We start from the raw sequence: 65512 nt of genomic DNA on the forward strand, positions 1-65512 counted from the left end.
TCTCTCCACCTGTCCATTGCAATCTTACCACCCTGGCGGGGCAGAACCTGCCTGCATTTTCCAACTACGGAGAGCGCCTTCCTGGGTATAAGTTTCTCTTCACTTCTGGGCTGGAAAGTCCCGAAACACGCGCTCTCTTGCCTTCCACATTTTAGCTGACAAGGATGTGTTGCAAGACGGCCGTGGGAAATGTGATTTAAGAGGCAGAATCCTGCAAGGGAGACAAAAGGCCCGCGGGGGTGGTGCACTGCAGGAGCGTGGTTGCCTGGCTGGGGCTGGAGGGGCGGGGCGAGTTCGCTTTCCTTTTCCCGGCCTGCGGTGCGTGCAGCCAATGGGCTCGCCTCGTCAGAACCAACCCTAGGGTGGCTCCTCTGGGACCTGGCAGCCACACCCGAGCCTGGGGGCTGACGTTTGGAAACTCCTGAAGAGGAGAATCGAAACAGAAACCGAACTGCCTGGCCAAAAGCTGGACTCAAAAGCTCCCATCCGAGAGCGCAGCCACGGCTGCCAGGCTTCCACTCGGAGAGCACTGCAGAGGCAGTGAGTCCGCGCTGTCCGACTGCTGCTGCGTCCCCCGGGCACTCCCCGCGCACCTGCTCGCCTGCCCACCTGCAGGGTTCCACCGCACCGCCGCGCGGGTCTGGGGGTCTCTGTGGCCAAACCGTTTGCTGTCAGGCACGTTGCTGCAGACCCTGCTACTCCAAGGCAACGAACGGTCAGTGGTACTCACATAGCACCTGTTGAGCAGAGAACAGCAACCTGTCCGTCTACTTGGGAGAACCTCTCCTTTTCTGAGAAGGAAAGATGTCGAACGGGTATTCTGCAGATGAGAGTTTCCAGTATCTCATCTCGTGCTTCCGGGCCAGAGTGAAAACGTACATCCAGGTGGAGCCCGTGCTGGACTACCTGACCTTTCTGCCTGCAGAGGTGAAAGAGCAGATTCAGAGGACTGCCGTCACTGAGGGGGACATTTGCGCAGCTGAACTGCTCCTGAGAACCTTGGAGAAGGGAGGCTGGCCCCTGGGCTGGACGAGGGTATTTGTGGAGGCCCTCCGGAGAGCAGGCAACCCTTTAGCTGCCCGCTACATGAACCCTGAGCTCACAGACTTGCCCTCACCATCGTTTGAGAACGATCATGATGAGTGTCTCCAACTGCTGAACCTCCTTCAGCCCACTCTGGTGGACAAACTTCTGGTTAGAGATGTCTTGGATAAGTGTGTGGAGGTGGAACTGTTGACAGTCGAAGACAGAAACCGGGTAGGTGTCGGTACCCGATTGTCAGTACCAGATGGAGTCGAGCTTTTAGGCAAAATTTGAAACTCAGGGCTGGTCATTTTTTTGGCCCAATTCCAGATGTTCTTTGACATCTTCGGGTAAATCTTGCTCCCCCTTTCTTGAGAAAAGAATATCTAGGTACTTAAAACATAACTTTGAACATTTAAATACAAAAGGGCTAATTGTTCTAATTCTTTCACTGAAATTAGCAAGAGTTAATTCTAGAATAATAATGTGTGCTAATAGATAACATTGAGCACTTACTGTGTGCAATTAGTATATATTTTGCAAAATGTATTATCAGTGTTCATGCTCAGAATAATCCATGGGGGTGTGTAACATTATTGACTCTGTTTTACAAATGAGAAAACTGAGGCAGGTTAAAAACTTGCCTAAGGTTTCCTGGGAAGACAGTGGCAGAGCTAGTGATTTAGGGCCTGATGGTGTGAAATGTTATGTCTTTTTAAATTTTTATTTATTTATCTTTAGAGGGTAAGGGAAGGAGAGAGGGAGAGAAATATCAATGTATGGTTGCCTCTCCTGCGTCCCCTGCTGGGAACTGGCCTGCAACCCAGGCATGTGCCCTGACTGGGAATCGAACCGTGATCGTGTGGTTCGCAGGCCCATGCTCAGTCCACTGAACTACACCAGCCAGGGCTGTTTTGTCTTTTTCAATATACCACCACAGAACAGAGATCAGCAAAACATGAGACATGGGCTGAATCCACGCTGCTACTGGTTTTGCCAGGCCCAAAAGTGACGACTGGCTTTTGGAGTTTTAAAGTTTTGGTGTTTATAAAGAAAGTTTTATTAGAACACAGCCATGCTCATTCATTAGAGATTATGACTGCTTCTGCACCTCAGGGTAATCCACAAGGCCTAAATATTTATTATCCGGACTTCAGAGAAAATTTTCTCAATCTCTTGCCTATATTGTGCATTATGCCATTTAGTCTTGGCCTAAATGGGAAAACCATATATATTATACACACTTTTTTTCCTCTGGAGGTTCAACATTCTCTGAGAATCAAAGTTTGAAGATTCATTGAGAAAATATGTCTCTAGTTGCAGTTTTTCATATTAGTGGAGCAGTGGATATTTTAAGTAGTATTTCGACATGGTGAATTTTGCAAGTGACTTTACACTTAATGTAATGTTTTATTGTTCATTGTTTTTCAATGAGTAAGTATAGACATTAGTGACCTATTTGAATCTGACTTACCAGGGTGGTAGGTCAAAGTCTTACATTGAAAGACAAATTGGGAAATAAACCTGTGACTAAAAGTCAAAGGCCTTGTCTAAATGCCTTTCATTTAGATGCCTTGTCTAAATGCCTAATCTAAATTTTCTTTCATTCATTTTTTCTTTTTTTTTGGACTTATTAATTGTTGGTATCTTCATACAAGGTTTTGGGCCTTGGACTCATATCAGCTTATCATGTGACTTAGTCTTTAGTGACTAAATTTCATGTTCCCTTGTAGATTTGACAGCTATGGGGCCTGTCCAAAAACCTAAACATGCATCTAATTCTGATGGCTGGTTTTCCCAACAAGTAAATTACTTTACACTGTTGTCTGTAACGTTTATGTAGTTTTGTGTATTGAGAACCAGCTAGAACGCATTATAGTAGTCCAGCTGGATATGACAAATGTGTACATCACTGTGGCAGAATCTTAATTTGGAAGACAGTATGCAGCCTTCAAGCCAGCTGGAGATAGAAGATGGCATTTTCCGCCACAGTAGCTGTTAGGAAGTCCAGAAGCAACAGAGTCCAGTAACACCACAAAGCTGTTTATGTTTGGTGGGTATGATGTCCCGATTGCCAGCGAAACAGCACTTTTCCTTATTTACTCTAAATACTTCTGCCTATCAGCATCACTTTTGTCTTGCCTGGATTGAATTTCCTCCAGCTAGATTTTATCCAAGTTCTTGATTCTGGCAAGCTAGGAGGCAGCTAGCAGTAATGCAAGGGAGTTGACACAAGGAAGATACAGAGTAAAGGGACATTTGTGCACTGGTAGCAGGTAAGGCCAATACTTTTCTTCAGATTCTTATCTCAAAGGAGGCGCTGAAAGACAAAGGGGCTAGGTATTTGGAGCTCTTTAAAGAACAATAGTGTCTCTGTGAGATTCTGGAATGATTTTTGTACACATCATTTTACATGTGTCATCAGTATAAGAAATACACCATTGTGAACAATGGGAAGGATGTTCTAGGTTTAGAGGAATCTATTCACACAGAGGCCACTGATGAATGTTTATCTTAAATGGGAAAAGTACAGTAGAAAAAGCATAAGGATTTAGAATGGAAAGATCTGGACTTAACATCTTTGTTTCTCATCATATATGTTACTTTGGGCCAAGTTTTTTAAGTTCTCTGATTTAAGTTTACCCATGAGAATTAATATAATAATAATTTCTTCTCCCTTAGAATTTTAGTGAGCACAAAATCATGTTTATGAAAAGTCTATATAAGTAGTAAAGAGCTATTTTGCCATGATGATGATAACTTTTATTATCATTTCATTTGGTTACATTTCCTTGTGAATTTACAGTGTCAGGGATTTAGGTTAATTGAGATCTGATTTTTAACGTCCCTGGTTATAAACTGTGAGTTGAGGAATAAACTCTAGCTTTCCACCTTTAAGATCCCAGAACCTAACCAAGACTAGGTATAGGGTTGGTACTTAATAAATATTAATACTTATGTGGTTAGTTAAATTTATTTCCAAAGAGTTGTCTAGAGTAAGAGATGAAAGCACGTGATATAATGAATCATGGCAGACATTGGGGAATGGATGGATAATAAACATTAAGAGTTCATAATTTTGCCCTGGCTTGGATTGAGCGCGGGCCTGCGGCTCAGACGATCGCGGTTCGATTCCCAGTCAGGGCTCTTGTCTGGGTTGCAGGCCAGTTCCCTGCAGGCCAACTCCCAGCAGGGGATGCGTGAAAGGCAACCATACATTGATGTTTCTCTCCCTCTCTCCTTCCCTTCCCCTCTAAAGATAAATAAATAAAATCTTTTTAAAAAGTCACTTAAAAAAAGAGTTCATACTTTGTTTTTGGACAGCTTAAAGTAGCATTTAACTAAGTAGTCAGAACTTCTAAAAAATCCTATTTTAATTCTTTTCTTGTTTTCCAGTAGACATTGTTTACTTGTTCTGTTAGCTTAGTATTCTAATCCTCACATGTCAGCTCTCTCCCCACATAGCACAACTTCTGAAAATGATCCTGGATTCAATTTTGTGTCCAGTGACTACCCAAAGAAACTTATGTAATTGTTTTATCTATTCATTTATGAATCTGTAGAATGGCATGAAGGTGCCATGATAATGAAAAGATTGGAGAATAACACAGATATTGTCTGTACTTTTATGGAGCTTATGTTATAGTGTTGATCAGTGTTCCTTCTTCTAACAAATAGTTAAAGAACATCTAGCTTCTGCTAGACATTATTGTGAATACTGGTGACTCAGAAATTAAGTACAAGAGTCACTTTATGGATCGTTACAATAGAACGATCACTAACTGTAAGGAGTGCCCATGGATCGACCTGCTTCCCCAATGGGATGCTTATCAGATATCTCAGCCCATTCATTGACTTAGCCATGAATTCTGGAAGAGAAATGGTCACATAAACATTTTCATAATGTCTTAATATCATTTGGAGGGGGTGAAGAGAGGTGCATGTTTCAGCCCTGGGCAGCGCAAAGCATAAGCATTTATAGTCCTGGAAAACCCCATACAACTCTTCTTGGCATAGGAGAACCCGAGATGCTAGGACCAATCCAACTAGAAACCTAGTCCACTAGTCCAGTTCTCCCTACATGAAATTTAGTAGCTTGGTCATTCCCCACTAGTTCATTATATTACTAAGTAAAGATAGATAAGAATTTTATTAGCAGGAAAAAAGTATTAATAAGACGCTAGTTATGTTAATTTGATAATAGACAATCATTTGGTAAGGTGCTAACTTTTGGGGGAACTAATTCTTTAAAATTCTTTGCTTTTAATGTGAGTTTTACTTCCTTATTTACTGGTGCCTCAAGAGTTGAGCTCTGCTGTATTTAAAAAATCGCCATTATATTTAAATAGCTATCTATTTAAATATTAAATAGATAACTATTTAATGAGGGATAGATAGCTAATAATGAAGTTATTATGAGGGATAGAAAACATTTTTATCAAGCTGTACAATTGTGTTGGTAAAACAGTGCTTATTGGAAATACCATTGGTTTCTCTCCTCATTTCTGTTGGAAGGAAAAAACATAAATCAAAGAATCTAGAATATGAAAGCATTAAGCTGTATTATCCATAAATTCATATTTACCTTATATTCTTTAAATTAGATAACAACATATTCATAGACATTTCAAATTATGTGTAATTTGATATTCAGAGAAAAAGTTCAGTGTGGGAGGAACTTGAGTGGGAATCATTATATGTTCTGTTGCAGCCTCAAGTCGAAATACTTACCTTGAAAGAATTTCAACAATCAAGTGTATATATTGAAATCTAATACCTTTATTGTGTTTTAGGAGAGCAGATTAAGTAAAAGAAATATATATTTATGTATGTAGATAGTTGCTTCAAAGTGTATTGATGTATTTTCTAACACCCAATCAGGGAAGATTCCCTAAAAATTCAGAATCTTGATGAAGTTGACAAAATTGCACAGGTATTATATGTAGTTCCACATTCAAATAATAAAAATACTTACAGGAAATAATGGCATAAAGAACCTTAAATGCTTGAACTCAGTACGGGCAAAGCAAGTTTGATAAATGTAATATTATAGTAAAAATTAACTGATTAATAGTTAAAGAAAATTTAATGGATATAATACACTTAGGTTTTTAATAAAAGTATTTGTCACAGTGCTTCACTTGTTCTTTTTAGAGAAATTCTTTCTGATTAAGTTAGCAGATAATAATAAGGTCATTACAAACACCATTGAAGACAAATAATTTTTATTAGGTTAATGAAACGAAAGAAAAAGGTAAGAAATGAGCAAGAATCTGCTTATAAAATACCATGGGGGGAGATGAACTAAAATCACCTAAAATTTATGAAATTCAAGTAGTTACTTTAACCCTCTTGCCAGAAAACGAACTCAAAATTAGGGACAATATTGGCACAGGAAGGCAGCCCTGAAGCCGGTTGCCTGCAGTCAGCTTCTCCCTCTGCGGTGCGCTCGTGGAGTGTCCTCAGGGAAGCAACTGGACTTTCCGCGCACCTTGGAGCTTTGATCTGTATAATGGGTCAATATTGTTACTTTTTTTTAGAGTTGCAGGGTTAATATATCCAAGGCCTTTATAATAGCATTATTAACTATTAGCTAATAAGACTACAGTATCCTCTGGGTAGAAACCATGCTATATGCGTACATACTAAGCAGTGTTCACTGGTAGAATATTTGTAAAGGTAGATGTTTTTCCTAGTCATCCATAAAAATAACTAAGATGAAACTAAATTCACAGACGAATCTGTGCCAGACATTGTCCCCCAAAATGCAAATTCCTCACTTTAAAAGCTTATGACATATATTTATAGGGATTAGGAAACACATTTTGTAGGAAAAACTACTCTAGCTGCGCAGCATGTCCCAGACTTCAGTATTCGTTAAAGCTGAGTCCCGTGTGCAGCAAGGATGCAGGATGCCTGAAGTCTTACTCAGTTGCTGCATTTTACGAATGTAGCATCTGAGGCTTGATCAGAGAGATAAGTAGCTCCCCTGATGGTACAGCAGGCTGGCGGTGTCCTGTCTGTTTTCTGCTCTAACTGTGGCTTGTGTTCGTCCACGTTTAGCAGGGTTTGCTTCGACTATTTATTAATCTGAGAGGGAAATTAAGTAAAGCCTAAGGGATGTAATGAAAAAATGGAGAAATAATTCTGCTCCCTACTTTAGAAAGGAATAGAGAGTTAAATCTATCTCATAATTTTAAATAAATGCCAACTTAAGAAAAATATTATAGTAATAATAAATATTGCTAATATTAAATAGGAAGAATATAAATCTGTGATAGTAGTGACTTCATCATGTTAACAGTGAAGAAATAGGAGTTCAATAAGAAATGTTTGACTCACTATTTTCAGACTCCACGAGTTAAAAGTAAAAATCAGGTCCTAAATACACAAAAATGAATTGATGCAAATAAACATAAAATGGCTAGAGAGTAAAGGCCCTTTCTTTTGCATCCCTTCCTCAGAACGGCTGAGGTAAAACATTTATTCCTACAAGTGGCCCTGCTCCTTTCTCTAGTGTTTGAAATGTCTTTTATTTACACTTAGGCTCAATGCTCATTTTTTCTGAGGGCTAGTTCTTTTTTAAATTAATTCTGAAGATGTTTGACCTTCTTGAATTCTGCTTTTCTCTTAAAAAAAAAAACAGGTGTCTGCTGCAGAACGTGATGGAAATGAAGCGGGCGTGAGAGAACTGCTGAGGAGGATTGTGCGGAAAGAAAACTGGTTTTCCACGTTCGTTTTTGTTCTGCGGCAGACGGAGAACGCAGCCCTTGCCCAGGAGCTGACGGGCTCCAGCGCCTCCGAACCCGGTGCAGGTATTTCCGGTTCCAGCGAGGAAGAGTTTGCACGTTTGATAGGTGATTGAGAGCTTAGTGAAGCTTGCAGACACAAGGCCACGCGCTAAGATATTTAGAATCAAAACTTCAAAACTGAAAGGGCTTTGAGAGATCATCTCTTTTTCTCCTCTTTACAAGTGAGGAAACTGCTGCCTAGGAAAACGTTAATTAACAGGAACCACAAAACTTAGCAAAATACACAAGAATATTGGCATAATTGACAGCTAACTCCAACACTTTTTCCATTTCCCATCTTATTTTAAAAACAAGGTGATTGAAATTTTTATGAAGACATTTTTAACATTGAACAAATTGGAAGAAAATGTTTTATTGGTTATTATGACTCTGCTGCATAGTCTTCTTGGTATTTGTATATGTTTTAAAGGAATGTATTAAATATTTGATTAAATGTCTGTAATAGCCAACGTATTTCAATATTACTTCATGTGAGTTTTTGAAATTATTAAATTATAATAACATAAGTAACATTTTATAGCCATATATTTGTAAAGCTGGTTTAAACTTCCATCTTATCCCTGGCTGGGCTGCTTAGTTGGAGACTGTTGCCCCTATACACCAAGATCGCAGGTCCGACTTCAGGTAAGGGCACATACAAGAAACCACCAAGGAATGCATAAATAAGTGGAACAATAAATTGATCTTTCTCTTTCTCTCCCCTCCCGCCACCCCCTTCCTCTCTCTCTCTAAACTCAATTAATAAACTGCCATCTTATTTTTCTTTTCAGAGCATGTATGTTATGTTTTCAAAAATATCATATGTAAAACAAATTGAAAGTTAATTGGTAATAATTGATTTAAATGAATTAGAATTATTTTAAGTTCATGTCTACCCATTTGGTGATTCATCCACTCAACTAACATTTCATGAGTACCAAAGCGGTGCCGGACACTATTGTAGGGGCTGAGGATGTGGACTTAAAGGAGACACACAATCCCTCTCCCCCCATTTACCACACTTTCTAATAAGATATGGAGTAAACAATTTCCTAAGTTACCTATGCAGAATAAAAAGATAATTGCTATTTATTAAGTTTATTAGGTTTTTATATTAATTAGATAGCTTAATTTTGCCCAGTAGTTTGAAGTACATACAGAGATATACATATATATAGATAGATAGATAGATAGATATATGTATATATATCTATAGAGAGAGAGAGAGAGAAAGAAAGAAATATTTTTACTGTGCTGTATTAAAATGCTCTAAAATATTTGGACAAGGTCTTTTATCTTCACCCTAAAACACTGCTTGGCAGGGTCATATGTCCGTGCCCTCCCCAAAGAGAAAATCTCAGGAGGCCTTGCAGCTATCCATCCTCTCCCTTGAATTCCTCAGGATTAAGGTAGCTGGGAGGTGTTTGCTCAGTCAAACTCGGTCGATCTCGAATCCAGATAGTCACTGCGGAATCTGTCTACAAGCAGGTTCCAGGTTTCTCCTGTCGCTGCTCTGTTCCACAGGAAAGCCGAACTGTACAGAAAGTCCTCTCAGTTGGAAGCTTTACTTTGCATCTGCTTTCTGCAAGGGCCTCAGTTGCAACATCAAGGCTATGATTTTTTACNTTCCTCAGGATTAAGGTAGCTGGGAGGTGTTTGCTCAGTCAAACTCGGTCGATCTCGAATCCAGATAGTCACTGCGGAATCTGTCTACAAGCAGGTTCCAGGTTTCTCCTGTCGCTGCTCTGTTCCACAGGAAAGCCGAACTGTACAGAAAGTCCTCTCAGTTGGAAGCTTTACTTTGCATCTGCTTTCTGCAAGGGCCTCAGGTGCAACATCAAGGCTATCATTTTTTACACTTACACATTACCGCCCAGCCATTGTTCCCACAGCAGGTCTCTGAGACCAGTTTGCTAAGTCTGAAGGTACTTCCAGGTAAAGCTGCATACAGTGATGGGGCCGCCTCTCTCCGACATGCCCCAGTCCAGACCATCCCTTTCATGATGAATCCCTTTCAAGATGCCATGGGAACACTTCCATTTGTGACAAGCATTCTAGAACCTGAACTTCAAAAGGGAATGACTGCTGGGTTTTTTTTTTTATTCCCCCCTTGGACATTTTAGCCTTTATATCAAAGGATATTAGAAAGGTCAGCCTTTCAGAGCACATAAGGCCTTCTTATATCCATCCCCCAAACTAGAGCGTACCTATCCATTCTACACTTGTGTGCAGTGGCATAATTGTTCGAAAAAGGGTCTAGAAGATCTGCTCTAAAGTGTCTTCTAGATTCTCCTGACATAGACAATGTGTCTGGCAGTATTTGTTGCGAACATATTTTTAAGTTCTTCTTTACAAGTTACCTTGCTAGAAGTTTAATGTAATTTTTCAAGTTGTAGTTCTTTGAACAGTAACAGTCTATAAAGAGTATGCATAGCAAATCTCATATTATACCTCTTATTACTTGCTTTATTCTATGCTATAAATTTGTACTTAAGCCTCTTTCACATTCTCTCAGCCCACTCACATATCACAGCTGGCCAGGGCCAAGCATTTCATAGAAGCGGAAAGTCCTTATGAAAAGAAACATAGTGGCACCAGTTCCCCATCAGCCTGCCATCCACCCCTGAGCCTGCAGCAGGGTCCTCTCATGGCTGGGCCCCTCCCTCTTTGGACCAAAGTGATGGATGTTGACGCAGATATGTGGGCTATTGCCAGGGCAGGGAGCAGAAGAGAAAGGATCTCTGAGCTTCCTTTGAAGGTCAGGTGGCAGATGCCAACCTGTGTCTGGGGCTCAGTGTTCTTCTGCTCCCACACCAACTTGTTCCAAACAAGTGGGACTTACTTTTTCTTTTCTCAGGAAACCAAATTGGCAAAGTCAGGGATTTAGATATTTTTCACTGAACAACACATCTGATCATGAGAATCTAAGCATTTTTCTAGCAGGTCTTGATGACCAGAAAGTTAGCTGTGATTATTCTCGTGGCTAGGAGCTGCTATGGACTAAATTATGTTACCCCAGATCCACACACTGAAGCTGTAACTCCCAGGGAGACTGTATCTGGATATAGGGTCTTTTGGAATTAATGTTAAATGAAGTCGGAAGGGTGGGCCATAATTTAGTAGGACTGTGGCCTTGTAGGAAGAGATAGACTCTCTGCCCTGCATGTAAGGACAGTCAGACAGTGACCTTTGTAACCTTCTTTGAAAACTAAAGAAAGAGCTCTCACCAGACACCAACCCTACATTGATCTTGGACTTCAATCTCCAGAAATATGAGCAAATAAAATCCTGTTGTTCAAGCTACTCAATCCATGGTATTTTGTTATGATGGCTCGAGCTGACAGCTATGCGGGCCTGGGCTCTGAATCCTTATGCTTATTGAATCTGCTCCTTCAGTTCCCTGGATGTGTGATTTTTGCCAGGTCTTGTCCTCTCTGTGCTTAATTTACTTCTCTGTGAAATGGGGATAATAATATCACTCACTTATTAAGGTTATTTGGAACACTGAATAAGTTAACATGGAAATTGCTTATATAGTACGTTCAAAACAAGTTGGCTATTATGATTATAAACTCCAAACAGACTTAATATGTAGCTGCAAACACAATCAAGTTGTCTGGTCAGAGACAAAGCCCAAAGTAATAACATTTTTTTCCAGGAAACTATTTATGCACAAGACTGACTCTCCCTTATTTTGTGAGATAGCCTAGTCCAAAATGATACTTTGGATTTTTTTTCTTTATGGCATCAGTCTTTTCTGACAGATTGCAACTTCTGAAGGACAGAAACTCTTGTTTTTCTTTGTGACCACATAGTCCTTTAAGAAAGTAGTCAACATATGTTGGTTGAAGGAAGAAAGACCGGATGGAAGAGAGAGAGGGAAGAAGAAAGGAAGGATATGGAATATTTCACTGAATTTTTAAAAAATCTCCAGAAATTAAGAATCCATGCATTTAGGCTGACATTAAAGCATATGTACATCTCATGGAAAACATACAGCAGGGGAACAAAATGGCAAGAGCACAAGCTAAAGAGAAACTACCACCAAATTTGCATTTTCATTAGCTCAGCCTTCGGTGTGACTTGTGCCACTGAGTGAGTGGCTTACTTCTGAAAGGTGATGATGGTCAGATAGGGGGTCACCTCATTGTAGTGTCCACAAAACCAGGTTCCAAACCTTTCACAGGGTCCAGGTGTCCAAGTGCATTTGGACAAATCTCTGAGGGACCTGCCCACTTGGTAGTCAGAAAAACAATAACTGGTATTTATAGTGTGTAAAAGCTTATATTACAATATAATGTACAGTCTGTTTAGGATTCAAGGCATAGAAATATATTCAGGTAAATCTCTATTTAGAACCCCCAATTTCAGCTTCAAAATGAGAATAATGGTTTTATGTAAACTGTACAAAACTGTACATTGTGCTATTTTTAACATTCTAATACTTCTCTTTATAGAAAATGAGAATTTATCACAAGAAGATGGTCCTGAAGTTTTAGCCTCAGATCCACCAAGTCCAGAGACACAGGGCTGGGACGTGGAGACTAACTCTGTGGAATCATCTCTTGCGGATTCTTCTGCCATTTCAGGTACTTGCGACACTTCCACACTTTGCAGACACCAGTAACTACTTCCCAAAAAAGCAGTTCATGCGTTGGTGACATTGGGATCTGTTAAGCAGAGGAAGAAAATTTGGGCTCTGGGGTTTTGTGAGCATTTTTATTAAAATGATATTTTTAGAAGAGATTAAAATAATTCCTCTTGGGCTAAAAATGTTTTCAAAACTAATGCAGTATTAATATGTTATGAATACGAACACATTTGGTTCTAATTTTACTTTGGAAGACATCTGTGGTCCTTGCAATGTGGTAAATATCATACACATGCCCTATATTTTACGGTTTTCAATGTACTTTCAAATATGTTATAGACATGTGCCTCATAAGGATGCTTGCATCCGTATATAATATCACAGATCACATATGAGAGTGGTCCAACAATATTGTAATGAAGCAGAGACATCCCTATTGCCTAGTGACACCATAACCATTGTGAGGGGGCAGCGCAATGCATCGCTGACATCGCTGACATGTCTGTGATGATGCTCTTGTAAACACACAACCACCAGTCGTCTCAAAGTATAGCACATACGGTTGCATAGAGCACATGGTGCTTGTTGATAAACGACTATGTTAGTGGTTTATGTATTTACTGTACTGTACTTTTTATTATTATTTTAGAGTGTACTCTAGAAGTTTGCTGTAAAGCAGTATGCCGTGTTGCCCTGGCCCCAGCCTCATGCATCTCGTGTTTACTGAATCTCTCGATCGCCTCATTTTCTCTTGTGCTTCGTTTAATGTCATGATGTTTTGTACACTACCATGCTATAAAGGCTAGTGGCCTGGAAGCAATAGGCTACGCTGCACAGCCTCGGTGTATGGTGGGCTGTACCATCTGGGTTTGCATATGTGCGCTCGGCAACGTTCGCACAACAACAAAATCGTCGAATGATGTTTCTCAGAACATATCCCAGTTCTTAAGCAGCTTGCTTCATCCAAGGGTTTGATAATGAAGTAAGGCCATTACCTTGCCCCCTACTTTACAGACTAGGGTATGTCAGGGAGCTTCAGCTGGATAGCAGAGACTAAAACCAAGGCTGTTGATAGGAAGACAAGCGGGTGCTTAACTGGCGTTGGCTTGAATTGCAGTAACTAATCAGTGTGAGAATGAGATACCGTGTTCAGCTTTTTGATGTGAAACAGCTCTGGAAGGATCAAACTAATTTAATTATGTTCCTCTCCCTAATTCGTTCGTGACAGAATCTTTCTCTCTTCTTCTGTCTCCCGAACAGGGCCACATTCTGGTTTCTCAAGACATACTTAAAGTCTGCCATGTGCCGATACGTGTCTAACAAGTAGCTCTCTGGGGAAAAGAAAAAAGCTCTGATGGGCAGTGTATACCAATCTCCATGGTGTAAATTCTCCCACTAAGGCTGGTCTCAAACGTCCAACCGCTGTGTAGCATTTTCATCGTAGAGGCACCAATAGCCTCAACATCATAGACGATATAGTAAAACGATCAGGAAATGATGGGCTTTAAGCATTCATTACCTTTGTTTTAATATAATTTATTTTATTGTATCAATATCTTTATGTAGCTTAATTTTTTTAATGACTGTCCTCAATGATTGGCTCCCAAAATTTCTGAAAATTTAACAGTTGGCCCTTGTGAGCCGGTAGAAGCTGACTCCAGCAACCACTGTAAAGCACACCATTTGTGATTCAGAAAAGTAACGTGGCTGCCTTACAGCAAATTTGAGACAGAAACGTGCAAAGTCAGCCATGCCCCCACAGCGTAGATACATGATTCTTAGCAATCCAGTGTGTATCCTTCCCATCTGTTTACACACCTGGATGTTTATCTACAATGACACTTTTCCTGTGTTCTCAAGGTGTTCTACAGAATAGCTTATAAACATTGAAAGACAGTTTTATGTGCTGGATGCATTATAATTGATTATCTGATTATTGAACATTTATGATGCTTCCACATTTCTAAATTGTGAATAATGCCACAATAACTCTTGTATTCATGTCTCAGTGTAACTCATTAATGTATTATGTAATTGGAATTTCTGGATCAAGTGATTTCTGCAATGTGAAGACACTTGATAATTAATGTCAAATTTCACTCCAGGACCTGGTATCAGTTCACAGGCCCTCCAGCTGCACAGAGAGCACCTACTGCCCTGAAGCCTCTTCTGTGGACGCAGGCATGGGTGATGTTTTAACACTTTCCCAACTGGGCATTTTATTGTTTCAACTTGACTCTTTTGATTCCTAGTGAAAAACATTTACAAGTGTATTCATTTTTGTTGCTGTTTTTGTCAATTACCTATCTGTTTTTCTATTAGGTCCTTTATCACCTTCTTGCTGGTTTACATGAACTGTCTATAGCAATCCTTTGTCATGGATAGTACCAGTATTTTTTAGATTTTGCTCCATACTTTGGCTTGTTTGTGGTGTCTGTTTCTTCGCACGGTGCTCCTGAGGTCAGCCGGAGGAGGGTCTTGTTGCAGTGCAGATGCTGGTTCCATGGGTCCTGCGTGGGGCCTGAGGCTCTTTCTGCCTCTCTGTGGTGCTCCCAAGCACTGCGGTTCCCGCCAGTCCTGGACTGCACCTTCCACAGCGAGGGTTAATGTCTAGGAAAGCAAAGCTTTTAAACGTGACTTCTGGAAGATTTTTCTTGTTTCATTTGAGCAACGGTGCTTTTCTTCAAAAATTATATCGGTAGGAATGCCAAAATCCACTATGTAACTTTGGGGCTTGTACCTTTCAATACATTTCTTTGGTAGGCTGCCTGACATCTCTGTGGGTGCCTGGCTGTTTTCTAAATCCACACTGGACAGAACCAAAGACAGAGTAAAGGCTGGGAAATGATCCTGCATCTCAAATAAGGTTTTCCTCAAAGGGTGCCTAATGCATCCCATTGGATTGCACTTTATGTGTGGAGGATTCTGAGTCTCAAAGTGGACAAAGTTAAAAGCAAATCTTTTTTAAAATTTCTGTTTTCTTACTGTTTAATATAAAACTTAAAGCTTCATCTTGTGAATAAAAAATCTGGATCGTAGTAACTACCATAGAGAACAGAACGGGATTTCCCCTCCCGAGGTTCCTCCCTTCCTCTCTTCCCTTCACTTCTTTCACTTAACAAATAGTTGTGGTGTCCCTGGAGTGTAAATCCAGGGGACTAGGGGGCAGAAATGGCTTCTCCCCCCACAGTGATTTCACCTGATGGCTGTGTCAGGCAAACAGTAGTCACTGTATTAGCTGCATAGTGCGTGCCATGCAACAGTGCCATAGCAAGTGCTATGAAAGAAAAGAACAGACTATTAAAATATATAATAGTCTGAAGATATGCGCGTGTTCAGGAAGATGTACAGGAACCTGAGGACTCCATCCCACACACAGACTTGAACTCTCTTCTCATCTGGAACGTCTTTGTGATGCAGATTTCAAAGCAGACTGGGACCATTCTGGCCCTTTCCAGAGCAGTGCCAAAGACTAACCTATTTATGGAAATGCAGTGTCTTTGCGTTAGGGAATAGACGCTGCTGCTGTGGATTGTTCCAAGTGTCTGTTTATTTTCCTGTTGCTCTTCAGAACTTAAAGTACTGATACAAATAAGTTGTAAAATACTATGAACCCAAAGAAGTTACAGAGTTATTTTGATTAATTATTTCTTTTTGCAAAATTTACTCTGGAAGAATTTTGCCTACATTGACTTCTTTAACAATTAACAATCAAAATAAATGTGAAAGTGCCCCTTAATCTCTAATATGCATTTGCATAATTTTATTTTGATATAAATAATTTATCATCTTTATTTTGAATTCTAATATATTGTGTTAAGATTTCAAAAACAGTTACCAAAATGGCATTGAAAGAAACTTTTACTTAAAGTGCACATAATCTGCACATATGAATTTTCATATGCAGAAAGAAAAAAAAACTTGAATTATTTCCAATTTCAAATGAAGATTTCTGTAATTTTTATTTCTGAACCAGTTTCTAAGTTTTTTATTCAGTGCATACAAGTGTTAATTACTTATAATTTAATGCAAAGATTCCTCATATATTGTTTCTAGCTCCTTTTACTCATTAATACACCTAATGGGGGAGGACAGACCACCGTTAGTAACAGTACTAAATCCGAAATCCGTTGTAGTCGTGCCCCTCCTTCGTGCGGACAGTGACCTATCAGCGTTCGGTAGTGGGCGGATCTGGAGAGTGACTGCATCCCGTCTCCTCACCTGGGGCCGGCATTTCTTCTCTTTTTCTCCTTCCAGCTGCTTCCCATAAAACAGAAGTGGTTGATTAAGGAATACCAAAAGTTGGTGGTTGTTTTGTTGTTCTGCCTTTTTTCCAAGTTAACACAATAATTTCTAAAGGATACTTGAATAGTCCTCAGACTATCAGTAGGATTGTAACACTGGGTTTATAGTTCTGCTTTCTTAAGTCACTGATCATCATATCACAAGAAAATATTGGAAAACCTTCGTGTCTCTGTCTGTAGCCCACACATTCCCAGAAAACAACGGAGGGCACAAAGCCTACATTCACTTTATGCCATTAAAAACATTTTACTTACAGCAAGTACATAATTATACGGATTTAAGAGTTCTGTAAGTGGATAATAAAAGAGTTCTGTGAGTACAATCAGTTTTAGTTGTCTGTTGCTTTGTCACAAGGGAATAGTTATTTTACATCAACATTTTTATTATACTGTTTCAGGAAATAATACTCTATAATAAAATGAAAGTAAATTAAATGAGATTCTCAACTAAATAAAATTTTTGTACTTGGTATAGACTTACTTTGATGCAGAGCTCCGAAGAATATCCCCCAAACTTCTTTTATCATTCTCTGTTGGATCTTGCTGTTGTCAAACTAGAAAATGCAAATACTCAGATTGGCCAGCAGAGGGCGCTTTTACATTTCTAAAGAAAATGTAATTTCACTGTTCAGTCTAATGTAAGGGAGTAGAACGTGCTGTGTGTGAATATACAGTGCGCATGCCTATGGATGCATGTGTATATTTTGATTTATATATTCGTTCACGTGAAGATTTTAAAATTCCACCCCAGCTAATGAGCTTACCAACCTGCTTGTTTTCAGACTTTAATACCTTCTTTTTCATATTCCCCCATATGTTCCACTCCTTAGGTTTATCCGGTGACATTATGCTTTGGAATACATTGTGGATATATTTTGCATAGATCATCTTCTGCAGGAGGGGTTTAAAAATTGACCTTTACGAAACAGCCTCCTTCTCCCTGGCCCAATCTGTTGTAGCACTTTTGTTGTTGTTGTTTTGTTTTGCCTTTTTATAGACCGAAGCCCAATCTTAGATTTGCTCTATACTATTTTCTTTTAAAATGCCACAAAATTTATCCTTGCACTTGAGGACCAGAATAATGTTCTATAGCACTAATCTCTAGAAATTTGGAAATTTTTAGAATCTCTAGAAATAGATACCACGTAGTGGTTGAGACCTTAGTGGGAAAGGTAATCCACAGAGCGGGTGGGTACCCTTGGGTCAGGGCACCTAGGCTGTTGCAGGAGTGGCTTGAATTAAGATAGTTCTCCTTTGCTTCTATATTTTTCTAATTTTAGTGACATTAATTATTGTACTGTTGAGGCAATCCAAAAGGCAGGTAGGAATTTGAGCTGAGGGGGAGAGAGAGATGCCGCTGCTGCGGACTGACTGACTGATATTGGTGTTTTTAAAAAATAATATAGGTTTGTACTGCATCCAAAACCTACCAAGAGCCGTCTGGGTCTGTTATGTGACTTACAATTGCATAATAGCCCTAGGAGGGTTACCATTCATATTTCAGGAATGAGGACATTTCCTCAAGTCAGATCTCCTTCCATGAACATATATTCCCCTGTTCTCTCTTCTACCCCCCGCCCCCTTTCCCTCTGGTAATCACCGTACAGTTATCTGTGTCTGTGAGGTTTTTTCTTTGCTTAATCCCTTCACCTATTCCATCCAGCCTCCCAGGCCCCCTCCGCTCTGACAGCCGTCAGTCTGTTCTCTGTATCTATGACTCTGTTTCTATTTTGTTTGTTGGTTTATTTTGCTCATTAGATTCACATAGGAGTGAAATCACATGGTACTTGTCTTTCTCTGACTGGTTTATTTCACTTGGTGTAATGCTCTCCAGGCCTGTCCATGCTATTACAGAGGGTAAGATTTCCTTCTTTCTTACTGCCGAGTAGTATTCCACTGTGCAGAGGTACCTCAGCTTTAAAAGAATACTCCTAAAAGTTTACCGTTCATCCTTTGAACAACTATAAAATATGGGCACAATGCATGTGTGATCATCTCAGATGATGTTCGTCGGAAAGTCCTTAACTAGGGGAATGTATTCTTTGTGGTGCTGCAATGGGCTGATACCGGCTTGCAAAGGAGCCAAAGGTGGACAGGACTTCCTGACTCCACCCAGTGATAGCGTGCTGGTAGCTTCAACTCAGCCATGGTGATAACTTTTACACTGTGGAAATTGGTACTTTTTAATGCTGACCTTTCCCCACAAGAGCCTGACTTCTGAACATTAACCAGGACACCCTTAAATGTGTCTCTTCACATATTTTCCTCGTGCCCGCTTCTGTCTGCTTAACTTGTACACCTCCTCCCGAAGGGTGCCTGTCAGCTGAAGACATTTCCAATCTATCTTCTTCTGTCTTGTCGCCCTAAACTTTGTTATTGCCAAGACTTTCCGTGTGGTCATCTGACACATCACTCATAAGCGACTCTGCTCTAGGACTTTTTGCCTCTGGCACTGACTGGCAGTGAGCCAATGGGTTGTCCTAGTGGGTCCAGTTATCCCCAGAACTCTGTACTTTAATCACTGTCTTTCTCTTTGAGACCCAATTCTAAAGGCCAAAGGGCATAGAGATACAATTTAAGCCAGCATACTTAGACACAATTCAAATTTCATTCTGACAAAAACATTTCAGCAGTATAAATGCTCTGAACAAGGAGCTTCATGGATAGCCATGTGGGCCTTTGGCTCTGGGAGAGCTTCCCTCTCCCCCCGCCCCTGAAACTCATTTCCTAGAAGCTTGGATCCAGGAGAGAATATGCAAGGTGGGTGGAGGTGGCTTCTCTCCATTCTGTGGGAACACATGTTCCCTGGCATGGAGAGCAAAATCTGACAGACCAAAATGTGAGCGTGTGTGTGTGCGTGCGCACGCACAGATCCATATACATGGAGCTGAAAATAAAAGTCATCTATTTCCTCTCAAAAAAGATTTAAGTTATTTCCAAAGAAAAGGAAGTATGTATTATTAGTAGTAAGAAAGTGAAGTACACGAGAAGTCCATGCCGTCTTTGTGCGTGCCCACACGTGCACGGTGCTGGGAGTGGCAGGGGCAGCCTTCGCCAGCCTGGGCTGCAGGGGATGGTGCAACTGGAGGGGAGGTGGGGATGGCTGAAGAGGTGAAGCTAAAGTGCGCGAGGTCAGAACTACTAGAGTAAATATAAAGTTACTGTGGCAAGTGGAATTAGAGTATTCACCGACCCCATCAGCACGGCCTCCTGGGAGGACCGGACCTCTCGGCGCCCTTCTTTCTCGGTAGGCACAGGGCCCCTTGCACGGCTTCCTACCGTGAGGTAAAACCACGTTCCAGCAAACGAACTGCTCCACAGCCCAAGACCAGAGGTAAGAAAGGAGGAATGTTCTCTGAGCTAAGAAATACATCAAGGCTGAAAAGAGGAGGGACATGACCTAGGAGGAATAGAAGTAAGAACTAATTTGTATCTTAAGGAATGAAATTTAGGCTTTACTTTGAAAAAAGGCAATGTAACTTATCGACTAATTGTTATAATAGCATTTTCCAGCAGAGGGCAGACTTTACATTGAAATAGATCTAAAAAGGCCTTCAACCAGGAGGTTTTCATTTGAATTTTTTAAAACTTCAATATTTTTGGTTCCTAAATAGTTTAAAAATATTTTAAAGTATTTAAGGTCCAGAGGATGTTAAATATGAAATTTCTCAGGTTCCAGTTAATATTTGTCTTAAAATATTGAAGTTGTAGTAGCAAAATGAGACTCCCCCTCTTCCCTACCCAAGGCTTATGGACTGGTTCTGTCCTCGTAAGCAAAGCTGTTCTTTTTTGTGTGTTGTTTACAAAATTATTAGAGAAAATCCTTTCTCTTAACTACATGAGCATCATTTTTCTTCATTTCAGTAGAGTTTGATATGAATGACTTATTTTCTTTAACAGAAATAACCAGCATTTTCTGATCTGTTTCATAACTAGCTTTGATATTTTCCATAGAGGAAATAGCACCTATATAAAAGTTAGCTAAAAGTATTATGTAATAAAATGCCAATATTCAAAGCCTCTTTAAGCTGCAACTTCATGAGAAGTGAAGATTTGTTTTTCTTCATGATTCATTTCCTTGATCTAACAGAATCATTCTCACAACAAACGAAAAAGTAGAAAATACTGTGTATATTAAAGATTTTTTTAAAAACATTACATCACTTGTGAGCATGGATCCGGAGATGGGTCGGGCTGACTTCACAGCACGTGTTGCCTTCAGGGTGATGCCCAGTCTCCCATGGACGCTATTTTATCTGGTCTCTTTTTCAATCACAGACAGACACACGACTTTTTTATTTGGTTGTAACTTCAGATTGACCTACTGTAAAAAGTATAGAGTGAAGGAAGATATTTCTATACAGTCAGTTGCAGTAGTTTTTGGCTTATAAGCTCAATAGGTTGGTTTAATTTGGGCATCACATAAACACTTTCTAAGTCTGGCTTTTTGTGGGTGGGGGGTGTGTGTGTCTAACATGATTTTTGAAAATGAATGCAGGAAGAAAAGCTCTGAGAAAAACATTCTCAATGTTATGGGAAATACCTTATAATATATTTTCTTTTGTTATTAAAATTACTATCTATAGTACTTACATTTCTGTGAAATAAAAGATATATCAAATGCATAAGAAATTGCTGTCTAGGAAACAAAATTATCTCCATGTTGAGAAACTGGAAATTTATATATCCTTAAAATGACAAATATATTCACTTTCATAATGATCTCTAGCAGAAATTATTAAAATTAATTTTGTCAACAGGATAGAAATATTCTTTTATTTGTGTGCAGAAAAATGTTTCATAACATTAAATGGGACGTTTCAATTAAAGTTAACCAAAGTCTATGGATGAGATGAGAAATATTAGCAACAAAAACCAATCTAACTTTTTTTCTTGCAAAGACAAGCTGTGTGTGGTGATCACTTTGTAAGGCATATAAATGTGAAATCTCACTGGGTTCTACACCTGTACCTAATATAATGTTGGGTGTCAACTGTACTTAAATTCAAAAGAGCTTTACATTTCAGAGTAAAAACTAGACATGAAATTTAAAAAAGACAAGCTGTTTCAAATTGATAGAAAATCTGACATTACAATGAAAATGTCTAGATACTTTAAAAATCTTTATTTTTCTCAGAAGTGTGCATACAGGCTTGTTTGCTGGTTCACAGAGCCACACACAGACCACCAGCCAGGCACAGCACAGGGCGAGAGGCTCTGGAACAGGACCGAGACTCAGAAACTGCGGACTTCCAGCTCTCTGGCTGTGTGATCTGGATAAACGATTTCACCTCTCTGACCTGTGGTTTCTCACTCGTAAAGCGGAGGCGATAATGGGTATCTACCACACAGGATGCTGAAGGTTTACAATGTAATTTACATTGTGTCGGTGAGAGCACAGTGCTCAGTGACACATTGCAGATTTATTTTTTAGATGAAAATAACCCAAATAATGAACTTAATTAATAATACCCTATTTTTGGCAGCAGCTTTCGTTAATAGTCACTAATGATTTGTGTACATTGCATTAAATAGGTTCTCCAAATTGTATGTATGTTAGAACAAAGCTTGGGGAAAGTCTTGACTTTACACTTACACGGAGCAGATTTAAGATGATGGTTTAACCACTAGTGATTACAAAATGAAGTGGAAATCAAACATAATTTCCATTTAGATTACACTTAGTTGGAAAGTTAAAGACACAGCATTTGATTTTAGCTAATATTGGTAAGTATTTTTCTGTATTTGTGGTATTGTTTTCACTTCTCAGTACCACATTCAATACAGCAAATTAAAACCATGTTAAAATTTAATTTTTTGCCTCAAAAACCTGGGTCTCTACTTCTAAGATCGAGAGTTATCCTTACACTGACATTTTCCCCATTTCATTTTTCACCTTGCTTTTTCTTACAAGTCGTATTCTCTTTTCATCAGTACATCTGCCCAAAACACTCTTCTGCTTGACAGTTCTACCCCACACTCTCCTCGGAGCTTCTAACAAGGCGTACCTCTGGGAATTGCAAAGTGCCATATTTAAACTCTCTCAGTGAGATGTACAGGTTTTCCCGTGTGATCAAAAGGGACTCCTCAAATCTGAGTTTTAGAGCTAATCTACGACAACTGATAAGCACAGTATTTTCACATTAGTGTATTTATGTTGTGCTAATGTATTTAAACAGTATGTCTGTCTATTGAGAATTTTTCTACAAATTTCTTATTAGCTTGCTTTTACCTATCAGGAATGACATTTCACATTTTAATTGGCCTTGGTTTTACTTTCTATATTTTCTAAGCTAAATAGGCTTATTCAGGTTTTCCAGGAGAGGTTGCAGATGTCACAGGTGCTCAGCGGAATACTAGTCGGCGGTAAAAAGGGACAAATTACTGACATAAACAGCAACGTGGGTGCATCTCAAACTGCCTCTGCTACGTTAAAGAAGCTAAACACAAAGGCTATTTGTTGCAGAAATCTATTTATCTGACGTTATGGAAGAGACGGAAGGATAGGGACAAACCAAGTCTGTGACTGCCAGTGGGCAGCAAGAGGCAATTGAGTATGAAGCGGGGTGAGGGGACTTTACAGTGAAGGAAAAATCAAACTGTATACGTTTATCGAACTCATCAAACTATACACCTGCAAAGAGTCATTTACAATGTGTAAATTATACCTCAGTGCACCTGACTTTGAAATGTAACTGGCTAAACAAAGAGAAGAGACCTGTAGTTTTAGGGAGTTTTATGTTAACTCTTTCCAGAGGAGTTTTATTGATAACATACTATGTGCCTGTTTTTCACCCATTTCTATTTCCAGCCTGAATGTGTGAAACCCAGACTAGTTTTCAAGGGCTAAAGGCTACTTCGGTATAATTTATTTAGTGTGTCCAGCAGCTTTAGCATGAAGTAATAGTCATCTAACAAATATAAGTATTATAAAATGTTCTTATAAATGGTAAAAAGAATATTATAAAATAAACTCTTACTCTGGAAATACACCAAATACTTGGATTTTATTTCGTTTTCCAGCCACCAGTAATTAAGCCAAAGTGCTAAGAGCTGATCTTACCTAATGTTATTCAACAGTTACCCGCTATGAGGAGGAAGACTGTACCGGCCTCATTTTAAATGAGAGGAAGTTAGACACAGCAACTGCCACAGCAGTTTTCACAGATCCTTCCTATTCCAACGGCAGCGTTTGTAGCCATCTTCCCTTTATTGGTACCAGTTTGGCGATAGTTATGATCCTTGAGGACTGGATTGAAAAAATCCTTGGAAATAAACTGTGAGGAGGGATGTCTTCCCTTGAGGGAAAGATTTTCAAAAGGAATTGATAATGAGTACTAAAAACAGAAAATTGGGATCGACAAGGGAAGGGTATGTCCTTGCCACTCACATTAACTGTAACCATTTGGTAGAAGCTCAGTTTCATTACAGTAAAGAAAAAAATGTATTTACAACCTCACATAAGCTCCAGCACAATTGCAGTGCCAGATTTTAGTGATATTCTTCCTGAGCAAATTTTTAATATTTTGAAGTTCTTTTTGCTACTGAACTGCTGTTTTAATAACTAACCAGTGAATCAACATATTTTATTAATTTTTTACTTTATTCATTAACTACCATTTTGTGTGAAAATAACTCAATAGTTTCTTTGTAATATATTTCTAAGTGGCATTTTCAAGCCTAGGTCTTTTTCAGAACAAAATTTACACGAAGGGGGGGATGACAAAAGTCATAAGTCCTTACAAATTTGCATGAGCTCTCGTAGTGGATGTATGGTACTGTGAGTAGGGTTGTGTATTTGATTCGCTACCTGGCAACTTCTCATTCAAAGTGAAATTGGTAAATGTAGCTTGCCAGAAACTCTTACCTTTTATTCATAATTATGTGGGTGTGCCTTCCTAACTTGTATCGAACTGTACGTACTGGGTGCTGTAGAGGTGTGCAGTTAAAATATGTTTATCCTCGGAAATATTTTTAAAATATTTTAAAATGTTTTCCTTTGCAGAATCAGACACAAGTTTGGCAGAAGGAAGTGTCAACTGCTTAGATGAAAGTCTTGGACATAACAGCAACATGGGCAGTGATTCAGGCACCATGGGAAGTGATTCAGGTACTGCCTCACTGTTGTGTAAACCTTAAAAAGTGTGAAATGAGACGCCATGTAGTGGAAAGCATGGGGGCTGTTCCTACCCTCCCAAATGTATTTATGCAATCAAAGCAATTCTTCTCTACAGTTGAAACAGTTTTGGAACTTCGCCATGCACTTCCTTTAAAAGTACAACTTACAGAAGTCTTAGAATCAAGCTCTCTAAATTTGATCCAGTGGGTATCTTTTTGGTCTGGCAGGGGCCACCTTCCATGGAACCGTGTTATCTACTTTATTTGTGGAATCTGTTTCGTTTGATTTGACTGTTTTAAATTCTGTATGTATTTTAGTACATTTTTCCAAACCCGAATTTTTCTATTAAAATATATTTTGAATAAAAAATATGAGTCCCTCTTTAAATGAAGAACTAGAGGGTACATGTACACCTAAAGAGTTCCAATTTCTCTTGCATAGGAATAGAGTTTACAAAAGTGTTTTTGTCACTAGATGAGAACTTCAGTAGGTGTTTTCCAAATTGCTCTCCACATTAGGTACACAGCCCACCGGGAATAAATGAGAGTGTGCCTCAGCACACTTGAGCAACGTGTCTTGTTATCAGATTTCCCAACTTTTGTCGGTCCGATCCGTTTCAAAGAGCTTCTTTTTGTTCTTTGAATGCACATTTCCATTATTATCACTGAGCTAAAATGTTACCGTCTTTTAAGAATGGGGGATGAGTTACTTCTTGGATGTCTGTTACACACCTTTCTGTATTTGTCTACATTTGAAATATATCATAATTAAAATTAATAATTTACAAACAAAAAGTGCTTTACAATGTGGGCCACTAAGAAGCGATAGGAAACTTACAAATTAAGAAACAAATTACTTTAGTCTTTGTTTGTTTTGTAGTTGAGTTGTAGTAAACCCTTAGAAAATGTCGTGTACTGCAGGTCATCCTGCATTCTCAGAGAATGATAGAAATTTAGATTTCCAATAGTCTTTAAGGGTCAAAATAATTTACATAAGGATGTTTACCTGCCCTAAAAGCTTTCAAATTGGAGCGTATCATCTCGTTTATTTAAATGTCTTTTCTGCCAATAATACTCCTGAATCCCTTGTAACGAGTTGGTTTGAGGAAACCCAGTTCACCAAATGTCAGCCATAACGTTAACTTTAACTGAGTGGTTCGTTCATTTTCTGTTCAATGCAGTCAGTGTTTGTTAAGTTCTTGCCATGTGTCTATTTCTGTGGATTATATATATTTTTTCTATGCTTGTTATACAGTTGTTTAGTTATAAATGTTTAGTTAAATGCTGTTGATTGTAGAATTCAAATATACTCTCGCTAATATGCAGCATTTTATGGGTAGTTTTAAGCTTCTGGGCTTCATCCTAATTTTTATTTGTGCATGTAAGGGCTTTTCAACAGTATGCACTTATTCCATAGATATTCAGTGGCTCTCCTCTCTGTGCAGGGTGTTTTATCTGGTTGAGATGCTGGCAAATGTAACTGTTTACTAATTTTCAGTCCTCAGTGTGGCATGAAAGACGTGATAAATCTAAATGCAACCTACTTTTAAAAAGCAAATACATTTTCAAAGGCAAATACATGTGAAGACAAACACATTTTCACAGGCTATGCATTGACGTTTTAGATGGGTCAGTGCTTAGGAAAAAGAATTGCTTTGCATAGTGCGTAGTAGAATTCTGAAATTACAAAATTATGGAATTCCTTTCCACTCTAGGTACATGATATAGGATGAAATAGAAATCAATTTTTTAAAGGTTTAGATGAATCACTAATTGGTCAACGCATACTGAATCACTGAAAAGCATTACAGCATTTGAGACCATGTTTTAACCTTCGAGGATGGTGTCGCAGGGATGTGACAGGCCATCCTCCATATGGCCTTTGTCTGCCTTCAGAGGTTACGTAGTAGGCCATCAGGATCATGGACGTGACCAGCACCAGGACCTCTATGATCCTCTGTGAAATGTGATGCCATAGTAAAAGATAATTAATGATGCTTTCAAAGTTTAAATATTCTAATTATACCATGGAAGGCACTTTGTTTTTCTGCTTCTCATTTTTAGAGAGATATACTGCTTAACACAAAGTAGCATGTTTTTTTTGGAATACAAATTGGCTTGGTATGTAGAAAGTGTTTCCTTACTATTTCTAGGTAATAGCCATTACAACTTGTCCAGCTGGAATGGTGCATTTTTTGTGGTTACATACTATAGGTAAAAGAGTACTTTTTCAATTCCAAACACATGCGGTGACAGACCTTTTCTCTCCAAGAATAACTCAGCTGTCAAAATCAATGTGAGAATGAAATTTGCCACATGGTGCAGTTCCAATAGAATGTTATTATTTAAGCCCTATTTGATTTCATTTTTCTGACCGCTTATATGGCATAGCATAATTTTAAGATCTTTTGTCAATATTTGTTGGAGAGGAAGGGCACAAAGTCTTTCAAAACCCACACATATTTAAAACGCCATTTTCATTATTGCATTTAATTGATTTTGCTTTTCAAAGAGAGCCAACAAGAAACAAACAATAAACAAACACAACCCAAACATTTTTTTTTATAAAGGAAATTGGCTGCTGGCTCATTGACACCAGTCCAGTTCTCTCCTTCTGGTAACAGAAAAGAGAAAATTCTCTTTTCATTGCTTATGGGGATAAATTCTTCCAGTCCTATGTCAGAGGATGTGATAAGGCAAGAATCAGGCTGAATATTTAACACTCACCCAGCTCTTTTTCTTTGGATGCTATTCTCACAGTAAATCCAACTCTAATTTTTTCCATATTCACTCTGTGCTTCTCTTTTAAACTTGGGGACACCCATCGAGTTTCTTAGATTTGACTCAACAATGTGGAAGATTATTGAACTTTCACTCTAATGGCCAGATGTTGTTAGTGCAGTGCCCTGAACTCTGTCTGAGGTCCTTGAGGAGAAGGACTGTATTCCCGAGAACACGTGGATGGAACAGGCACCCAGTGAAGTTACTGCAGAGTGACTTGGTAGTACGTGACTAGTTAAGTGGCAGTGAAATGTCGTGACTTTGATTCCAGACTTAAATTTGTACATGGCGGCTCTTACAACAGTCTAAGTTGACTTTAATTTATTAGTACATTGTACATGTGTGTGAGTGATATTGATGTTCTACTCATTTGACTTACTTTTAGATTCCTGAGAAAGACACTTTGGAAATTGATCTAAGTTTCTCTTGAAAAACATGAAAACAAAAGGGGAAAATGATGGGTTTTTAAAGTACATGCATCTATTGTGAGGAAAGCAGAATTTTATTACTATTTTTGTAAATCTATGCAAAAAGGTACCTAGAGTTAAATTAAATAAAGAGAATTCACTAATATCTTTTAACAGACTTGCTCTATCACAGAGTAATTTATCAAAGGAAATTTCTGGATGTTGTTAAACACAATTTAAAATACATCTTCCTTTACAAATATTGTGGCCTTTTTAGAAAAGTCATGTAACAAATACTCATAATATAGATGGAATACTAAGATTTTGATCATATATAACAGCCACTTAAGAGAAGTAATGATATTCTTAAATATATTTGAACCTCCATAAATATAATAGAAGGTGAATTGCTATAATGGATGCAGACTCAAAATAAGCATGGAAAAAACTTGTATATTTTTAAATGTTGGTGATTTTGAATGAGTTTTTACTGAAAATCATATTTAATGAATCAGCAGCTGATCCAGTGGTAACTTAAATGTATTGCATCTGTGTTTACTCATTCGCAGAGAAAGCAAATTTCCTGCTAGGTTACTAGATGACTCTTCCTAAGTAGTATTTGGTGTGAATTTTCCTACCTATTCAGGTGGTACTATCACAAGTTAAAACGCAGTTAAATAGAATCATCCCTTTGCTGAAATGGAACCATCAGCAACTTTTCTCAACTTAATGGGATTATGTTAGCTTAGTTTTATTGAGGTCTTTGATAAGGGAACGGACACTTATTTCATGTGTAATGAAATACTGATAAGTGCTGTCATTTCATTTTTTCCTATGACTACAGAAAGCATGAGTTAGGCTTTTTAACTGATATAATATTTATTTTACTGCATTCCACATGATAAGTTATACATTTTTATATCTTTTTCCCCTGGCTAGTATAGATAAATATGGTCACTTCTAAACAAAAGATATTCAAACCAAGATGTACAATAATGATTTTATCCAAATGTTTATGAAATTAGTGTATGTTAGTACTCACTTTATCGGTATGTTAAATTTAGAAATCTATGTAATCGGAAATATTTTAAATTGTGCTTTGAGTTTCAAGAAAATGTAAGTGCAGACATACATACAAGGAAGTGATACAGATCACAATTTAAAACTAAATGGCAAAATTAGTCACAATCCAGTTGAAATGAACATTTTTTTTCTTTTTTAGTTGTATGAAAACCTACAAATTAAAGGCTTGTATGGGAAGATTTTTTTCCCTTTGTCTATAATATTGCTTCTGTTTAATCTGGTTGGTTCAAATTCCAAAAATGGTTTATTTTTCTTTTCTTTTTTTCCAAAGAGAGGGAGACAAACATCAGTATGTGATTGCCCCTCATGGGGCCTCCACTGGGGACCTGGCCTGGAACCCAGGCATGCGCCATGATTGGGAATCAAACTGGTGACCCTTTGGTTCACAGCCCACACTCAATCCACTGAGCTACACCGGTCTGGCAATTTTTTTTTCTTTGCCATTTTTAAAAATTATTTTTATTTATTAAAAGATTTTATTTTTTAATTTATATTTAGAGAGAGAGGAAGGGAAGGAGAGAAACATCAATGTGTGGTTGCCTCTCATGTGCCCCCAAGTGGGGACTTGGCCTGCAACCCAGGCATGTGCCCTGACTGGGAATCGAACCAGAGACACTTTGGTTCACAGCCCACGCTCAATCCACTGACCACTGAGCTATGCCAGCCAGGACTGCTTTTTTTTTTTGCCATTTTTAGATATTTGAGATGATAGATAAATGGATGGATGGATCAGTGTACAGGTTTTTGGTGTTTTGTTGTTAGACAAAGTGTTTCAAAAGGAGAGTAGTATCAGCTATAAAATCTTTTTTACAATAAAAAGTAGGGGGAAATCCAGAACAAGGAAGACTGATGGTTCCTGCTTACCCAGTTCCTCTTGATTTGTGGGTGAAAGGGCTAAAAGAAACACTTGGAAATGGTCCAGCAAAGAAATGGAAAGTCTGTTGCATTAAGAACTACAACTGCCAATCTTGTACCTTTCTGTACTTTCCCCTTGGCTTCACCCATTCTGTGAAAAGACTCCCACATGTTGTCCACCCTCCAGGCTTCTTCCATGATGGAGTTCCTGGGTTTTATCCTGCAAATACAAAGTGGGCTGACACCTATTTGGTGCAGAAAATAGGAAATGAATTGGTTTGGAACGTACGTGAGAAGCACTTTAAACACAGAGACCTATGTTCCCGATAAAGGTTTCTTCTTAGCCTTGGTCATTTTATCGCTCATTCCCTTAATTATTTTTTCCCTTATTTTTCTTCCTTTTATCTTCCTGCAGATGAAGAGGAAAAGGCAGCAAGAGCATCCCCTGAGCCAGAATTGCATCTTAGGCCTTACCAAATGGAAGTTGCCCAACCAGCCTTGGAGGGAAAGAATGTCATAATATGCCTCCCTACAGGGAGTGGGAAAACCCGAGTGGCCATTTACATTGCCAAGGATCACCTGGACAAGAAGAGAAAAGCATCTGAACCAGGAAAAGTTATAGTCCTTGTCAATAAGGTATTCGAACAGCATGTAGTTGTCTATTTTCATTTTATTATTTTGAAGCATTTCCATAGTGACATTTGTAACAATACATCACACAAATTTCATTATAAAAATTATCAATTTGTTTCATCTTAAATATTTGCTTTTCAAGCTATATGTAATATCTTAGTTATTAGCCTTTAAAATGGATTTCTTTCTATGAAACCAAATTAAATGAAATTATCTTATTTATAAAGAGTATATTTACCCACATATTCTTTCAGGTTGCCTGGTACTGATTTAAGCTCTCACTGCATGTGAACATAAATGACCTTGAAATATCACTAGAGTCTAGGATCAAATATCGTCTTCTAGATTCTCTTTGACCATTGGCTCCTAGTCAAGGGTAACAAGTACTCCTTATCCAGAATGTATATAATTTGTTTTAAGAGAAAGAGAAAATTAAATTAATTTTGGCTGATTTGTGTTAGATTAAATAGATAGTTTTCAAAGACTTTGTATATATAAGATATATGTATCATTAAATGCAACTGAGGTGTTCTTTTGTAATTCATATCTTGGGGCATTTGAAAGCCGTCTTCATAAACAGGTATAAATCTCCTTCATTTTAAACAAAATCTAGTTATTTGAGCTTTATTCAAGTAAGTGAGAGTTTATTGATTTATACATTTATAAACTCTGAATATATTAATCTTTAACATTTTAGGAAGTAAAATTGAGTATACTTTTCCATGAGCAGAAAGTCTTTTTTCCCCGTTACTTATGGTAACTAGATTTTCAGTTATTCCTTTACAGAAAATGTAGCAATATACTATGCGACTTTTCTGTGTCTTTTATATTTCTATTCTGATAAAAGTTCTTCAGTGCAACCTGCTTTTCTTTTAATCTTCATCCGAGGGCATCTTTATGGATTTTTTAAAGAGAGAGGAAGGGAGAAGGAGAGTGAGGGAGAGAAACATCGATGTGAGAGGGAAACATCAGTCAGTGGCCTCTTGCACACGCCCCAACCAGGGATCAACCCCGCAACCCAGGGATGTGCCCTGATGACAGGGCGAACCTGCAACTTTTGGGTTATGAGATGATGCTTGAACCAATGGAGCCACCCAGCTAGGGCACAACCTGGTTTTCAGGACTAAAGAAACATATTCAGAAGTCATGATCTGAATGATTTCCATCATGAAATTACAAATGTATTATGTATATATGTATATGTGCTAAGCCTAAAGACCTCTCCTTTAGACTTGTATGCACATTATTTAATGGCTTTATTTCTTTTGTGGTAATGGTGATACTTTAAAATATTCATGTAGCTTTTAATGTATTCTTTTTATTAAGGATATCTTTTGGACTACAATAAATTTAGGTGTTTGACAATGGACAAATTATTAACTTTTCTCACTTTAGTTTTCTCACTTGTAAAAGGAATAAAATAATACCACCATGTATAGTTGTTCAGAAATTTAAATGAGATAATCTAGCTATAGCCTAGGAATAACTCAGTGAGTATTAGTTCTTTCTTTCACTCCTCCTCCTCACCTTCCTAATTAATGGAATGAAATTTTGTACTCTTTAACCAATGAGGAGGGTAATAAGTGTCAGGTCCAGAAAACAAAAGTTAACTGGATTCAGAGCCACTTAAACAGATGTGCTGAATGCCATTTGAACTCCAACCATTCGCTTAACAGAAGTCTCATCTACGCTCTCAAACAGCTCTTCTGCTCGTCTGTCTCTCTGTTGTACCACTTCCTCCAAAGTTTGGGGCCTCAAAACTTAGGAGTTATTTTTGATTCATCTGCTTCCTTCACTTCCTTTATGAGGCCACAGTGTCATAGACTACTAGACTTGAGGGACACCTTCAAGATCCAGCTCTTTTCCACTGCCAAGTGGTTCTCTCACATCTGCTGAGTAACTTCTTATATCGAGGATGTCTCCCTTCTAACAAGACAGTGCAATCTATTCTTTGAATAGCTGACACTGTTTGAAAACTTTCCATGTATTCATCAAAATCTGTCTCTCTGGAAGCCACTGTCATTGGTTAGAGTTCTTTTCCCTGTGATGATAAAGAGTAAGTCAAGTTGTAAATCTCTTGTCTCATTACAGCCCTCCACATGGAGAAGACAGCAAGCAGTATGCAACGTCTAAGTTGTTTTTCTTTTTGGTCCCTGGGATACATAGTCCCCCAGTTCCTTTCACTGTTCTTCATATCATGTGGTTTCCAGACTGTCCATCACCCTGAGTGCTCATACTTTTCCAGACATTTATCTCAGACCCTCTTAAAACACAGTATTGAACAAAATACTATAGAGTCCTACAGTACAGAGTTGAGGAGAGATTAGATGTGACACTCGGCCCGTGGCTGGGTTTGCCTTGTCACCCACAAACTCATCTGCCGCTTGCTGTAACCTAAAAAGCCTAAGTTCATTTGAGAGCCTGTTAAAATAGACCTCTTCAGTTCTGTTTTTGCAGTTAATTTTTGAGCCTAAATATAATTACTTAAGTTTATTTCTTCACATCACTATGTAGGTTGGTGATTTCAGGTCTTGTGTTTTTTGTATTCATCTAATACACCTTTGTTTTTGTAATAATGACTTGTTCTCTCAGGGCTAAGTTCTTGTCGGAAATCTCCTACCCCAATGGGTCTGGGTGATTCTTATGAATTCAGATTTGCAGCCATGTTTACATGTTAAATTATCCTCATAGTTATTCATATCAGTTGCATTGTTGTATAGATATTTAAGGATATGAATTCAATGCTTGATCTGCTTCCCTACTATTTTTCTCTAAGGATTAATAGAAATTCCTCCATGGGTTCTTTCATGTATGTCATAGATTTTTAATTTATTATCCCGTTTCTTTGCATTTAAAAGTCATTTTAGCTTTAATTATTTTTGATTGAGTCAGAAATCTATGGCCCAGTAAATAACCTAACCTGCATTGTGTGTTTGGCCCAAGAATGCATGATTATAACCCTTGAGCTAGAAAGGAAAAATCCCGTTCCCTAATACCATTTACTTTCATCTCCCTTTCTCCATACTCTCCAAAGTCATTGCCTTCAAATGCAGGGAGAGATGAAAACACCACCTGTGTTTCCAGACTTTCTGTTTCCTATCTAGGGCTTCAACATCATGAGCTATAAATCCCAGGTTCCTTCGGATGCTATGATGCAGCCCCATATGATTCAGCAGAAGTGAGTAGCAGTTGGGTTTGATGAGTCTTGGCAGGCACTCTGTCACATCTCAGGAAAAGGCTCCAAAGGACCACGCACCTCCCAATTAGCCATGTCAGACTTGCATCTGGCTTGCTCCGTGTCCTTCAATAGGATGTCAGTGCCACCCAGTGTGAATATCAGCATTTTCAACACCTGCTACCTCCTGCGCCAGCTTCTTTTTGTTCTGGAGATGAGAAGATGCTGCTTCTTTGACTCGCCCTTTATGGACAGAACCTCAGGTCCCGATGTCACTTCATGGTATAAAGATTCTTAAAGCACTCCATGGCATTCGTGTATTTAAAGACAAATGAAGTGCATGTCCTGTCCCTGAGAAATCTATAGTGTAACAAATAAAAAAAAGTTTGTAAAAAAGAAAAAAGAAAATATAAAGTACAGTACAGTATTGTTGTACTTTATATTTTCTCTTTAAAACCACACAACCATTGTTTGGAGTAACCATAGTTACCCCTTTTACCCATCAGAACACGGAGGCTCTGAGGCTTTAATTAGCCTGTCAGGGATCATCCAGCCAATAATCAGCAGAACTGGGACTTGAACCCTTTTCTTCTGAAGTCAAGTGGTCTCTTTCCACCACACTGCTGAAATAAAAGGATGGGTAAAATATCAGGGAAGCTTTCTGGGTGCCAGCAATATATCAGCCTCCATTTTATTTAATTTTTCACAACGACCTCACCACAGGTTAACATTAATCTCACTTTATTAATGTGGAAATTGAGATGAGTAAGTAACTTGTCCAAGGTCACACAATACACAAGTAGCTGCAGTAGTTGTTTTCAGAGCTTTCTTTCCTCTGGCTCACATTCTCTTTCTGCTAAATTTAATTCCCATTCTCTTCCTCGGAATACTTCCTTCTTTGATTATCGCCTCTGCCTTGTATAAGTGGAATGAAAAAAGTACAGTTGACCCTTGAACAACGTGAGGTTGAAGTGCCTGGGTCCACTTATACACAGATTTTCTTTTCAATGAATACAGTAAATGAGTTCTCTTTCTTATGATTTTCTTAGTAACACTTTCTTATCTTACTTTATTGTACAAATACAGCCACTTCTCCGACAAAGGACCAGGTGTGGGGTTAATCTGGAGATTATAGCCTTAAAGAGTGAGACCATCTTTTATCTGCTTGCTTGCAAAGATGACCCCTGCTGGCCAGGCTCGGGATGCCTTCTTTATCCTGGCCCTGGCCCTCCCACTTTCCATGGGTCACTGGGTTTCACCTCCACTTTCATAGTTTTGCAGGACAGAGTCCTCAGAAGATTTATATCTTGACCTATTAGTGAATGAGAAGACACTGGAAATCACACATTGAGCCAAGTCACCTCAGGGCCAATACACTCTCATTAGACAATGCCAGTTGTCTCTGAAAGCTTTTCATCTTTTTTGCTAAATTTATTTGTTTCATTTTTTTCAGCCACCACAGCCATTCCAGTAGTCCTTTCCTCACTCCGCATCCACTCTCCCAGTCAATGCTTTGCTGACTCCTTCTTTGCTCCCTGCTCCCTCCCTCCAATATTTCAGGCCTGTTGCCTCTGGCCTGATCCCAAAACAAACAACAGTAATAAATCAGCCCTAAATGTAACAGAACTCACAAGGGCCTGTGAACTGTTGCACTAAGTTTAAAATACTCTGCTTGGTGCTCACAGCCCTTTGAGCCTGGCCCTTTTCTACCAATTCAAAATTTATTTTTTAATTTCAATTTATTTCTTCACTGACCCATAGTTCGCAAGATTAAAATTGCTTCTAAAGCCTTCTTTTGATCAGTCAGTTGCCTCTTCCTCTTTGCTGTCACTTGAATGTGTTTCCATGGGAGAATCATTACATGGTATTATATTAATTTGTTTCATTTTTAGTCTTGGTCTGTGTGCTCCGCTAGAGACTTGTCAACTGTATCTTAAACATCACTGTGTCCCAGACACAATGTCCATAGCTCGTGGGCATTCAGTAAGTGCGCACTGACAGATGAATGGATGGGATGATGAACAGGTTGTGATGCCTACTTAACTGATGGTGTAAAACCTTCGTTAATGCTTGACACATGGTAGGCCTTTGATCAATACTTTTGCTTTGACATGCTCTCTTTCTTTTCTCTATTTTTTTACTTTTGGCATTTTTAAAGGTACCATTAGTTGAGCAGCTATTCTGCACAGAGTTCCAGCCATTTTTGAAGAAATGGTATTCTGTTACGGGATTAAGTGGTGATACCCAGTTGAAAATATCATTTCCAGAAGTTGTCAAAACCCATGATGTTATTATCAGTACAGCTCAAATCCTAGAAAACTCCCTTTTAAACTCACAAGAAGGAGAAGATGATGGCGTCCAGTTGTCAGGTTGGTGGAAATGTATATTTTGACAACAGAAGAATTCATGTTAATATTAATACTAATAGAAGCCATATTAGTTAAATGATTTTAAACATGCTGATTTAAAAAATTAACTTAGGTTTGTATTATCTTTCATTGTTTAAGTTTTCATTAAAACCCCTTTACTTCCTTGGGGAAACAAATAAAAAATTCAAAAAGTTTTTAATCAGATCACTGTTCTGCATATAAATATTATTGTTACATCAAACAATCACTGGGCTTTCCATTTACTTCTTAATTCTCAGTACTGACAAGTTCCTTTTATATGCTATGTATCCTACTAGGTCTGTCTTCTTTTCCATAGAACAAATATACAATCTTTTCTGTTTTGTAAGAAACTGGAAGAGAAGATAAGAGAGAGGAATGGAAATAAGTACAAATAATTATAATAATTAAATGTAATGCTCAAACATGCCAAAATTTTTCTCTTTGAATAGTGCAGTTTTTATTTGATACAATAAATGTAAAAGTCACCCACTTAACATTAAACATTATATCAAGGAAAAAAGTGTAATCCTGAGAATTTTGGATAATAATCTTAAGTTTGAGTTCTATCCCATAATACTCTTTAGCTCTATAAGCTTTCTAGAACTCATCTAACAAAATAGGCATCGTATCTAACAGGGAGAGTTTCATGATTAATACACATAAAGTTTTGAATGCACAGGTGACTGGGGTAGTCTCAAACAGTGAAAAATGTCAGTGTCAGTGTCATTCTGCCCAAGAAAAGACATACCTATAGCAGCTCAGTTTACTAGCTTAAAGGTTCTTGTTGTTTTTGTGAGGTACCTTTTAAAAATGTTTTTTAAAGGTTATGTACATTTGTCCATACCTCCCTGGTATGGACGAATGAACCCTGTGAATTTTCTTTTAAGACTTTTCCCTCCTCATCATTGATGAGTGCCATCACACCAAAAAAGAAGTCGTCTATAATAACATCATGAGGCGTTATTTGAAACAGAAGTTGAAAAACAAGAAACTTGAGAAAGAAAACAAACCAGCGATGCCCCTGCCCCAGATACTGGGACTAACAGCGTCGCCAGGTGTTGGCGGGGCCACCAAGCAAGCCAAAGCTGAAGAGCACATCTTAAAAGTAAGTCATGAACTTTATGTATACAAAAGGAAACCAAAGCTTCAAAAAATGCCAGTACTTCTTGGGTTTTTTAAGGAAGGTTAGGTGCAAGTCCCACTGAATGCATGCAAGAAGGTGTTGCTGGGTCATCAGCTAGGTGAAAGCTGTTTACTTTAAAGTAAGTAAGGCATATTACAAAACAGTAATATGCCTTAATAACAACTACGAGAGAACACATCACAAAAATCAAAGGAAGCTGATATAATTGATGAAATGTCGGGGCAAATTAAATGCCTTCTTTTAAATATCTACTCCTATTATAAAAATGATCTATTTGATAATGAATTGTGCATAAAACTATGAACATTTCCAATTTTCATACTTAGTGAATTTCAAAATTACATATTTTCTACTGTCTTTTTGTTCTGTATGATTCTCAGATTCTGGGTAATTCAAATTAAGTAGGAAAATGGGATATGTGAATCTGTAATTAAAAATATATTACCCATCAGCTGCCTCCAAATGATAACAACACAAAAGTACTGTTGTTGACTCAAGTGTTAAATGAATTCAGAGTAAGCCAAGAAGTGTGTTGGCATCGAAGCAATTGCATTTGTACTTTAAGTCCCTGATTTTAAATTTAAGTCAGTAAAAATAATGTAAGGTAGACAGAGGTATAATTATTGGCTCTGGATATAATTTATTACTGGGATTAAGGACAAATTCTAACATAGACCCAGGCACATGGGCTTCAGCTGCTCCCAGCTTCACGCCGTCTTCTTTGTGTGTAGAGGAGAGTGGTGATATGACCCATAGATGTTAAAATGACCTTTGAAATGGCTCGTGTAATGTGGTTTTCTCATAATCATTCTCTACTGATCTCTGCAAGTTGCTACACCCTTCCCATATCAATTTTTCCAGCTAGAAAACCAAATGTAAGTAAAGAATACAAATACACTTTTCTGGAATTATTCACCAACTTGATTTAGAAGCTCTTTTTTACTCTATCAGGACAGATTGGTTTTTGGTTATTGGTTAATCAGATCCACCGTAAAGCAATACTATAATGCTGTGTTTAGCAAGTAATGCTACTTATTTCTTACATGGAAAAACTACATTAAATCAATGAAAGCGAAAATAATTATTTAAATATTGAAAAATGTCTCTTTTCCAGATATGTGCTAGTCTTGATGCATTTACTATTCAAACTGTGAAAGAAAACATTGATCAACTTAAAGACCAAATAAAGGAGCCATGCAAAAAGTTCGTAATTGCAGATGACACCAGAGAAGTATGTGCTTAAAATGTTGTATTTATTTGATTGCTAATACCACACTCAGTTGAAAGATGCAAAGATTAGTTTATATGGACCATCTGAATAATATTATTTTAAATTTTTAGTAAAAAGTTACAATTTTGTACTTTTTTACTGATGTTAGGCCATGGAACACTTACGTGAATCCTCTTTTCCACTCTTCTTTTGGTTTTCCAGTTTATACAAAGAGTAGCTCAGTAATTGACTACAGATGAGCCATGAGGGGCTAAGGGTATGGAAGGTTACAGGTTACAAAGCTAAACTACAGGGATTATACTGTATTTTGCTTTATCCTTTTTATTATGATTATTATTTTTTACTTTGTTGGTGAATTCCAGAATTGGTCTTCTGGCATTCCAAAGTACCAGTTTCGTTGCTACCAGATTACAGTTGGCAAAGATAGTGGGAATCCTCCCTAATTTGCATATTTCTTAGGAAAACATTGGCTTGGTAAAGAAGTGAAATACCTATTTTAATGGTACTTTCTGGATGACTGTTTTCACCAATAATAAACAATGACTGATACTCAGTTTGGAACTCATGACAATACAGATGTCAATACTTTCTTTTGTGAAATTTACAAAGCAGGAAAAGTTTTAGCTCTTTGTGCTTGATAGTGAGTGTAATCATTGAAAATCTACCTTATAATGATGTTAGGGTTCAATGGTATGAAACACACATAGTGAATAATCTTGTGTTTAAAATGTAGTGGGCACTAAACTAATGTGAGTGACCATCAGTTCTCATTTAGTTTTACTTTAAATTCTGTTACTTATCTCCCCCAGTTGTACTGGCACATTTGGTGTACTTTATTTTCCTTCACTTTTTGTTACTCAGTTTTACTCAAAAGTTTAAATGTGTGTTTTCACTTACAACCATTAATAAAACACAACATTCCTAGGATATTTTATTTTATTTTTTGGAAGGATGTAGGCTGGGATGAAATTGCTGGATGTGACTTAGGATACATATTTTTTAAAAATCTGCCATCTTACTCTTTAACTTTTAGGATACTTTTTAATTGAAGTATAACACTCAGAAAAGTACACATTTGAAGTGAATAAGACAGATTGCTGCATTTTCATAAACAGAACCCACACGGGTAACCAAAATCCAGGCCCAGACGCACAGCGCTGCGGCACCCAGAAACTCCACGCTCCCCTCCCATTGCCAGACCCAGGGACAGCGGCTGCCCTGACTTCCAACACCAAAGATGGGTGTTCACTAATCTTGGACTTTCCATGAATGAAATCTTACAGTATGCACTTTTTTGCGTCTAGCTTTTTCTGCAACTCTCTTAACTTTGAATTTTGCTATAATGCTGAAACCAGTTCTTTAAAGAAGAATATTTCTCAAATTAGATTGCAGGCTTTCTAAATAACTGGGCATTGCTTTAATTTTTTTTAAAAAATTAGTATTAGCATCCACAGTTATCATTCATTAATTTTTCTTTTATAAAATTTTTAAATTGAAAATTTTAGAAGGGGTATGCAGTGTTGGTGTGGATGTATCTTGAGGGTAGAGACTTTTAAAAGAAAAAAATGATAAAAAATAAATGTACAAACAGATGATCAGAGATTAACTTGTTACTTTGCTTAGACAAACATTCTGAATCAAATTTATCATTACATAGAAATTATTTTCACAAAGATAATGTCATTCCTTTAACAATATAAATACATAAGAATAAGTGTGTAACTTATTTTTAGGATCCATTTAAAGACAAACTTCTGGAAATAATGACAAAGATTCAAGCTTTTTGCCAAATGAGTCCAATGGCAGATTTTGGAACCCAACCCTATGAACAGTGGGCCATTAAAATGGATAAAAAAGGTAATTGGGGTTTTTACCTAACACTTGGTTTATCCTATGTTTACGCCACTATTATGCCAAGACTATCTCATATGTTCCCAAGGAAACTTAAAGCACATGGAATTTCTTTGTTCTAAGTAGGACTGGGATAAACATGTTCTAATTCCTTCTTTAAGGAAAGAGGCACCAATTCCCTCATTTTCTCATTATCTCCAGAGTCCTCACTTATTGTACATTTAAAGTGTTAAGATACATATTAACCGCCCTGCCTCCAATTGCACATTTAAGTATTATGCTTGCCGTGTCCTTCCGCTGACCCAGCATGGACCGGAGGGCGGGGGCGGGGGGTGTTCTCCCGCTGCAGAACTCAAGCAGCAAGTCCAAAGTTAGAGCATTTGCACCCTTCTACAGCTCATGGCCCGTTTTGAGTTGTGCTTACTCATTTCAGAAACAAAACGAAACCTATTCTAGAGTCAGTATTACACACATATTCTGGTCCCCGGTACAGTATTAAATGTGTGCATTTGGTTCCTCCATCACACTACATAATATATTCTTTCACAGCTGCGAAAGAAGGAAATCGCAAAGACCGCCTTTGTGCAGAACATCTGAGGAAGTACAACGAAGCCCTGCAAATCAATGACACAATCCGAATGATTGATGCATATAATCACCTCGAAACTTTCTATAATGAAGAAAAAGAAAAGAAGTTTGCTGTCCTAGATGATAGCGATAAGAGTGGTGAGGACGGTGAGGAAGATGAGAGTAACGAAAAGAAACCTTTGAAACTGGATGGGACGGATGAATTTCTCATGAATTTATTTATGGGTAAGAATCACTGTGACATTGATTGCGTGGTCTCACGCATGTCCCTCTTCGGTGTGAACTGCTGCTTTATAAGAGCTCCCCGAGAGGCCCTCTTAAAATAACATTTTGTTTTGAAAGAAGAAATCCTGCTCATATCTAACCAATATGGTCACAGTAGCCATGGATTATACAATCGATCATTTGGTCATCTGAGTTTTAGTCAAGATGATTGAAATGTCTTAAACAGCTCTATTATTAGATATAGATAAAAGATTAATTATAGTTGAACTACATCTCAGTGCATCATTACATAAAATCTTCCACTGTAATTACTCTTTTATTTTACTAATTTAAACTAATTATTTTTAAAAGATAACAAGCATATGTTGAAAAAACTGGCTGAAAACCCAGACTATGAAAATGAAAAGCTGACCAAATTAAGAAATACCATAATGGAGCAATATACAAGGACTGTGGAAGCAAGAGGCATAATTTTCACAAAAACGCGGCGGAGTGCATATGCCCTTTCCCAGTGGATTAATGAAAATGAAAAATTTGCAGAAGTGGGAGTCATCGCCCACCATCTGATTGGAGCTGGACACAGCAGTGAGTTCAAACCCATGACGCAGGTGTGTACATCTTTTGGGATTGCTGTTCTTATGCTGTTACTACTCTTCCCAAGCTAGGGGTCCTCCATTTTTCATCAGTTCTCTCATCACACCACAAACTAACTGTCAGGAATGAAGCAGTTGTTCTTGAAGTAACATGTGAGTTCAATAGCAGCCTAGTCTGTGGTATTTGAAAGGCTAAGTATTGGCCCAGTCTTTTTTTTTTTTTTACATATTTGAAGAAACTTTCTAAAGTGACTTTTCTTTGCAAAAATCATTGACATTTAAACTTATAACAAAATACAAAAATGGTTGCACTATAGTTATCACGTGGAAAACTCCATCTCCTCAACAGTATGTGCATTATAATTAGAACTGTGTAGAACAGGTTTGCATTGGACAAGACTTGGAAATACTAAGACTTGATGTGTTTGAGATTTGGGATCATGAGAGATTTTCTTTTCCTCTTTAAGGTTTTTGCTTTGTTTTCTTTCCATTTCACTAGACCACATATCATGCGCACAGTAAAAAACACCTGAGAGAGAAAAAAGGCACCTGTAGACAGTACAAGCATGTGGCTTAGAGTAACTTCTGAAGTTACATCGATCCTTAGTCTTGCTAGACAACAGGATACTTCGATTCCAACAGTCACCATCATTCAGTTCAATGGAGCAAATTGAATTTGTTTTAGCGTTTGCCGAAAAGAAATAGTTCTTGAAACTGTCCACCAAAACGCTCCATGCACTCTGCATGCACCCATGTTAAAGGTGCCTCTCACACATGTGCCCGAGAAGGCAGTGTTTTTCACGGGTAAGGAGTTTGCCTTCTCCTTTGAGATGAAAGCTAATTTACCTACTTCATGTTTCTTTTTTTTTTGCCTCACGTTCTAAGGAACCTCACAGGAAAAATTGTAGCCTCACAGCCTCTCTGTTAATTCTTACAACTAATACATCTGTATTCTTTCACTTTTGATCCTCCGTTTAAGTTTCTATTATATTAGTTTAAGTGTTATGACTTCCATTGTGTCTGACCTCAGTTCCTCTTTGAAAAAAGGTGAGATGCAGATGGAGAGTATGTTCTCAAGCTACTTGGGCTAGTCATTCATCTCCCATGGGACTTGGGGGCTGCATGCCAATGCAGGACACACCCCTTCCTTACTGTCCACATCCTCACCTTGTAAACTCAATTGGACTTACTGGGGGAGGAGTTGTCTAACTCTTGATGTGTTAAAAGCTCTTACTATTAAAGTTACTCCTTTGAATTAAGGCACAGAGAGCTTCTGCTAAAATCCAAGGACATGCAAATCATACCAGCAGACTTAAGTGCAGGAGGGAGAAACTGTCAGAGGAGACGGGGGAGGGAGTTTTCCACCGAAGTTAGCAGTCAGGTAAAGGCAAGTGCTGCCTCTGAGAAGAAAGCAAGGGGAAGGGAGAGCACACCGTCCATCGGACACGTTCACTTTTGTTTAAAGTACGGGGGAAGAAGCGAGTGTGAATGTGCACCAAAGGCGGACCGGACCACAGCTTTGATGAGAGCAGTTATGAAGCTAAAACTACAGTCTCCTTCTCATGGGGCTGGGTTCATGCTTACCCATTCCTCTGATGCAAGGCTCAGAAAGTGTACTTAATTTCTTTACTTATATTAACTTTCAGAATTTAGATTTTATTCATTTAAATATAATAGTTTTAATTATGTTTTTCATAACCTATTCTTTCATTTTTATTTGTGTCGCCCCATTGAACAGATAATATATTTACCCCCTCTTTCAAGTCAGTCAGGCACAGGGCCCACCACTGTCCTCCACTCTTCTAGCTCCCCTGTTGTGTACAGCCAGTGTTTTGAGTTTCCCATGTGTCCTTCCAGGAATATTCTTGCTTGAATGCCTTGTTTTTTTTAAAGATTTTATTTATTTACTTTTAAAGAGAGAGTAAAAGAGGGAGAAAGAGAGAGAGAGAAACATCAGTGTGTGAGAGATACATTGATTGGTTGCCTCTTGCACACCCCCAACCAGGGGCCCGGCCTGCAACCCAGGCATGTGCCCTGGCTGGGAGTCGAACCCGTGACCTTTCAGTCCACAGACTAGTGTTCAATCCAGTGAGCCACACCAGCCAGGGTGCTTGAATGACTCTTAAAGTGACCAAATGTGTAGTCTGTATTTCTGGGTGACTCAAAACTCAGCAATTTTTAGAAGTGTCACTGCATATTATTCTTTGAATATTAAAGATTCTGAAGTGATTGTAATGAAAAGCAAAGCCCATTTAAGTTTCTTGTCTCTTCCATTCTTGCTCCCAAGTTGCCCATCAATTTATTTCCTTGGTGTAAATAATGGTCTCCCCATCTCCAGACTGGAAGATGGAAATATTCTTGTTATTGTGTGATAATCCCAGATTGGAAATCAAATGTGTCTCAGCATCATGTCTTTGTTCAATGACAAAAACAGATGGCATCAAATCCGTGTGTGATCTAATCCTTTGATTTACACTGACCAGTTGCAATTCTTTATTTATTCTCCTAATTAGATGATTTTAATGTGTTTAGCATCACAAAATTTAATTTATTAAAATGTTTCTACAGAATGAACAAAAAGAAGTCATTAGGAAATTTCGCACAGGAAAAATAAATCTGCTTATTGCTACCACAGTGGCAGAAGAAGGTTTGGATATTAAAGAATGCAACATGGTCATTCGTTATGGCCTCGTCACTAATGAAATAGCCATGGTCCAGGTACGTTCAAATACCTCAAATATATTAATTTTCTCCATCTGGTATTCCTATTTTAATTGTTTTATTTTAGTAAAACAGCCCACATAGTTTTAAAAATATAGCTGTTTTCATATGAAAAATCACTTTACAATGTATACATATACTAAATCATTATATTGCATACCTAAAAAGTAATATATATCAATTATACCCCAATGAAACAAAAAGAGAAATCTTGAGGAGCTGTGCATTACTGCCTTTTATATTATTGTTTAATTCATATTTCAACCAGATGCTTGTTGTATTTTTAAGCAATAACTCTTCTTTGGTGGTTATTTCTGTGTCCTAAGACTTTTTAAGAACATAACACTGGCCCCATCTGTAAGAGTCAAAACAGGCCTCCTCACTCCCAGGATGCCAGTCAGCCCCCAGCTGGACCGGGAATCTAAAGTTCAGCGTCCAACCAATGTCTGATGAAGTAACGCACCAAGCCTCGGGGAGCCCTGCTCTTTCTGTGCCTTCCTCCCTTGTTCTTTCAACTTCTCTGTGTTTGAAATTTTCCATAATAAAATAGCAATGGGTGTGAGGCATATATATATATATATATATATATATATATATATATATATGCAATTTCTGCACATATTCCCCCTATGTGCAGAAAAAGATAAAAATAGTAAAATGTTCCAGTTTTTATTCAATTTCGCTTTATATCTTACCCACCTTATGTTAACAATAAAATTGTTTCCTTTTGTTGAGTAAGCATAGGAATTAAGCTTAACATTCTTCCCATAAAATTAACAAAGTGGCTTTTTTTATATGCTAAATGGCGTTCTTGAATGGAAGGCAAGTCAGAACCAAAATAACCCAATGGCCACCAAATGAGGAAGTCATTTTATTTCAGGAGTTGATTTGTTAGCTGTTCATTACTCAGGATGCATTTTCATGACGATAATATTGTAGCTGATGGATTCCTGGGCCAGGCCATGCAATTTTCTGTTACTCAAATGTAACCAAATATACTTTATAAAGAGAACTATAGAAGTTTATCATCATGTTGAGCATGTTTTCATGAGAAAACGTGCTCAAAAGCCCACGTAGGACACCGGGCATAGGGCTGCACGCTCCGCAGCCCTGGTGTCAAGGTCAGAGACGCCTACCCCTCCCAGCCGGCTAGGAGGAGTGGTGCTCCCCTTGTCCAGGTCGCTCACGACCACTACAGGGTGTGAGAGAGGGCCATAACACAAAGGCTGAGTGGGTTGGTATTGTGTTATTGAGGCCTTTGAGAACTGTGTGGGGACCTAACCATCATGGTTCAAGAACATTGTGTCTGTATTAATGTGCATTTTGAGTTTCAAACAGCAAGTTTATAAAGAATGGAGAATGACTAACTTTACTGAGAATAAAGAGAGCATTTGAAGGCTGGGACACTGAGCATTTCAGGACAAAAATGGGGGAGTTCATAGCACAAGAGGAGCCCTTCCTTTCTATACTTATGTAACTTATTTCCCTTCTCAGGCCCGTGGTCGAGCCAGAGCGGAAGAGAGCACCTATGTCCTGGTTGCCCACAGCGGCTCAGGAGTTGTAGAACGCGAGACAGTTAATGACTTCCGAGAGAAAATGATGTATAAAGCTATAGACCGTGTTCAGAATATGAAACCAGAGGAGTTTGCTCATAAGGTATTGTTTGGGGCTCTCTCTGACTTTAGTTTTCACTCTAAAATGGCTACATGTGGTTGCCAGACAGAAACTGTGCTGAAGTGCATGTTCCAGTGCGTGTTCTGCGCTATGCTTAGTCCAGATTCACATACAAAGAACTGAGATCCGTAGAGGACTGAAACTGCCAGAGAGCCATTCCAGCGGAACCAGCCATAAACGTTGATGATATAAATTTAAGCTGCCCTTGATCCAGAAACACTAGTGTGACTCACCCATTCATCCCAACCTGGCAATTTTGGTTTGGTCCAATTGTGTACAGGCACATTTGTTTTCATTTCAGAAATATTTGTGAAATGCCTCCTGTGCATCAGGGAACATTTTAGAAACAGAGAACAAATAGACAAACAACAAAGATAGACCCCTGCACCATGAAGTTTATATTCTAGTGTGTACACGGTGAGACTTGAAGAGGGAAAAAACGGAACAGAAATGAAGCAAGAAATATATCATGTAGAGATAAATGCTAGAGAATTAGAATAGAGTGATGTGGGAGGTCACTAGATAGGTCCTTTGGACTGAATAGTTGGGAAAGGCCTCTTAGAGGGAGTGGCACTAGACTAGGTCTGCATAAAAACAGGATACATCTCCTATTATCTAGCTGCATCTCAATTCACTGACAGAGTTATCTGGGTGGTGAGAAGAATGTAGTGAAGGAAGAAAGTATTTCTCCAATAGTTCCGGAAATCCCCCATACCACTGAATTAAAGACTGTGAGAACTATAATAGCAAACAATCCATTTAGAAGGAAATTCACACCCTTGCATATGGGTGTGAATGTTAGTTTCTTAACATTGGAATTGGCTCTCCCCTAAATGGAGTTTCACGAAAGGGATGCTTTCACATCGGTGTGCATTGCTGTAACCAACTCCAAGGTTTCCTGGCCAGGTTTCTACACAAACTTGTATTTTCGAACCCTTTCCAATATAAGGAAAACCAAACATGTTGTAGCGTCAAATTAAACATTTATGGCCGAATCATCCCACTGGAAGGTTATTCCCTTACATTTAATGTCCCAGATGAAAGAAATCAAGTTACTGTTTTCAAAAATTGATGTTTCAAGACTAGTTGTTCTGGGGAAACTCTAGAACACCCTCTGAAGTTTGAGTCAATAATCTCTAGAACAAGATACAATCCCCTCGGGGGCTCCAGGGTGGACTACCTTTTCAGGTCTCTTTTGACTAAGTGATCCACCCTCTCAGAACTGCTCCAGGTGGAGGAGCTCAGAGCAGGGATGGCAGTGACGTGAGGCACAGGGCAACCACTACTCTGCCCAGAGCCCCCAGCGGGTGTTGCCAGGAGGTCACAGCACTCCTATCTTCCGATTTGAGAGTCTTTCTCATTTTCTCAGTGATGGGTAACTGTGAATAAACGGTGATAGTCGACACCTAGGTGAGGTCTATTTTCCATGTCTTACACAGGGTTTATACATACCTGAAAGCTTCTAAAAATGAGGATCTTAAATTTTTTCCTTGGCATTGACCTAATGACATTTGCTACATTATTACATTTTATTTGGTCTTTGATGATAGCTCTACCTGCCATATATTTATTATAATTTCTTTTCATTTTTCCCCCTCTAATTAGTTTATATGCTTTACTATTTTAAAGCTAGTCTTTTAGTTTCTGGTGCCCTGGTTACATATCCAAACGTCGACCTTGGTTTTATTTTTATTTTTTCCAACACACTCATAGGTACGACTTAATTGCCTACATGTGTGTGATCCTTGACCTAATCATCTTTTAATCAGCTCACTAAACAATAAATACCTTGGAAGAACAAACTAATTAAATTTTAAGGAACAGAATACTTCAGTTTATTGTATTATTATAATTTTCATGGGAAATTAGTCTGTGTACTTGTCTGATTAAACTGTTCTACAGCCCATAAGTTTGCTTGCAAGGCTTCTTTTCTCTTTCTGTGCTAGACATGACTGCCCTGAATCAAGGCCTAAAACAGAGAGGTGAGAGCCAAGGAGATGAGCCATTCAGCTCTGTTCATCAGCATTGATGATTTACTTTTACTGAAAATGTCTCCTGGTTCTTAAAGAAAACAATGCATTCCTCCACAATTTAATATAAATTGGTCATTTAGAAAAGATTTGGTTTGGAGGTTCTTTTTTAAAAAAATATATTTATTTTAATTGTTGTTCAAGTACAGTTTTCTGTCTTTTACTCCCATCCCAGCTCACCCCCTCAGTCTTTCCCCCTCTCTCCCATCCCCCCCTTAGTTGTTGTCCATGTGTCCTTTATACTTGTTCCTGTACACCCTTCTTCCCCCTTCCCCCTGAAATTCCCTCCAGTTTGGAGATTCTTAAACCAGATTTTTCTACTGTGAAGTTGTATAGATATGAGAACTGACCTATCTCTACTTCAAATTTTCTGTTTTTCATAAACTACGTTGTTCCTATGATGAAATAAGTTTTGCCTCTAGTCACAGAACCTGAAATACACAGCATAAAGGCCTATTCTCTCATATAAAAAATGTGGGCAGTCTAGAGTCATATGATAGCTCCATGATGTCACGAGGACCCTGGATGGGTCCTCCTCTCCACCTCCTCTCCCCTCACCTTCTCCCTCCTTCTCTCTCTATCTCTCTGTCTCTCTCTGTCTCTCTCTCTGTCACTCTCTCTTCCACTCTTCTTTGCCCTTTTACTATTTGGCTTCCATTCCCAAGGTCAAAGATAGTGTTTAGAATTTTAGCTGTCACATGCTCATTCTAGGGAGGAAAAAGGAAGAAGATGGAAAAGGCAAAAATACCCATGCAAACTATCTGATACATAAGGAGCCTTTCTGGAAATACTGCTTAACATTTTCTCATGCCTGTTGACCACTGGCTTGGAAATATAGTCATTTAGTTAGCATAGTTCCACCCCAAATAAAAGTATACAATAATTCTATTCCCAGGAAGAATGGATCCTGGATGGGAAACTAGTAGTTTCTGTCACAAACATGAAAAGAGGAGATTTTGCTAAGGAGATTTGCTTAGATAACAAAATGATCTGGGAAGGAAAACATAAGGGGGACAAAGAGAGAGACTGAGGGGCTTATCATAGATAAGAAAAGACTATGGGTAATGTAATAATGGTGTTTAGTTCTTTAAAGAAATTCATATGGGAGAAAGTTTAGATTTACTTTATGAGACTGCTAAAACTAATGAGGTAGATAAAGGGAAAGAGGGAGAGGTTGGTAGTTTTTTTGTTTTGTTTTGTTGGTTGAACATGGCTGAAGACTTTCTCCCCAGAGAACTTTTTAAAAATAGAATAGGCTGTTTTTTTGAGGGTTCCACGTTGTCATCATTATGTGAAGGTTTCTATACTAAATTCTTTGTGGGCCATTGCCTCATTATTTTTATTTTTAGACCATGGGCCAAGAGGATATTTTCATAACTATCTAAGGTCTCTAAATTCAAGGATACTTAACTTCAGTGAAAGCAATGAAAAAAAATATTCTTTGCTTCCTACAGATTCTGGAGTTACAGATGCAAAGTATTATGGAAAATAAAATGAAAATCAAGAGAAGTATGGCCAAGCATTACAAGGAAAACCCATCATTAATAAGTTTCCTCTGCAAAAACTGCAGCGTGCTCGCCTGCTCTGGAGACAGTGTCCACGTGATTGAGAAAATGCACCATGTCAACATGACGCCGGAGTTCAAGTGAGTCCAGGAAAGCTCAGTCAGAGTTTCTTTAGAAGAGGTGAAGCAGGTTGTATTGTAAATGTTCTTCCAAAATAGCACAAGTTAAATGTACTACATTTTAGAACTTCTTCTCTTTAAACTTTCCCAAATTACATCTCTATTTTAAATGTGTATTTTTCAAATATGCTGTCTGGGGGGAAGGAGGGAGACATGTAAGTAAGGCTCAAAGTCATTTTGATCTAAGACATATCAGTGTTTGTAAGTTCATATTTGTTCTCTAGTTTTTGAATAACTTAAGTTAAAATAATTGACAGACTGAAAGAAGCCACAAAAGGCAGCATGCTCCTTGGGAGGTGGGTGTGGAAGAGGCATCCGCCTGAGAATGAGTGTCAAGTTCAATCACGTGCACATCCACTGGCTGCATATTGGTCATTTGTGAATTCTCAGGAATGTTTCCTATTCCTTGGTAATTTTAGGGAACTCTACATTGTGACAGAAAACAAAGCACTGAAAAAAAAGTTTGCAGACTATCAAACAAATCGGGAGATCCTCTGCAAAGCATGTGGCCAGGTGAGTAAACTGCTGTGGGTTTATCTTACTTTGGTCGAAATGAATTCTTATGTGCATTTAATGTTTTCCTTCTCTTTTGTTTTCTAGGCTTGGGGAACGATGATGGTACATAAAGGCTTAGATTTTCCTTGTCTTAAAATAAAGAATTTTGTAGTGTTTTTTGAAAATAATTCAACAAAAAAACAATATAAAAAGTGGGTAGAATTACCTATCACATTTCCTGATCTTGACTATTCGGAATATTGTTTGATTAGTGATGAAGATTGACAGTCAATTCAAGATTCTTTTAAAATATTGTCAACTTAACATTCAATATGATTTTGATTGATATTTTATTATACTAAGGAACTGATGTAAGAACGAGTAAAATAATGGCTTTACTCTGAGATGAGCTGTATAGATGAATATAATAGATCATGCTTTCAATTATTCATCTGGTTTATGGTTTATGGACAGGGGTAAAGAAAATCTACCGGTCAAGTGCATTGGTGTGGAGCCAGCATGTGGAATACTGTGGGGAGGTGCTGGGGTATAAGTGAGCTTCTGAGGCACCAATTTCAGTGCTGTCACTAATTTTCAAAATAAAATGAAGCAAATCAGTTTATCTTTCTGAACCAGTCTCCTTATTGTTGAAACCATTATAATTACGTCTTTGCTTTTATTAGTTTTCTGTTGTTGCATAACAAATCACACCAGCTTGGTGGTTTAAAACAACACCCATTTATTGTTGCACATGTGTAGTTCAGAGGTCTGGGCAGGGTCTTCTGCTCACGGTTTCAGAAGGCTGAAACTAGGCGCAGCCAGACAATGTCCTCATCTGGACATGCTTAGAAGAGTCACTTCCAAGCTCTTTCACATCGTTGGCTGCTGTTTCCTTGCAGCTGTAGAGTGGAATTCCTGTCTTCTTACTAGTTGTCCACTGGGATCACTTTGAGCTTCCAGGGCCTCCCTTACCCCATGACCCACTCACAGCACAGCTATTGTTTCTTCCAGGCCAGCAGGAGACCCTGTCTTGAGTCTGCTAAGATGAAGTCTTAACTGTACTCACAGGGCTGACCATCTCAGCTCATGCCTAGGTCCTGCCCATACTCAAGGGGAGGGGACTTTTCCAGGGCACATATAGGCATAAGCAGAAATCTTGGAGGCCCCCTTAGAATTCTGCCTCCCACACCACTTGGACAGTTTTTGTTAATAAGTGGTGTATGTATACATATGAAAGCACCTTGAAATATGTGAAGCACCAGAAAAGGCAAGATCCTATTAAGAAGCAGCATCAGGTGGCTTAAGGCTTACTTCTTTAGCCTTCCTCCATGAACGTAAAACTATGCTCAAAAACAACCGAACAGCAGGAATGGTGGCTAAATGCAGACCAGTTATCCACACCTACAAGATCACCTGTGTCTGTGGAGATGTCCAGGGTTCACGGAGGATTTAGCGAGGAGAAGATGCTGGATGGTATCAGAGAAGAAAGAAAAAAAATGTCTGCCTTCACCCCGCCCTAGCACCAGACAGAGGAGTAAGCTCTTGGTGGCTGTGACATTTTCAGTGTTTCTGAAACAAGTATATGATCATGTGGAGATGGTGCAGCGCCCAAGCACTTCAGCACGTTCTCCTAGTAGACGAGCAGCCAACTTCGGCATAGACACATGATTGAGACAAAGCCACGACTGGCCATTTAAACCCACGCTTACCCAGCTGCACACATGTTCACAGAAACAGTTGCCTCCTGTGACTAAGGAGAAATAAAGAGCTGGAGGGGAGAAAGGAATTTCTGTGGTTTGGGTGCAGTGAAAATTCAATCTAACATTAGTTCTGAATCTTGATAAGACTTAAGTAAGGCTGAGTATTAACCAGTCAGAGCGTTGGGGAATGCAAGAGGGCAAAAGAAGATTGTGGTTTCTTAAAATACTTTTTAAAACTCCAGCTGACTCCACTTGAAGTACTGCTCTCTTATAAAACATTTTGGAAACTGCAAGAAACCAAATGCATAAAATAGCTAAATGTACTACTGTAACATATGTAGAGTGTTTTTAAGGTTTCAGCAAATATCAGGTTCTTTCATCTATGTTTTCCAGTAATTTTTTAAAATAAAGAAGTGTTACTTCTACTTCAAAGTTTTGAACTATATGTTTCAAGTAGTATAAAACTTAGTTTGTGATGGTAACTGAAACTCAAACTATGGTGCATGTACTTCATTCAAAAACAATTGTGATACTTATAGCATTTGGATCTATTGTTACTGAACAATTTAATACTCATAATATTTTAGGGTCATTTACAGAATATGCTCCTCACACATAGACATCAGCCTGGTGGAATTCCTGAGCTTTAGGCCTCATGAAACTCTTCAGTTGGGTGACACTGAGTAACCTCATCTCATAGGGCCTGTGCTTGCTCTCCTGGAAAATGAAAGAGTAGATTAAATTATTTCAAAAGTCTTTTACAACTCTACCATGCTCATAGTTCGTGCTGCTGTCTTCATGGCTGCTCCCTTCCTAAGACTCTATCTAACACTTGCTGAGGATGAAGGTAGCTCTTCTCTGCTAAAGGACCTTGCAGTGGTCTCGCAGAACTAGGGGCAGGTGTCTCGAAGCAGGTTTCAAAGGCCTGAACATTTTAGAACAACATACATTTCTAAGCCAAGCTTGTGGATAAGAAAAGTTCAAAATTTATACCAGAAGTAGTTTGAGATCATTTCAGGCCACCTGAAATTAAAATGCAGTAACATAGTTTATATATATAAATATATATATATATATATATATATATATATATATATATATATATATATCTTGAATATAAGATACTGAAGCAACACAAAGATAAAGAAAAAATGGTTTTCCAAAGGATAATTAGTGCATGTCAAAAGCAATTGCTGAAAGTGAAAAATGCTATAAGAGAGATGAATATTTCTCTCTCTGCAATCTAATAGTCCCTGCATCATAGTGCCATGACTTAGGGAAAAGGAAGTTCCTGGTATTACTTTCAATTCAGTTGACCATAAAGCCAAAGAAGATTTGGAGTTTCTCATCATTGCTGCTTTGAAGATATGAGATACTTGCACACACACACAACGTCCTGATGAGAGAGTGAGAAATATTAGTAATGTTCAATCACAAAGGAAATTGCTTGCTGGGTATTACTGATATTTGCTACCAAGTGTGTTTGCTACAGTCCTTTCTGACACCCCGATCCCTTCTCAGATGCGGACCTTTGCACATGGTTAGAAGTCCTTGCTCACCATCTCTTCAGCAGTCATCCTTGATATCCCTCAAAGGTAAAAGCCCATGTGTCCCTTTCTGATATCTAGTATAGTTCACATTTTTGGAACTAGAATGGAGAGAACAAACAGGGAAAGGAACACTCAGTTGCCCTGGGCATGATTAAGTGCTCGATTCCAAAATCTGGTAAACAATTATGTGAGACACAGCAATAAAGAAAAAACAAGAAAATTATTTAATTCTAAGAGCCATGAAGTTAATTTGGGATGACGATAAGCTTTTGTTTTCTTCACTTTGTGAAATTCTCCTTAATTAGTCATACAAGGGTTATAATTTTGCAACTTTGTTTTTGCAGGGGGAGGGTGAAATGAGACACACTTGGGTCGGGATCCTCACTGGCTTTGTGATTTGGACAAATCACTTACTCTCTCTGAGAGGGTGAGGAGCTAATACCAACCCTGAGAGACAGCCGTGGGAATTCGGGTGCGGCACGGAACACACCCGGCAGCTGGCACTGGCGGGGACCAGTGTATGCGGTGTCGCTGTAAGAGCAGTCGGGAAAGCGGCGGCAGGTGCAGCTCCGCTGCGGGTGTCACACACCAACAGAAGTTTTAGGCCTCCGTTTGAGCATCAGTGTCACAGTCCCCACATCCAATGTTTAGCCCAGACGGCTTATCCCCCAAAGTAAATTGTAGCTATAATAAAATATGATCGCCATGAATATGTATTCTCTGCAGATAGAAGAAGGATTTCATGTCCAGTAACTGTTGTCCAACATGAGTGGTGGTTTCCTTTTATTGGTTTCTAAATCTGTAAACTTTTTTCTCAGTTCTTAGGTTATAAAATATGAAATACATATGGAAAGCATTGCAGATATATTTATAAGTTTTAGATATTTTCCACACAGTATTACCAAGTCCCTTGTTTTAAATGAAATTAGCTGTTCCGTAAGCATTTCACTTGAAGATGAAGTTGGACAGTGGTGAGTCCTATGAGCTCATAGTTTTTAGCTCTGAACTCAAAGCCAGATTCTATGTGGGGTCGTGGGAAAGGGGAACAGACTGACTACAGGAAGCAGTATTTAACCACGCAGTTGTTGGAATACATTTGGTCCACTATTTAAATTGAATAAATCTAATGAAATATATTATTTTTTACACAGTAGTTTTTAAAATGGGCAATTATTTAGACCAGGGGTGTCAAATTCATTTTCACCAGGGGCCATATCAGCCTCGTGGTTGCCTTCAAAGGGCTGAAATAATTTTAGGACTGTGTAAGTGTAACTACTCCTTAACTGTTAAGGAGTTGAAATTACATTCAGCCCTCTGAAGGCAACCTAGAGGCTGATGTGCTCCGTCCCCCATTTTCATGGGGGGTGGAGCACATCAGAGTTGGACATCCCTGATTTAGACACTTATAAAAGAAATTTAAACATTTTTTCAGTTATTATATATACATGTAGATAATGATAAACCAAAGATGAGCATTTTTCCAACTTAAATATCTCCTTCAAAACCTGTTTTCTGCTGTCCTTTCTGAGAGCTTGTATTTGATTAGCTATACACAGGATGAATGGACCACTGAAAAGTTATTTCTTTCACTTTGAATCTCTTAACAGTTCATGGAAGTTACCATAATTTATCAAGCTGCAATAATTTGCATAATACTCAAATGAACAAAACAACTGATTCAGTGTTAACTTGGACACACTTGTTCATCAGAGGTTAACATCAATTCAGTATCACAGTAAAGTTTCTACTATTACTGTAAATTTACTTATATCATAGCATTTGACCTAGATATGTAATTTCCTGACTTGACTTTGCACAATGCATACTAAATAACCTCTTGATTTCAAAATTTCAACTTATAACTTTCAAAGGATTTATTTCATTAGACAAGTGAAATACAAATTTCTCTTTAAAACCTTGAGATTTTTGGTGTTCGATTGGTTGAAATAGATTTTTGTTTTGAGAGTTATCCACAGGTATGGGAGATGGAAGGTTGCACTGGGTTGTCAGGCGTCCAGGGGGCTTTGGCGTCCTTTTCTGGGTGACCCCGCTTTGACATGCGGATGTTGAGGTTGCAGAATATAGAGATAGGAAAAAGGGTAACACCTGGCAATCCATAAAAGAGAATGTTACCATCAAATGTTGTTATGATGACCTCCCATTAAAAAAAGGAAAAGTCATTTTATGCTTAGAATGAAATATCTTTTGTTTAACGTGTTTAATAAGTTTGAGATAATTTCGTAGGTAACGGTTGACTTTAAAATATTACTAAACTCTATTTACCTAAGTAAATTATGAAAGAGTTAAACTAATATTAATAAAATTCAACTCCCCCATAAGGATTTGGGAAGGAAATACACTAATGAAGGAGAGAGCATCAACTTCATCCATCCATTCATTCATTCATTATTTATTTATTTATTTTAGGTTTTTTTAGAAAATTTTATTTAATTATTTTTCAAGTACAATTTTCTGTCTATTACTCCCATCCTATCCCACCCCCCGTGCTTCACCCCTCCGTCCCATTTCCACCCTTCTCAGTTGTTGTCCATGTATCCTTTATATCTGTTCCTCTAAATCCCTCCCCTATGTCCCCTGAAATTCCCTCCCCTCTTCCCTCTGGTCACTGTCAGCCTGTTCTCTATTTTAGTGTCTTTGGTTATATTTTGCTTGCTTATTTGTTTTGTTGTTTAGCTTCCTGTTAAAGGTGAGATCATATGGTATTTGTCCTTCAACACCTGGCTTATTTCACTCAGCATAATGCTTTCCAGTTCCATCCATGCTGTTGTAAAAGGTAGGAGCTCCTTCTTTCTTTCTGCAGCATAGAATTCCATTGTGTATATGTACCATAGTTTTTTGATCCATTCATTTACTGACGGGCACCTTGGTTGCTTCCAACTCTTGGCTATTGTAAATTGTGCTGCTATGAACATTGGGGTGCATAGGTTCTTTGGGACTGGTGTTTTAGGGTTCTTAGGATACAATCCTAGCAGTGGAATTGCTGGGTCAAAAGGCAGGTCCAATTTTAGTTTTCTGAGAAAATTCCATACTGTTTTCCATAATGGTTGTAACAGTTTGCAATCCCACCAACAGTGGACCAGAGTCCCCTTTTCCCCACACCCTCTCCAACATTTGTTGTTTATTGCTTTGTTTATCATAGCCATTCTCACCGGTGTAAAGTGGTATCTCATTGTGGTTTTAATTTGCATCTCTCTGATAGCAAGCCATATTGAGCATCTCTTCATGTGTCTCTGGATCCTCTGTATGTCCTCCTTGGAGAAGTGTCTGTTCAAGTCCTTTCCTCATTTTTTAATTGGGTTAGTTGTCTTCTTAGAGTGAAGTCATGTGAGTTCTTTGTATATTTTGGAGATTAAACCTTTGTCTGAGGTATCAACTTCTGAAGGGGAAACAGTCATGGGCGAAGGTCAAGACTTCTCTGCATGGAGCTAGACTGTGAAATGCCTCTTCTTTGGTCATATCCAGTCTGTCCAAAGATGCCCTGAGACCCAATCCTTTTTTCCCAACATTCTCCTAGACAAAGGCCTGAGCAACTGGCCCAGCAAAGTCACCTTCTGGTCCAGAAAAGGTCATTTGTTCATAGCTACTGAGGAAAAGAGTGTCAGACAGTCATAGTTTGCTCTGGAAACAGGATGACAGGTAGAGAGGTGGATAGTTGGTGCCGTGTACATCTCTGTTCACAGAATCTAATTATTTGTATACTTTAAAAATGTTTTTTTAATGTGCTTTATAACGGACACTCAATTTGACTGAACTAACTGATTGGACTAAGAAAAACTGACCTGTACCAAGTGAGCCTGGTAAATTCACTTCAACAAAGAGTGAATTTTTGGAGAAGATGAAATGGATATAATAAAAATAGGTGATCTTTAAACGGACAGTGTAAAAAAAGTTGAAAGAGCTGGAGAAAAAATGTTAAAAGAGGATCCAGAGTTTTAAGCCTGTTTATAGGTCAAGGCTTAAGTAAGAGACACCGGGAGAAATTCAAGACTCAAGAGGAAGTGAAGAGGGTATAACTGTGGAAACCAAATGCATGGGAAAAGGGAAGAGGATGAGATCAAGAGCACAGGAGGAGGTAAACACTGGATAGAAGGGTGGCTGCTGCTTCTGAAACAGGAGAAAACAAATATGCATAAAAGATACAGCTAAATGTGCACTTAGAGAAGTAGGAGGCTGGTGGGATATGTTCTCCGGGCATCAATCAGTAAGTTATCCGCTGAGCTGGACTTTGGACTTGAGGATGGACACAGATTCATAAGAGAAGTAATAAAGATGTTTAAACATGGTTGGAGGAAGAAAAAACGACTAATTAGGAACTGGTAAGAGAATTGCCATGCAGTAGGAGGACTGGCTGAATAGGGACTAATAAATGTAGAACCAATGATTTAATACAGCAACTTCCAGCCTTTTTCAGCTCATGGCACACATAAACTAATTACTAAAATTCTGCAGCATACCAAAAATATTGTTTTTGCTGATCTGACACAAAAAAATAGGTATAATTTTCATCCATTCACACCAGATGGCTGTTGTCGTGTTGTCTGTTGTCATTTTTTAAATTTGGCAACCTGAGGGAAAAGAGGTCAGTGCTCCTGACTAAGTAGCCAGGTATTGCATGTTTTAAAAATACTTGTGGCACACCAATTGGAAATCACATATTTAATAAATATGTGCAAGATTTGAGACTAAGTTCTGTTACATTATCTCTTTGGAATGTGAGAGGAAAAAATCTGAATGTTTAGAAATGTGCTGGACTCGGAAAGCTTTACAACGTTCTGACCCAGTGTAACCCAAATGAAGTCCATCCTGTTTGCATCTCTTTTCAGCAAGGGGTTGTATCTAGAGGAAACCCAACATCCACATCCACACTAATAAAATAGATTTCAAATATTTACTTCTGACATGCAAAAAAAAAGTCCAAATGTAAGCTGCACATCGTAGCATATTTTCAAGTCTTTTTAAATACTGTTTTCCCCAGAGATGTCCTTCACCACCTCTCATTTATTCATTTTACAGGAAAGTACTTCATCGCCTCTTTTTCTCTATTCCAAATCCTTAAAATTATCTCCCTAAAATCATCCTGTGTTACTTTTCATCTTTTCTTCCCCTTCTCTCAGTCTTTTTCCTTTATAATGTAAACTAATATGATCTCACTGTGTTCATTTCTTTTTCTTGCCATCCCTTTTCTTAGGCTTGATGGAGGCCTGAACCACAGACAGTTTTGCCACCTTAGAAAGGTGCGTTGGGAAGTGGGGGATTTTGTGAACATTCATAGTAACATTTTTAGTCCCTGGAGTATCAGAAAATAACAGTGCCAGTTGTCAATTTATTGCCTCTCATCTCTAAATGCAACCTTTCTATCTGCTCCCTAAGCATGCATCTGAACCCTTTAAATATTTTTGCTTTGCCAGATGGCATGACATTAAACTTTTTCTGTAGAAGGTGCTGGAGAGACTTCAAGGGAAAAAAAAAAGGTTTTGCTCCTTGGTTCTAGTGTGCTTGCTCAGAAGCCTCTGCAGTGTTGGTGGCGTGCCCAGCTTCTGGTCCTGCGGTACACGTGGCTTTCTCCAGCATCGGGGCCTTGCACAGCAGCCAGCGGTGTACCCAGTAACCAGCAACTGCATCTTCTCAGGCAGCTCTACATAGAGCGCCTCCAGGAAGATAGCTCTCCACAAACAGCTTTCCTTGGCACGCAAAGGGCATATTTCCAGCAAGTTCCAAAAGGCAGGCAACCTGCAGGTTCTGGTGGCACCATGGCAACTCCTTTGCTTTCAGTAACCAATGACTGTCCTATCCTATATGGTCTGCATCTTGGCCCTGGGAGCTCTGTCTCAGCCACAAGGGAAGTCGCTGCTTCATATGCTGGCTGTCTCTCTGTTCTTCAGAGTTCCTTTTACTTCTTAGTAGCTAACCCTCTGTTACCGTAATCCCTTTGTGCTCAATAATTACTTAGATTAAACTTTACCTGTTCAAATTACTCTGCAGATTCTCCAACCAGAATGAACTCGGATTCCTACAATATATCTGAAGAAACATGAGAATTAGTTCACAAAAGGGTATAATTTTCAAATATCCAATGACTCTTACATGTAAGCATTGTCTTTCACACAGGAAATGACTCAAATGCATCTGACCAGTCCTCTAACCAGATCATTTAGAAACAAGACAGGATGTAATTTATAACTAGATAGTTTTGTTTACTGAATCCAAACAACCAACTGTATACTACCAGGAACAGAAACAAAGATTCCTACGTTACATGAAAAACCATGTCATGAGTTGCTTAGAGGATTAAATGAGAAAATGTGTGTATCACAGAGGGGAAAAACCACTTTAAAACTGGGAGAATACCTCTCAGAGATAGAGAGAGAGAGAGAGAAACAGAACTATCTTTGTTTTAGAACCCACTAACAAGTTTTTGAAGATGAGGCCTTTGTAGCGGTTCCTGGGTAATTAATTAGAAAGATAGCTAAATTGTTTTGTATAAAACAGATCGGTTAGATGGAACTAGAAAGGAGGGATGAAAATTTTGAAAAGGGAAGGAATCCCAGGAGCAGGGTAGGAGGCTGCAGCCCAAGTAGAAATTATCCATGGAAATTCCACCATCATTGTCCCAAAATGCCAGTAAATCTGCTACTTACACACTTGAGTTCCTTGTTATTTGGCACCAGGCATCAGGGCCATCTGGCAGGGCAACATGGAAACGATGAGCACACACAGGGAAAGTGCAGACAGAAAACTCCAGATAACAAACAGCGAATACAGTGTACAATGACTGACGCAAAGAAAGCATTCAATAAATATTAATTTCTTTTTTAAAATTTGAAGTATAAGATAAAGTCTCTGACTTTGGGGAATTAATAAATTTATTGTGAGTTCAATGATTATAGGCATGTTGTCAGAAAAAGTGAGTATACAGCAATTGTATGGTATAAATTATAGGTATTGCAGAGCTGAGAAAGCCAGGAATCAATTGAGAAGTTTTCTGAATTAGAGTGAATAAGGAATCGCATAATGCCTTGTGAATATAAGATGTTCAAATCCTATTTCTTTCAAATAATTTAAAAAGGGAAGAAGAGTACCAAGTGCATTCTAAATGGAGGTAACAAGAAAAAAGGAGGAAAACAAATATTCTGCATATTTATTGCAGTGTCACACTGAGTCTCGGCTTGATAGCGTAACCAAAAATGAGGTCATTTTAATTTTTTGTGCAGTGGAGTGACATATTTTGGAAAGATGACCTGTAAGGAGTTAGCAGGCTAAGTCATATTAAAGAGAGAAAAACTGGAAGGAAAAAGATCAAGGAAGGAGGTGGTTGCAGTCATTCCGGCTGAGGTGCTGAAAACCTGGATGTGGTTATTGGCCAGGAGAAAGGAAGAAATGAGTGGTTCTGGCTGACCCGGAAATGGAATCACGATCTGGGAAGACACAGCTGGCGTCGAACTGATGGCAGCAGACAAAACAAGTACAAGAGAATGGGACAGTTGGGGATAGGAACAAATACAAGAAATCTCTTTACATTAACTTATTTCTGTTCTTGATATAACTCACTGCTGTTGGTTCGTCATCCAGTGCCACATGGGATCATGTTCCTGGTGCATGAAGTAACAGCAATTTTGTTGCACCCAAGAATTGGTTCCCCGAGCTCCAGCTGTTTCCTAGTCCACCCACGCTGATCACTGAGCTGTGGTGGATGCCATTTCCTTGTCCTGGGAAAAGGTTTAACATGAGTCAGAATCTCCTGATTTTTGAGTAAAGCAAACCCTTGCTTCCCACAGGCTCTGGTTCCCGAGGAGAATAGCATAATGAATCTTGTCTGTTTCCTATGTCCATTCCCCCTCTACCAGTGGGGGCAAATTGGCTGTGAGACTTGGAGCTCTCTTGGTCTCTCAAGAACTAAGTAAGATGCTTTTGGATAACCATTCTAGTAAGGCCAGGGAAGTAAGTTTCAGAGAGTGGAAACAGAGGGTTTCCACCCTCCCTATTCTGTGGTCCTTTTCAGTGCTGCTCTGTCTCAGGCTGTGGCCTGAGANTTCCCACAGGCTCTGGTTCCCGAGGAGAATAGCATAATGAATCTTGTCTGTTTCCTATGTCCATTCCCCCTCTACCAGTGGGGGCAAATTGGCTGTGAGACTTGGAGCTCTCTTGGTCTCTCAAGAACTAAGTAAGATGCTTTTGGATAACCATTCTAGTAAGGCCAGGGAAGTAAGTTTCAGAGAGTGGAAACAGAGGGTTTCTGCCCTCCCTATTCTGTGGTCCTTTTCAGTGCTGCTCTGTCTCAGGCTGTGGCCTGAGATCAGGATACCTTTGTCAGACTTGAAGATTTTTCTAGATCAGCTCTGCCCAATAAACCTACAGTGTGATACACATAACTATTTTCAATTTGCAAATAGCTACATTAAAAAAGTTAAAACAAATGAGATAATGTTAATAACTTATGTAACTCAATATAGTAAAAATACTATGTTGGCATGTTATCAATATCAAATTATTAATATTTTATAGTGTTTCTCTTAAGGGCTCAAAATTTGGGATGTGTTTTACATTTCTGGCATGCCTCAGTTTGAATTTGCCAAATTTCCAGTGCTCAACAGACACCTTTGGCTACTGACCACTGGAGTGAATAGTGCAATTCTAAACATTCTATCTTTTTTTAAGTAAGACATACCTAAAATTCAGCTTAAACATGAAATTTCAATTATTTTGTAAGTTATTAGCTAACTTTGAGTTCTCTTATTTTTTCTCAATTTTCTGAAGTCTTATCTTCTTAGTTGTGCACATCTTTATACCTGGTACAACAATTTCTTGAGGGACACCATAACGGACACCATGCTTCTCTGCCGGATCCCCTCTCAAGGATGACACGCGGCCACCACCCTGGGCCTACTAGTATTGCTGCTGATGGCTCCCAGCTGCCCCCTCTCTCTGGGTATTACCCTAGGTTGTGGGGACCTGCCACCCCTGATGTTATGCACTCTTAAAATTGGCCTGAAGCCAAATGACTGATGAAGGGACTCAGGTCTATCTCCCTTTGCTCCACTTAGGACAACCCTGAAGGGCCGTCTCAGCTACTGAGGCCCTATAGGGTAAACTGAGGCCTTTCATGCAATTTTTCTGTGAGTGAATGTCTCCCTCTGCACCATCCTGCCTTCTTGAGAACCACTTCCCCCTCCACTTGCCACTCCCCAAAAAACTCCACTTGCATTTCTCCATCTCCAAGTCTGTTTCCCGAGAACCCAGTTTAGGAGAGAATATGCAGTAGTCTCTCTTCTACAGAAGCAAGATTATAAGCAGTATTTGAGTAAGGAGCAGGAAAAGTAGGAGTTAAGCTTTGATTCCTTTCCGTGTTTTGTAATTATACCTCCCCACCCGTGAACTCTCTCTGACCCTCCCTCTGTTCACTCTCATTGTCTTTCTTGTCCTATACAAAGTCTTTCCAAAAAGTCAAAGTTACAACTGAGTAAAGGCTGTGATAAAAACTGGGATTCATCAACAGCACTTCGCTGAAGCATGAGAAAATTATCCCAAAGCAGAAAAAAAAAGGCATCAGCTGCATGATATAGTGGCCCATACATTTCCTACACTGACAGAATACTACTACCTCATTTTTCCTGGCTCTCCTGTGCCTATCTGCATGCAGAGATGCAGGGAACTTGCACAGGTTACAGTAACACTATCTTCTTAGGCCTTTACGTCTTTCTCCTTCCTTCGGAAAGTCCCATCTTTCTGGTCTTTATATCCTTATGCTGGTGTCTGTGAGTCTCTGCCTCCCCTAAACACTCTCTGCTTCATCACCGGGGACCTGAAAATCTTAGAATGGTAGTATGGTCCAGTTATTTAATGCCTTAAGGAGATAGGAAAGGGGAAATCAGTATCATTCCTGTCTTTAAACTTGGGCTTGCCTGTCACCGAATGATCTTGGACTCTCAAACTCATAAGATGATTCTTATGGAGGATGTTGCCTCTTACTATTCTTGTTTAACCTTTTTTGATGACTTTATGTCTCTGTCTCTCACACACACATATACACATACTCATGCAGGTTAATAACAGTTCATTCTGTACAGTATTTCTGATGACTCTGTTCCATATCTTAAAAAGTCACAGTCAACTGATTATTCTTATAGCTAAGACCATTATAACCTAAGTTAGTGGAAGAGGGAAGGAATTATTTTTATTATTTTTCCCTTCCATGATCCTCTATCTCAAGTCCTCTAAAGAGTCAGTAGTCAGTTCTCAGATCTGAATTAAGAGTTAGGAGACTTTGATTCTCCATCTGATTTGGTTTCTTACTGAAGTTTTTGCGACTGTTTTAGTATCCTTTTATATACACCTAATTGTAGTATAGACTGTAATAATAATATAATGATTAGAAGTGCTTTGTGCTTCTGAAAAAACCTTTTTGGCCTATACATGTGGGTTTAGAAAATTGGATAAATCTCACACACAATAGACTGGATTCCTCTTCCTCAAAAACCTTGCTGCCTCTTTGGCCTTGGTAAAATTCAGAGGGGTGGTGGAAAACAACTTTAGAGCATGCGGATATTTACCCGATGAATCATGATAAATACATTTTAATGGGTATTTTTATTTTGTCTGCACTAAGAAATGACTGTGTTAGAAATACTGAAGCCATGGAAGTTACTGTGCTGCTGTGTACTATTAGGTTTGTCACCCTGGTGACACTGTAATGACACCAAGAGGTCAGTGACTAAGGGCTTTTCAAAAGAGGGACCTTACATTAATGAAGGACAGATTGTGGACGTCGTAGGAATAAGGGGATTCTGGCATAAATAATACTTCAGGCCCTGAGAAGGTGTTTGAAAATGCCTGGTAACGCACACTGGGTATCTCTATTAGCTCAGTGAAAGTGGAACTATAGCAAGCCCTCGCAGAGTCAAGCATGGCCCCTCCTGCATTCAGCTAAGGGGCTTTTCTTCTTTTATCTTCCATCAGGAGATGGGAGCTTATAAGAGAGAAGGGAATGTTCTTACTCCTTTTTCCTCTGATTGAACACGGCTACAAAAGAATAGAAGGTCATGCCTCAATACCACATAAAAAGTGGTTTCTCCAACCTCTGGTATTTGCTAGGAGAGAAATGGGGGTTCGAGCTCATGCCACACTGTCGCCAATTGTTGTGGAATCACTTTGTATGACAAGAGATTCATGCCTGAGTCGATGGTGCGGTTCCACAGAGTTCACCTCGTCTTGTTCTTTCTTTCTGCTTCCTTCATCCTTCTTCACAAGTCCCCACTGTGATGGGTCATTAGTATGAGCCTGGAGGAGGAGGCAGCCTGGAAGGGAGAACTTACCGGCCCAGAGTTCCTTTCAATTAGAGGGAAAACCCAATCCCCCAGCTGCCCAATGGCCCAGGGAGCCCACAGGCTTTTCAAAGCCCACACACTGCCCCACACAACTTCTCAACTACATCAGCTTGGCTTTGATGTTCAAGTTGATTGTTTACACTAGGTAATCCACCATGGGTGTGAAAAATCTCTTGCTCACACAAGTAGTCCTAGGCCTGCTGCATGCCTTCCACCCTCCTTCCTCCTCAACCCACGTCCCAGCCCATATACCCTGCTGCTCTCCCCTTGGCTGTGCTCTCTAAGATAAGCTGCAGGAATGAAACTGTGAGGACAGCTCTGACCTCAACTTGCATATGTTTTTGAAGAAGACAAGGAATGCTTCAGCCATTTTAGCTTGATGCTCAACACAAACCATGGGTATGTTCTGGTGGATTACTCCAAGAACCTTGTGACAGAGGGTGTGATACAGGTGCTGGTGGGCCTGGCTAAGTGCAAAGGGATGGAGGCCACCTGGAAGTGCATGTTCATGGTGAGATCAGCTTCACCAAAGA

At 38.7% G+C, this 65512-nt stretch overlaps 1 protein-coding gene, 1 long non-coding RNA gene and 1 pseudogene across 2 annotated transcripts; 2 read left to right on the forward strand and 1 right to left on the reverse strand.

Moving 5' to 3' along the window:
- Positions 1–673: 673 nt before the first annotated feature.
- Positions 674–51009, forward strand: IFIH1 (interferon induced with helicase C domain 1). Its single transcript, XM_037044581.1, has 16 exons — positions 674–1257; positions 7670–7838; positions 12272–12403; positions 24715–24819; positions 30369–30589; positions 35920–36130; positions 37039–37256; positions 38410–38526; positions 40260–40383; positions 40927–41190; positions 41542–41798; positions 44352–44501; positions 45999–46160; positions 49663–49853; positions 50312–50405; positions 50493–51009. The coding sequence occupies exons 1-16, from the start codon at positions 805–807 to the stop codon at positions 50670–50672; spliced, it is 3048 nt and encodes a 1015-aa protein (XP_036900476.1). The 5' UTR covers positions 674–804; the 3' UTR covers positions 50673–51009.
- A 1681-nt stretch (positions 51010–52690) lies between these two features.
- LOC118985952 (uncharacterized) lies at positions 52691–54248 on the reverse strand. Its single transcript, XR_005066241.1, has 3 exons — positions 53647–54248; positions 53389–53483; positions 52691–52804 (listed from the first exon to the last, which is right to left on the reverse strand). It is a non-coding gene; the product is annotated as an uncharacterized LOC118985952 (long non-coding RNA).
- Positions 54249–57684: 3436 nt separating this feature from the next.
- Positions 57685–65512, forward strand: part of LOC118985171 (glucose-6-phosphate isomerase-like) — a 9197-nt pseudogene continuing 1369 nt past the window's right edge.

Source organism: Sturnira hondurensis, unplaced genomic scaffold, assembly GCF_014824575.4.
Source record: "Sturnira hondurensis isolate 20B ecotype Veracruz unplaced genomic scaffold, ASM1482457v3 Scaffold0004136, whole genome shotgun sequence".
NCBI classification, from domain to species: Eukaryota; Metazoa; Chordata; class Mammalia; order Chiroptera; family Phyllostomidae; genus Sturnira; species Sturnira hondurensis.

Excerpts from the sequence above, each read along its gene's own strand:
- IFIH1 (XM_037044581.1), top strand. The coding sequence starts at position 805 with ATGTCGAACGGGTATTCTGCAGATGAGAGTTTCCAGTATCTCATCTCG. Across the intron at positions 41,799-44,351 it reads AGTTCAAACCCATGACGCAG|AATGAACAAAAAGAAGTCAT; the intron begins GTGTGTACATCT and ends ATGTTTCTACAG. Across the intron at positions 46,161-49,662 it reads CAGAGGAGTTTGCTCATAAG|ATTCTGGAGTTACAGATGCA; the intron begins GTATTGTTTGGG and ends TGCTTCCTACAG.